At 52.9% G+C, this 72,089-nt stretch overlaps 1 long non-coding RNA gene across 1 annotated transcript; it reads right to left on the bottom strand.

Moving 5' to 3' along the window:
* Window positions 1-18,738: 18,738 nt before the first annotated feature.
* LOC141213717 (uncharacterized) lies at window positions 18,739-48,885 on the bottom strand. The gene is made up of 3 exons (XR_012283084.1): window positions 48,610-48,885; window positions 22,557-22,643; window positions 18,739-18,809 (listed from the first exon to the last, which is right to left on the bottom strand). It is a non-coding gene; the product is annotated as an uncharacterized lncRNA (long non-coding RNA).
* Between the last annotated feature and the right edge of the window lie 23,204 nt (window positions 48,886-72,089).

Below are 72,089 nucleotides of genomic sequence, written 5' to 3'. Positions count from 1 at the left end.
TTCTTCAGGTGGTCCCGGGATACAATGGCTGTGGTTTCCCCTCCGTCTTTACTGATGGTACAAACCTTCGTGTTCTCGTGGCTTGAGGGCAGTACGGTGTACGGGTCCTTCTCCCACTGGTCGTCCAACTTGTGGAGCCGTCTCTTCCTCTTCAAGACCTGCTCTCCGGGTACCAGGGGAACAGCGGGAGCATACTGGTTGTAAGTTTTCTCTTGTCTTTCCCTAGCCTGACAGAGACTTCGCTCCACGCTCTCCTGTACTCTCCGGTACTGCTGCTGCCTCTCTGTGTCCCAGTCTGTTTCTGGTGAAGTGTCCTCGGGTGTCAGGACTCCCATTTCCAGGTCAACAGGTAACTTACCAGGTCTTGCCCTCATTAGGTAAGCCGGGGTACAGTTGGTGGAACCTACCGGGATGTGGTTGTATAGGTCCACCAGATCGGGCAACTTCTCAGGCCACAGACTGCGTTCTTCCAGGGGCAACGTTTTTAGAAGATCCATTACCACCTGGTTCATTTTCTCACAAAGTCCATTAGTTTGCGGATGGTAGGGTGTCGTCCTTATCTTCCGGCAGCCATACAGGTTGCAGAATTCCTGGAAGACCTCCGCTTCAAAGGCAGGTCCCTGGTCCGTCAGCACTTGGTCCGGGTACCCGTGTGGACGGCAAAAGTGCTGCTGGAAGGCTCTAGCTGCTGTTTGAGCCGTTAAGTCCTTGACGGGGACGACAACCAGAAACCGGGAGTAATGATCCACGATGGTTAACGCGTAGACGTAGCCACTTCTGCTTGGGGTCAGTTTTACATGATCCAAGGCTACCAGTTCCAACGGTTGCCGGGTGACGATGGACTGCAGGGGAGTCTTCTGGCTGGCACGGTCCTTCCTTCTCAGGTTGCACGGGCCACAGTCTCTGCACCACTTCTCAATGGTTCCCCTCATGCCTATCCAGTGGAACCGCTCGCGCAGCAGGAACTCCAGCTTCTTCCACCCGAAGTGCCCAGCTCCGTCGTGGTATGCCTCCATCACCATGGCTGCGTCCCTTCGTGGCACCACTACTTGCCAGAGTAATTCATGCGTCCGGGAGTTAACCATTCTGCGGCACAACTTTCCTTTGTAAAGGAACAGTCGACTCTCCTCTGCCCATAGTTGTTTGGCTTCCTCCGGAGCGTCTGGTTCAAGGCGAGCCTCCGGCCGAGTCAGCATCTCCTTCACCAGTCGGACGGCAGGGTCGCTGTCTTGCGTTTCCGCCCAGTTGTAGTGGGGTAAGGGGTTCAACGTAGCAGCCTGCTTACTCCTTACCCGGTGGGAATACTGGATAGTCCCATGACGGTGGAACGCAGGGAGTTCAACTTCTTCCAGTCCCTCCAGATCTTCTCCTCCGTCCGGCAGGTTAGGCATCCTGGACAGGGCGTCCGCGTTGGTATTGGAACGTCCTGCCCGGTATTTGATTGTGAACTCGTAGTTGGACAGACGGGCCATCCACCTCTGCTCCAGGGCACCGAGTCTTGCCGTGTCCAGGTGTGTCAACGGGTTGTTATCCGTGTACACGGTGAACCGGGAAGAAGCGAGGTAATGCTTAAAGCGCTCGGTGACTGCCCATACTACGGCCAGGAACTCTAGCTTAAATGAGCTGTAATTCTCGGGGTTCCTTTCGGTGGGTCGCAGTTTTCGGCTGGCGTAGGCGATTACTCGTTCCTTCCCCTGCTGGATCTGGGACAGTACGGCTCCTAGCCCGATGTTACTGGCGTCGGTGTAGAGGATAAAGGGCTGGCTATAATCCGGGTACGCCAGGATTTCGTCCCCCGTGAGGGCCATCTTCAGCTGGCGGAAGGACTCTTCTTCCAGCTCCTCCCATTTGAAGGGCGGCTTCTGGTTCTTGGCCTTCCGGGACTGGCCTATCAGGAGGTCCTGCATAGGTGCTGCCTTTTTGGTGAAACCGGGAATAAACCTTCGGTAGTAGCCTACCAACCCGAGGAACTGCCGCACTTCTTTTACGCTGGAGGGGCTTGGCCATTCCTTAATTGCGGTGATCTTATCAGGGTCGGGAGCCACTCCGTCAGCGCTCACCACGTGTCCCAGGTACTGCACCTTTGGTTTCAGGAGGTGACACTTGGAGGGTTTCACCTTTAGGCCGTAACTCGCCAGAGCCTCGAACACTTCCGCCAGGTGTTTCAGGTGGTCCTCATACGTCTTGGAATATACGATGACATCGTCCAGGTACAACAGGACCGTCTCGAAGTTTTTGTGTCCCAGACAGCACTCCATTAATCGTTGGAAGGTTCCTGGTGCGTTACAAAGTCCAAACGGCATGCAGGTAAACTCACTAAGTCCCATCGGGGTGGTGAATGCGGTCTTCTCCCGGTCCGCCTCTGCTACAGGAACCTGCCAGTACCCGCTAGTGAGATCCAAGGTGGAGAAGAAGTTAGCAGATCTTAAAGCAGCCAAAGACTCCTCTATCCTTGGTAAAGGGTACGCATCCTTGTGTGTGATACGGTTGATTTTCCGGTAATCTACACACATCCTCATAGTGTTGTCTTTCTTTTTGACTAAAACTAGTGGGGCTGCCCAGGGGCTACAGCTATCCCGGATTACCCCAGCCTCCTTCATGTCTCTAAGCATCCCCTTGGCGTGTTGGTAATGTGCAGGGGGTACGGGTCGATACCTCTCTTTTATGGGAGGATGATCTCCCGTGGGGATGCGGTGTTCTACCCCCTTGACTCGCCCGAAGTCTAACGGGTGTTTACTAAACACTCTCTCATACTCTTGAACCACCCGGTAGACTCCCTGTTTCTGGTGGGAGGGAGTGGAGTCAGTTCCCAAGTGTAGTTGCTGACACCAATCCTCCATTACTTTCTTAGAGCCGTTACCTTCCTCCGGGTGAGATGGAGGCAAGGGTTCCACAGACTGTATAGAGTTTTGGTTGATGGTATATAATTTGGCTAGCGTGGCATACCGGGGCAGGTACACTTCCCTCTCCCCGATATTGATTATGCGAACGGGCACCCTCCCATGGCGTACATTGACCACCCCCCGTGCTGTCAAAATGGTGGGCCTACTGTCTGAGTAAACTGGTTCTACCATTGCCTGGTAATCTCTACCTCTCAGACCAATAGCTGCCCGGCACCAAATCATCATTTCACTTTTTGGGGGCATGGCAATAGGAAAAGGGTCACACATTCTTACGCTACCAATCTCACCGCCGGAGAGTTCCACCTGTTGCCGTCGCATCAGTGCCCGGATCTCTTTCTGGAGCACCCGCTGCTCGCCGGAGCTGGCGTTCTTGGCAACCTGCTGTAAAAGGAAAATCACCTCTGCAAGACAATTTTCAATTACATTAGTTCCTAGAGTTATTTTTGGGTGACTCTCATGTTTGTCAATATCTACAATGATCAGTCCCTGTGCTGCCAGTTCGACTCTACCGATTTTGATGGTCACCTCTTTAAATCCGATCTGTGGCACGGGCTGGCCATTGCTGGCGATGATACTCAAGTCGTCGTCAGGGTAGCGGGTAATATCCGAGTCATTCCAGTACTGCTTAAAGAGCACGTACGGGATGGTGGTGACCTGTGACCCGGTGTCCAGTAGGGCACTCATGGGAATGCCATCCAGTACAACAGGCAAGACTGGACGTCCTCCCACATATCTGTCGCGCCAGTTCGATGGGCCTGGTGATCTTTTTCCTGGGGGTTGGCCCTCTACCCCAGGTTGTGCCCGTTTAAAGAACAGTACCTTGCCATATGTCCGGGTTGATTGCAGCGGCGGCAGATGGGTCGTCCGTCCTCGCTGTATCGGTCACTGGGTCTTCCTCTGGCCGGTGGGGTCCTCCTTGGTCGACGCCACGGGATGTCCTCCGGTCCGGATGCCAGCTGGATCTTCCCTGGGGTGGAAGCCTGTAAAGACTGCACAGTTCGGGTTAGCGCAGCAATGCTCTTAGCTAGCTCTTGGACCTGATGGTGTAGGTCTGGAGCCGGGTCATTGTCCAAAGCCTGCGCATCAGCTCCCACAGGCCCTGCCGACAAGGGCGCCGCCTCCTGGTGGTAAGTGATAGCAGGGCGCTTGTGGGTCACAACGCCACCCGGTGCCGGTTCTCGGAGCACCCGGATGGCTCTGTCCTTGAACTGTGCAAAGCCCAGATGGGGATCCTGTAAGGCCATTGCCCGCAACTGGGTTCGGTGGGTATTACAATACAGTCCCTCTATAAACTGTTCGGTCAACAGCCTGTCCTCGTTTCCCACTCCATCAGGGTCGGTCTGCTTAATGGCCCTCAGGGCCTCTTGTAGGTTTAGTGCATAGTCCCTTATACTCTCATGCGCTCGCTGCTTGCACCCGTAGAATCTAAGCTTAATCTCGGCTGAGGTGCGGGTATCAAAGGTGTCCTTCAGCCGGGTTAGTATCCCTGCGACAGTCTTCCTCCCAGGTGGCCAGGATTTTACTTCCCTTTTGGCTGCCCCGGTTAGTTGGGCCACCAGGATGCTCACTTTTTGCTCCTCTGTGAGGGGGTACACCTGGAAGAGGCTATCCAGCTTTTCTCTAAAGTCATGCAGGGTATGTGACTCCCCTGAGTACTGGGGTAGCCAAGCTGCTCCCGGGATATAGGGCATGGTGAAGGGCATAACTGCAGCAGCGGTAGCGCTGGCGGGGGTTGAAGCGGTGAAGCTCTCCTCCGTATCCGACATCTTCCTCCCCCCTAGTGGACCGTGGCCTACCTTGCGATGATCCTCTTCCGTAGGCCGCGGCTCCGCAGTGGATCGTCAGGGTTGAGGACCTTCCGTCGCGCTCCTGTGACGTCGGCGTCTGCTGGGCTCCTTCCAGGACCTTACGCAACGTCCGGACGTGAGGCGGGGCTTCAGTTCTCGCGCGCTTTCGGAGTCCACGCCCCTCTTCTTCCCGCGTGGCGTCCTCAAGATGGCGTCCAATGGCGGGAAAACTCCACGGATGGCGGGAAGAAGGCAGAAGATGGCGCCGGATGGCGGGAAACTTCACCGATGGCGGGAAGAAGGCTGAATATGGCGCCGGATGGCGGGAATCTTCACCACAGGTAAGTTTGGAAAGTCTCTTTTTCAGGCACGCAGTACCCAGTGGTTGCGGGCACGAGATCCTGCCGACTACGCCAAAGTTGACGCGCCCCTGGGCCTGTGTCGCGCTGCGTTGCGCACGCGGGAGCTTACCCGGAGCCGGATCTCTTGAGGGTTGTAGTCTCGTGGCGGTGATCCGGTCCGTGCCCAGGGAGTCAAACTGAGCGGCGCTGTTTTAGCAGTAGATGTAGGACGACTACGCCACCCGTTGAATGCAGCTATGGAGCTGCCGCTGCAGGGCAGACCGCTGAGGCCGGTGGTAGGATAGTGCAGCGTAGATGGTATAACCCCCAACGGGAGGGGTATGGCCTCAGGGCAGCCGACGTGGATGATGGGGGTAGCAGGAACCACTCAGAGATGGTGCGGTGTAATTCAGGGTCTTTACTGGTAACAACGATAGACCCTCCCGGAGTACTTGCTAGCGAACGGGGCCTGGTCAGTCCTTGAGCAGATGGGATCTCCCCTGGCCAGGCGGAGTTGTAGGCCTCCCAAACTGACTGTACTCTTCTGGCTACCTTGCTAGAAGCGGATATAAGTAGCCCACGTCCCTGAGTGTACCGTGTGGTGCTCACCCGTATGGCCGGTGACTCGGGGCCTTCTAATGGCTTCCGCCCCACGATGGCGGTCCTGGTCCCACGCGTGTGACCGTGCCTTCGGGTTTCTGGGCCTGGGGACCTGAAATCCCCTGGCGGTCGGCTTCAGCTGCTGGGTAAGAGTTAGTCCCCACAGCCTCGGACGCCGGGTCCGGTAAGAAATCTTCTCAGTCAGGGCGAGCTCTGCAGCTGCCAGCCCCTGACTCTTAGTAATATTGCTCCCACTGAGCTTCTGCTGTTTCTTCCTATGCTGCTTCTTGTCTCTACTCTCCTTGACTGACTAACCCTGCTTCAGCCCCGGGTTTATATAGGGGAAGTTCTTCCCCTCCCAAGACTGGCCAGGAGGTGTGGCATGCACAGGATCCCTGACCAAAGGACCTCCCACCTGCTCTCAGACATAACATTACATTACTGTGGGAACCAGACCCCTGGGGTGCCACATATGCCCCTCCATCCATCCATCCTGGGTAAATGCATATGCCCCTTCATCCATCCATCCATCCTGGGTAGGAGTAAATGCCCCTCTATCCATCCATCCATCCATCCTGGGTAGGTGTAAATGCCTCTCCATCCATCCATCCCTCCTGGGTAGGTGTAAATGCCCCTCCATCCATCCATCCATCCTGGGTAGGTGTAAATGCCCCTCCATCCATCCATCCATCCATCCTGGGTAGGTGTAAATGCCCCTCCATCCATCCATCCTGGGTAGGTGTAAATGTCCCTCCATCCATCCATCCATCCTGGGTAGGTGTAAATGCCCCTCCATCCATCCATCCTGGGTAGGTGTAAATGCCCCTCCATCCATCCATCCATCCTGGGTAGGTGTATATGCCACTCCATCCATCCATCCATCCATCCATCCAGGGTAGGTGTAAATGCCCCTCCATCCATCCATCCATCCTGGGTAGGTGTAAATGCTCCTCCATCCATCCATCCCTCCTGGGTAGGAGTAAATGCGCCTCCATCCATCCATCCATCCTGGGTAGGTGTAAATGCCCCTCCATCCATCCATCCCTCCTGGGTAGGTGTAAATGCCCCTCCATCCATCCATCCTGGGTAGGTGTAAATGCCCCTCCATTCATCCATCCATCCATGGTAGGTGTAAATGCCCTCCATCCATCCATCCATCCTGGGTAGGTGTAAATGCCCCTCCATCCATCCATCCTGGGTAGGTGTAAATGCCCCTCCATCCATCCATCCTGGGTAGGTGTATATGCCCCTCCATCCATCCATCCTGGGTAGGTGTATACGCCCCTCCATCCATCCATCCTGGGTAGGTGTACATGCCCCTCCTCCATCCATCTATCCTGGGTAGGTGTATATGCCTCTCCATACATCCATTCTGGGTAGGTGTATATGCCCCTCCATCCATCCTGGATAGGTGTATATGCCCCTCCATCCATCCTGGGTAGGATTATCTGCCCCTCCATCTTTCCTGGGTAGGTGTATATGCCCCTCCATCCATCCATCCTGGGTAGGTGTAAATGCCCCTCCATCCATCCTGGGTAGGTGTAAATGCCCATCCATCCTGGGTAGGTGTAAATGCCCCTCCATCCATCCATCCTTCGTAGGTGTAAATGCCCCTCCATCCATCCATCCTGGGTATGTGTATATGCCCCTCAATCCATCCTGGTTAGGTGTATATGCCTCTCCATCCATCCAGTCTGGGTAGGTGTATATCCCCCTCCATCCATCCATCCTGGGTAAGTGTATATGCCCCTCCATCCATCCATCCTGAGTAGGTGTATATGTACCTCCATCCATCCTGGTTAGGTGTATATGCCCTTCCATCCATCCCGGTCAGTATATGCCCCCCTCCATCCATCCATCCTGGTGGGTATATCCCCCACTCCATACTGGTGGGTATATGCCCCCCTCCATCCATCCTGGTGGGTATATGCCCCCCCTCCATACTGGCTTGTATATGGTCCCCCTACATCCATCATGGTGGGTATATGCCCCCCCTCCCTCCATCCTGGTGGGTATATGCCCCCCCATACTAGTGGGTATATGCCCCCCCCATCCATCCTGGTGGGTATATGCCCTTCCTCCATCCTGGTGGGTATATGTCCCCTCCATCCTGGTGGGTATATGCCTCCTCCTCCATCCTGGTGGGTATATGCCCCCCTCCATACTGGTGGGCTTATGCCCCCCCCATCCATCCTGGTTGGTATACACCCATCCTCCATCCTGGTGGGTATATGCCCCCTCTATCCTGGTGGGTATATGCCTCCGCCTCCATCCTGGTGGGTTTATGACTCCACCTCCATCCTGGTGGGTATATACCCCCCTCCATACTGGTGGGTATATGCCCCCCCTCCATCCATCCTGGTGGGTATATGCCCTTCCTCCATCCTGGTGGGTATATGCCCCCTCCATCCTGGTGAGTTTATGACTCCTCCTCCATCCTGGTGGGTTTATGCTCCCATATATTAAATGCAAAGGAAAAAAAAGCAAAACAATAAACGCTTCTACTCACCTTCCACGTTCCCACGCAGCGCTGTGTCTGTGTTGCCTGAAGATGTCGGCAGTGATAACAGCAGAGAAGCTGAGATCACCGCACAGCGCCGCCGCAGATACTCACTCGGGGCCTCCACTCCCAGGCATTTCCTCCCCGGCAGCTCCTGTCATGGCACGCTCTGACTGAGCAGTGCGTGCGACAACAGGGGGAATGTACAGCTTACACTGCAGGCTCCACAAAGATGGCTGCAATCTCCTCCCACGGCTGCGACCTGAACAGCCAAGGGGGCGTGCCCAGGTCACAGCTAGAGGCAGGAGGAGCGGCCTCTAATGTTAGAGATAGGGTCGGTGACAGACTACTGTCTCTTATGGCCAGGGCTGCCGTAAATGAGGTGTGTAAGAGCGCTTCTTACACCCCCCAAATAAAAATGGCAGCGCCTAGTGGCCAATGTCAACATAAATAACTAAAAAACTAATAAAGTGGTACATTTAATTTTGTATTAAAAATAATTGATTACATAATTAATAATACAAAACATAAAATGGTGGCCCCTTCCCTGTAAGAATAGCACACGGCTCTTTTCACGTCTGGTTATTTCTCTAACAGGTAGAATATGCTCCGTTATAGACCGGGGACAGGTTTACAGCTCTATTTTTTGTGGACGATTGATCTGTAAATCAGAACTGAGACCGGTCCGATTTTCATCCGATTTGTAGATAAAGATCATCTATTGAAGTCAATGAGTCTGTCAGAAAAATGGCCAGAACCAACCATGTTGCCTGTACTGCTTGTTTTCCAGGGTCTATAGGCCGGGCAAGCGAGGCCAGGAAACCTTTAGCTTTTTACTTTACATATAAAAAAATATGCCCCACTGAGGAGAAAAACTGCCACACTGACCAAAATCAGATGAAAATGAGAAAAAAACATTGATTAAAACCTGACATGTGAACGGGGCCTTAGGCCTTAATCAGATGTCAGTGACTTATCGTATATGCAAAAAATGTCTGAAAGTGGTCAGTTTTTTCTTCAGCGTTTCATCAGCTTTTCTTGTATGCAAAATAAATCCATAAATTGAGAAGCTTCTCCTCTGGTGACAGTGTTATCACAGACAGCACATGGATGGCAATGCCAGCTGTCAGCGATGTCATGGACCCATAGATCTGACTGGAGAATTTCCATCAACCACTAGGATAAAAAACGGACACTACGCGGTTTTCAAAAAAAAAATGACATGTGGACGACTCCACAGATTATATTGTGTATGTGATCTATCCGTAACAAATATGGAGAGGACACAAACATGAAAAACAGACGTCTGAATGAGGCCAAAGATATATGTTTCCACCCTGATAAGGGAGCGAGAAATATCTATTTCAGATTTGCCAATGAGTCCATGGCAGAAAATTCCAGTTAACCCCTTTATCACCTCAGGTTTTTCCGTTTTTGCGCTTTCATTTTTTGCTCCCCTTCTTCCCAGAGCCATAACTTTTTTATTTTTCCGTCAATATGGCCATGTGAGGGCTTGTTTTATTGTGGGATGAGTTATTCTTTTGAACACCACCATTGATTTTACCATATTGTGCACTGGAAAATGGGAAAAATATCCAAGTGCAGTGAAATGGCAAAAAAAGTGCAATTCCACAAAAGTTTTTTTTTACCATGTTCAGTAAATACTAACACTGACCGGCCATTATGATTCTCCAGGTCATTACGAGTTCGTAGTTACCAAACATATGGAGCTTCTACTTTATTTAAGTGGTGAAATCAAAATTCAAAGCTTGTAAAAAAAAATAATCATTTTTCCGAGACCCGTAGCGTCTCCATTTTTCGTGATCTAGAGCCGGGTCAGGGGTTATTTTTTGCGCACTGAGCTGATATTTTTATTGATACCGTTTTGGTGTAGATATGATGTTATGATCGCCTGTTATTACATTTTAATGCAATGTTGCGGTGACCAAAACAACTTAATTTTGGAGTTTTGTTTTTGTTCTCGTTATACAGTTTACTGATGGAAGTCATTCTTTTTATATATTGATAGATCGGGCGATTCTAAATGCGGCGATACCAAACGTGTATTTTTGATTGTTTTATTTTGAATGGGGTAAAAGGGGGGTGATTTGAACTTTTAAATATTTTTTTTTACTTTTTACATGCTTCAATAGTCTCCTTAGCAGACTAGAAGCTGTGATCTTCCGATCGCTTGTGTTACACAAATGGCCGCCTGAGGCAGCAGATGCGCAATTGAGACCTCAGGAGCCGAGATCTCAGGAGACATTTACTTGGTTTGGCTTTCTACTTCTTTATCTAACTGTATTGCCCTCTGTATCATCCATTCTGTATGGACTGCTCTGTACTCATATTGGACATTTATGCATTTAGTAGGGCTTAAGGGGATTATTGTGCTTGTTACCCATCAAATCTGTAGATGCGCTCACTAATTAGACTTTGTTTAGGGTAATTTTAAAGTATAATATTGATAACGGTCCTGCACAGTGACAAGATTATGTTACAGGATTCTGGACAAATGTACAGTGCCAGTCATTCAAGGGTTAATTCTTTGGAACACTGAGAGAGACTTTCTAGCCAGTGAAGCACCAGTAATGAACACCTGTGGTAACTACGGCAACTGTGCTGATGTCATAAACACATACATCTATGATATAGAAGATGATTCCGGAACCACAGGTCATTCAGCCGTATGAAGCGCCGTACTTGATGTGTCTGGAGACCTGGAGCTTCATCACTCCATAACCTGTAAGGGAGGAAGGGGATACGGCCTAGCCAGCCAGATCAGCCATACCGCCTAGCCAGCCAGATCAGCCATACCGCCTAGCCAGCCAGATCAGCCATATCGCCTAGCCAGCCAGATCAGCCTAACCCTAGCGATCAATGGGGTGACAGATGTTGCAGCCAGATCTCCCTCACGTCCGGTACTAGTTGCCTTCACCTTTATGTGTACGGCCTGGAGATGTCGCATTAGACTTCTCCATATGGTGCTCGCACAGGGCACCTACTTTGACCTTCTCCATTACTGTCTGTTTTCTGATGATGTAATGTGTAACTTGTGTGACTATGTGATGTCACTGCTATCATATCTATAGTGGATGTATATTATGTCTCACTGTAAATATGATACAATGTACAAATTCTAGTACAATTTGCTGTTACTTGTTGGCACTATCCTTCTAAGCCCGAGGGATGGGCAAGTCCTCCAGCCATGGTTCCCTAGAGGTTTCCTCCACAGGGGGTTTTCCTCTCCTGAGTGCTGACGGATGATTCTTCGTGAGTCGGAGGTTTGCCATTTTCAGTGTCTTTTTCATAGCAATTGGCTGATTCTAAATTTCAGACACTGAATGAAATAATATGATTTGTAATAAAATTTGGTCTATTTAACATTCACTAAAAGTGTTTTGTGCATTTCTTTCACAATCTTGGGTTGGTGGGATTTTCTTGGGAATCAGGATCCAGCATCTATGATCAAGCCATGAAGCCGGATATGGAGTCAGAGCATTGTTAACCCTGTGCTTGAAGACAGAATGGAGCAGAAATGACAAAGTGTTACTGCACAAGTAGCACAAGTTCACAATCTTCCTTGCATTCAGATAATGGAGGTGGCTGCTGCAGAAAAACATACCCACAGCATGATACTGCAACCACCATGTTTCACTGTGGGGATGGTGTTCTTGGGGTGATGAGCTGTTGGTTTGGTGCCAGACATAGCATTTACCTTGGTGGCCAAAAACTTCAATTTTGGTCTCATCTGACCACAGCACATTCCTCCATATATTTTGGGAGTCTCCCACATGTCTTTTGGCAAACTCAAATCGAGACTTACAATTTTTAAGTAAAAGCTTTTTTCTGCCCACTGAACGAGACAACTGTAGACTGGACAAGGGGATCAGAGGATGCCCGCAAGCTCGGACACTGAGTTTTCAGCTCCTGCAGTGTCAGTGTGTGCAGGGCTGAGGATTCAATATAGGCAGTGCTGTCAATCATCGTAAGGGGAGGGGCAGAGGATGGTAATTAAGCGTGGGGTGTAAATGCTGTTTTTGCATAAAAATATCTATACCTAAAGTATATTTTTTTTATAGGGGCCAAGATTCCTATACAAATCCATAAATGATTTGAGTATTGGGGTGACAGACTCCCTTTAAGAAACTGAGACCACCCCATTAACTGGTTGTACAAAAAACATGAAAAGTGTGAATTAACCAGACAGGTAAATTACAAAAAAGGAGATAAATACCAATGGAAATTTTCTGAAAATGTGATCAGTTTATTTTTATTAAGCATAAAACACGTTTTCCTGGAATATCCCTGTGTTTCCAAATAAATACCAGTAACGCAGTGAAGGATGGACATGGTGGAACAGGTTTCTATTAAAGTGCTTGAGCATATATTATGGATGCACCAAAATTCTGTAGTATAATAAAGCCTGCATCTTGGAGGGTTTCGTCCATATCTGGAGTAATATTAATAAAAATGTGGAGTTGGTGCATCCCTAGTATACTGCTATATCACTAGTAACACAATGGGACACACACAAAGCACTGTGTGCTGCCACCTAGACAGGGTAGCTGCTCAGCAGTGAGGGGTGCGGATTCGGCACAGATTCTCTATGATGACAGATATGTTGAGTTGTCCTCCACATTTATCTGATAGAAACTAAAGGGCTCCACAGCAAACAATCTTAGCATATCCAGTTCTAGGGGATGCATGCAGCCGCTGACCACCAGGGAATGAAGAGGACCTCCAAAGTCAACAGTGCTGAGTTGCTGCAGAGTGCCCGCCGCTATATGTTGGCCAGATGCCCCCCACTCGGCCCAGTCCCACGCAGATTGTGTTCTCAGGTAGAGCTGAGGATCGCAACAGAAACATTTGTATCTCAATGATATCGCAATACGGTCTTCTATTTAAAAACATTATAAGAAAACTCACATGGAAAAATACATATACATATATATATATATATATATATATATATATATATAAAAAAAACCTTTAGGCACAATGGATATTGATGCAAATCAAGGAATTTATTCAGACAATAAATTGTTCATGAGACAGATGTATGACCAACACTTCGGCCTCAGCCTTTATCAAGGTTTATCTAAAACAATACAAAAATGGGAAGAACTGTATAAAAAACGAAAATCCATCGTCTCATGATAAATCAAATTACAATCATATCTGAGAAAAAGAGGGGGGGTAACAAATAAGTCGACACTCAGCACATGAAAATATCTCATATAAATGAATACAAAGCGGTGCTTCATTCCGGAGTTAACCAATAAAGAGGAAAAATAAAAAATATACACGATTTAGTTATGGATTGTAACACATATATGCTTCAAGTGTAAAACAGCCTCCTTCAAAAGAGTAAAAAGGGGGGACATACTATGAGGTCAGACGTATCACAGGTATCAAAAGAGCCAAAGCGTAATGACACCATATACGCCCTACAGTATATGCCCCTCATCCTTCTATATGCCCCATCCTGGTATATGGAATATGGTCCCCATCCTGGGTAGGTGTAGATGCCCCTCCATCCATCCAGGGTAGGTGTATATGCCCCTCCATCCATCCTGGGCAGGTGTATATGCCCCTCCATCCATCCATCCTGGGTAGGTGTATATCCCCTTCCATACATCCATCCTGGGTAGGTGTATATCCCCCTCCATCCATCCAGGGTAGGTGTATATCCCCCTCCATCCAGGGTAGGTGTATATCCCCCTCCATCCATCCATCCTGGGTAGGTGTATATCCCCCTCCATCCATCCATCCTGGGTAGGTGTATATGCCCCTCCATCCATCCATCCTGGGTAGGTGTATATGCCCCTCCATCCATCCATCCTGGGTAGGTGTATATCCCCCTCCATCCATCCATCCTGGGTAGGTGTATATCCCCCTCCATCCATCCATCCTAGGTAGGTGTATATCCCCCTCCATCCATCCATCCTAGGTAGGTGTATATGCCCCTCCATCCATCCATCCTAGGTAGGTGTATATGTCCCTTCATCCATCCATCCTGGGTAGGTGTAGATGCCCCTCCATCCATCCATCCATCCATCCTAGGTAGTCTATTCTGGTAGGTGCATATGCCCCTCCATCCATCCTGGTTAGGTGAAAATGCCCCTCCATCCATCCACCCTGGTTAGGTATAGATGCCCCTCCATCCATCCACCCTGGGTAGGTGTAGATGCCCCTCCATCCATCCATCCTGGGTAGGTGTATATTCCTCTCCACCCATCCATCCTAGGTAGGTGTATATTTCCCTCCACCCATCCTAGGTAGGTGTATATTCCCCTCCATCCATCCATCCTGGGTAGGTGTATATGCTTCTCCATCCATCCATCCTGGGTAGGTGTATATGCCCCTTCATCCATCCATTCTGGGTAGGCGTAGATGCCCCTCCATCCATCCTGGGTAGTCTATTCTGGTAGGTGTATATGCCCCTCCATCCATCCTGGTTAGGTATAGATGCCCCTCCATCCATCCACCCTCGGTAGGTGTAGATGCCCCTCCATCCATCCATCCTGGGTAGGTGTATATTCCCCTCCATCCATCCATCCTGGGTAGGTGTATATTCCCCTCCATCCATCCATCCTGAGTAGGTGTATATTCCCCTCCAACCATCCTGGGTAGGTGTATATGCCCCTCCATCCATCCTGGGTAGGTGTATATGCCCCTCCATCCATCCATCCTGGGTAGGTGTATATGCTTCCCCATCCATCCATCCTGGGTAGGTGTAGATGCTTCTCCATCCATCCATCCTGGGTAGGTGTAGATGCCCCTCCATCCATAAATCCATCCTGGGTAGGTGTATCGGCCCCTCCATCTATCCTGGGTAGGTGTATATGCCCCTCCATCCATCCTGGGTAGGTGTATATGCCCCTCCATCCATCCTGGGTAGGTGTATATGCCCCTCCATCCATCCTGGGTAGGTGTATATGCCCCTCCATCCATCCTGGATAAGTATATATGCTCCATCATCTATCCATCCTGGTTAGGTGTAGATGCCCCTTTATCAATCCATCCATCCTGGGTAGGAGTATATGCCCCTCCATCCATCCTTGGTAGGAGAATATGCCCCTCCATCCATCCTAGGTAGGAGAATATGCCCCTCCATCCATCCATCCTGGGTAGGTGTATGTGCCCCTCCATCTATCCATCCTGGGTAGGTGTATATGCCCCTCCATCCATCCATCCTGGGTAGGTGTATATGCCCCTCCATCCATCCATCCTGGGAAGGTGTGTATGCCCCTCCATCCATCCATCCTGGGTAGTTGTATATGCCCCTCCATCCATCCATCCTGGGTAGGTGTATATGCCCCTCCATCCATCCATCCTGGGTAGGTGTATATGCCCCTCCATCCATCCATCCTGGGTAGGTGTATATGCCCCTCCATCCATCCATCCTGGGTAGGTGTATATGCCCCTCCATCCATCCATCCATCCTGGGTAGGTGTATATGCCCCTCCATCCATCCATCCTGGGTAGGTGTATATGCCCCTCCATCCATCCATCCTGGGAAGGTGTATATGCCCCTCCATTCATCCAGCCTGGGTAGGTGTATATGCCCCTTCATCCATCCTGGGTAGGTGTATATGCCCCCTCTCTCTATTCTGGTGAGTATATGCCACCTCTCCATCCTGGTGGGTATATGCCACCTCTCCATCCTGGTGGGTATATGCCCCCCCTCCATCCATCCTGGTGGGTATATGCCCCCCCTCCATCCATCCTGGTAGATATATGCCCCCTTCATCCATCCTGGTGGGTAAAAGCCCCCCTTCATTGGTGGGTATATGCACACTCCCTCCATCCTGGTGGGTATATGCCTCTTCCATCCATCCTGGTGGGTTTATGCCTCCTCCTCCATCCTGGTGGGTTTATGCCCCCATATATTCACTGCAAAGGAAAAAAAAACAAAAAACAATAAACGCTTCTACTCACCTTCCACGTTCCCACGCAGCGCTGTGTCTGTGTTGCCTGAAGATGTCGGCACTGATAACAGCAGAGAAGCTGAGATCACCGCACGGAGCCGCCACACATACTCATTCGGGACGTCCACTCCCAGGCATTTCCTCCCCGGCAGCTCCTGTCATGGCACGCTCTGACTGAGCAGTGCGTGCGACGACAGGGGGACTGTACAGCTTACACTGCAGGCTCCACAAAGATGGCTGCAATCTCCTCCCACGGCTGCGACCTGAACAGCCAAGGGGGCGTGCCCAGGTCACAGCTAGAGGCAGGAGGAGCTGCCTCTAATGTTAGAGATAGGGTCGGTGACAGACTACTCTCTCTTATGGCCAGGGCTGCCGTAAATGAGGTGTGTAAGAGCGCTTCTTACACACCCCCCAAATAAAAATGGCAGCCCCCAGTGGCCAATGTCAACATAAATAGCTAAAAAACTAATAAAGTGGAACATTTAATTTTGTATTAAAAATAATTGATTACATAATTATTAATACAAAACATAAAATGGTGGCCCCTTCCCTGTAAGAATAGCACATGGCTCTTTTCACGTCTGGTTATTTCTGTAACAGGTAGAATATGCTCCGTTATAGACCGGGGACAGGTTTACAGCTCTATTTTTTGTGGACGATTGATCTGTAAATCAGAACTGAGACCGGTCCGATTTCCATCCGATTTGTAGATAAAGATCATCTATTGAAGTCAATGAGTCTGTCAGAAAAATGGCCAGAACCAACCATGTTGCCTGTACTGCTTGTTCTCCAGTGTCTATAGGCCGGGCAAGCGAGGCCAGGAAACCTTTAGCTTTTTACTTTACATATAAAAAATATGCCCCACTGAGGAGAAAAACTGACACCCTGACCAAAATCAGATGAAAATGAGAAAAAAACACTGATTAAAACCTGACATGTGAACGGGGCCTTAGGCCTTAATCAGATGTCAGCAGGGTCGGACTGGGGTGTCTGGGGCCCACAGGGGACATTGACTCTAGGGGCCACCTACAGCAATATGCAGATCTCTTTTCTCTGCTCTCCCTGTTATAACAGTATAAGACACTGATCATATTCAGACCCACAAATCAACGGGCCGGTAAGTAATCGTGTACTTATTATATGGACCAACGTGAAATGGCAGACCATTCGGTAAGACACATAATATAAGAGAACCACCGAATGATAGGTCCAATACAACAAAAGCAATTCAAAAATACCTTTATTCAAGTTATGGTTAAAGTGACACTACATACACAAGGAAAGCCGCATTATAATAGTCATACAGCAATGTTATAATATATACTGGACTCTAAGATATATAGATGAATAAGAATAGATAAACATCAAGCAGGTTAATACATGGAAGGAAGGGGACAAACGGAAAGGGGTTATATCACCGAAATGGCAACTAAGAAAACATGTGAATGGCCAAATCATAAATATATATATATGTACATGGCAGTGTGGAGAGGAAAATTCCCGTGTGCTCCATGTCATTTAATAGTACATATACCCCATGCTTATCCATACAGTCCAGAGTAATCAGTGTGTAAGCCCAAATATAGAGTGTATCTACCTGCACAGAAGTCCAGTGTGTATAAATGGCATCAAGCGGCGCAGCCCCGACGTGCGTTTCGGACACACGTCCTTCGTCAGGGGGTAGCGTCCATATGAACCAGCACGTATAAAAATACTAATGTGACCAATCGGTAAGCACCGGGTGTCCTACATAATTAGGATCGCCCGCAATTAAGCTCCAAATTGAGGCGGGCGCATACAGCTGGTTATCTGCCGGTGTATACAGGCAGCGCTTGATGTGCACGCATGCGGCGGCCGGAGGGACCGGAAGTCGCGGGCATCGCGTCATGCATCAGCCGACGACGGGAACACACGTGACCCGGGTCACCTGATGCATAGAGACACGTGACCGCAGCCTCACGGAGCACAGACGGCGCATGCGCGCAGCGCTTACCCGTAGAATGGGCATCAAATTGTCCTCTGTATCCAAGCAACCACGGGAGATCAGGAAGCCAGAATGGAGAAAGGAACACAAGAGGAATAAGGATCACGCAGATAGAGACAACTCGGGGAATCAGAGTGACAATAAGTAAGTGTGAGAAAAGTGAAGTGACTGTGCAAATCATACAAATATAATCATATGTTATGTATATACACATCGACCACAATGGGAGATATGCATAGAGAGGAAGAGGGATAAAGTGAACATGTGCTATATATCAAAGACCTATAATGGCCAGTTAAAACATTAAGGTGTGTGTATATAGAGTATAACACAGTGTATATATCCATATTTGAATATATTTGCGTATACATACATATCAAATATAAAGTGTTTACGTGCAATAAATAAAGTAACATGAAAAAAAGGGGGGGGAAAGAAAAAAAGAGAAGAGAAAAAAATATATATATAAAAGATATATATAAAAAATAAAATAAAAAATTTTTTTTACATATAAATATATAGATAGATAGTAAAAACAATCAGATAATACATCATCATACGTATGGAAATAATATACAGGTGAGACATTCTATCCCATCAAGAAAAAATTACATTTTTATATATAAAATATATAAAGAAAGAAAAAAGGGGGAGAAAGAGAAGAACAATATAATAACGGCTTCCAATCTTCAATCCCGAAATATGTCATAACACTAGGATCCCACTCCGATGCTAGATCAAAGGCCACATCAGAAATAAACTATAAGAGGGGAGAGAGAGTTAAAATTACTATCATATAGAAAATAAATAAAAACATGTTAAAAACAAATTAAAAACAAACAGGCAGGTTCAAGGACTAGATTGGTCACAGAAATGGAACGTAACTCATGTTCTCATTGAGTCCCAAAGGACAGACAGTTTTCAATGTCCAGATCCATCTTGTTTCTAATTGGGCCAGACGTTTACTTATCTTACCTCCTCTAATGTTAGGTGGAACCATATCAATCCCAATTACTCTAAGTAATGAGGCGTCACATCCGTGAAATGTCTTGAAGTGTCTCGGTATTGTCTTCAAGAGCGATGGATCATTGATTTCTTTTGCTGCTATAATACCAAGAACATGCTCGCGTATCCTAACCTTTAATTGGCGGGTAGTTAATCCCACATAGATTAATGAGCATGGGCAAGTGGCATAATAGATCACTGCAGTTGTGGTACATGTAATGAGGTGTTGGATATTATATATTGTAAGTCCGTCCGAGCTTTGAAATGTGTCGGATCGCACCACATTTGAACATGCCACACATTTACCACAGGGTCTACAGCCTTTGAGTGGTTTCACTTTAGACATAAAAGTTGTTCTTTCATTGGTATAGTGACTTTTCACTAGATCGTCCCGTAAATTACGTGACCGACGAAAAGTGATATTGGGTTTCGGGCTCAAATATCTCGAGCGCACAGGGTCAGATTGTAGGATGGGCCAAGATTTGTTTAGAAAATAGCGCATCAGATTAGTTTGACCATGATACTGTGTGATGAATCTAAGTTCTGTTCGTTGGCTGTGTCTTATTTGAATATAGTTCATTGTGTCTAGAGGTATGTTTAGCCCTATTAAATGCTCTTTTGACGGAGCGACGGCTGTAGCCTCTCTCCAAGAATCGCATCTTTAATATATCGGCCTGTTGTATAAAATCCGCATCACTGGAGCAGATTCTCCTTAATCTAAGGAATTGGCCTACCGGTATTGACATGAGTTACGTTCCATTTCTGTGACCAATCTAGTCCTTGAACCTGCCTGTTTGTTTTTAATTTGTTTTTAACATGTTTTTATTTATTTTCTATATGATAGTAATTTTAACTCTCTCTCCCCTCTTATAGTTTATTTCTGATGTGGCCTTTGATCTAGCATCGGAGTGGGATCCTAGTGTTATGACATATTTCGGGATTGAAGATTGGAAGCCGTTATTATATTGTTCTTCTCTTCCCCCCCCCTCTCCCCTCCCCCCACCCTCCCCTCTCCCCCTTTTTTCTTTCTTTATATATTTTATATATAAAAATATAATTTTTTCTTGATGGGATAGAATGTCTCACCTGTATATTATTTCCATACGTATGATGATGTATTATCTGATTGTTTTTACTATCTATCTATATATTTATATGTAAAAAAAAATTTTTATTTTATTTTTTATATATATCTTTTATATATATATATTTTTTTCTCTTCTCTTTTTTTCTTCCCCCCCCCCTTTTTTTCATGTTACTCTATTTATTGCACGTAAACACTTTATATTTGATATGTATGTATACGCAAATATATTCAAATATGGATATATACACTGTGTTATACTCTATATACACACACCTTAATGTTTTAACTGGCCATTATAGGTCTTTGATATATAGCACATGTTCACTTTATCCCTCTTCCTCTCTATGCATATCTCCCATTGTGGTCGATGTGTATATACATAACATATGATTATATTTGTATGATTTGCACAGTCACTTCACTAGTCTCACACTTACTTATTGTCACTCTGATTCCCCGAGTTGTCTCTATCTGCGTGATCCTTATTCCTCTTGTGTTCCTTTCTCCATTCTGGCTTCCTGATCTCCCGTGGTTGCTTGGATACAGAGGACAATTTGATGCCCATTCTACGGGTAAGCGCTGCGCGCATGCGCCGTCTGCGCTCCGTGAGGCTGCGGTCACGTGTCTCTATGCATCAGGTGACCCGGGTCACGTGTGTTCCCGTCGTCGGCTGATGCATGACGCGATGCCCGCGACTTCCGGTCCCTCCGGCCGCCGCATGCGTGCACATCAAGCGCTGCCTGTATACACCGGCGGATAACCAGCTGTATGCGCCCGCCTCAATTTGGAGCTTAATTGCGGGCGATCCTAATTATGTAGGACACCCGGTGCTTACCGATTGGTCACATTAGTATTTTTATACGTGCTGGTTCATATGGACGCTACCCCCTGACGAAGGACGTGTGTCCGAAACGCGCGTCGGGGCTGCGCCGCTTGATGCCATTTATACACACTGGACTTCTGTGCAGGTAGATACACTCTATATTTGGGCTTACACACTGATTACTCTGGACTGTATGGATAAGCATGGGGTATATGTACTATTAAATGACATGGAGCACACGGGAATTTTCCTCTCCACACTGCCATGTACATATATATATATTTATGATTTGGCCATTCACATGTTTTCTTAGTTGCCATTTCGGTGATATAACCCCTTTCCGTTTGTCCCCTTCCTTCCATGTATTAACCTGCTTGATGTTTATCTATTCTTATTCATCTATATATCTTAGAGTCCAGTATATATTATAACATTGCTGTATGACTATTATAATGCGGCTTTCCTTGTGTATGTAGTGTCACTTTAACCATAACTTGAATAAAGGTATTTTTGAATTGCTTTTGTTGTACTGGACCTATCATTCGGTGGTTCTCTTATATTATCTCCCTGTTATAGTGGAGCAGTGACCGGCGGCTCCTCACATCTACTGTGCACAGACTAGAACAGGGATGGACAATTTCTGGAGTTTGCATGAAAGAGCTTCTGCGGTTAAAACAAGTGATCACAGATTCATGGGCTACACAGGATAGGTGATCACTTATTGATTGGAAACTGCACCGATTGGAAGAATGGATCAGTGGTCGAGTCGCACATGAGCTCCAGTCTAATGGGGAGAAAAGCTCCACATTCTGCCGATCGGTGCAGGTCCCAGTAGTCAGACCCCCACCAATCAATAAGTTATCACTGATCCTGTGGAGAGGTGATTACTTGTTTTCCCCGGAGAACCCCTGTAAGTGCATCTCTGACGCTCTGCTCCAAGTATTTCATCTCTAAGGCCACAGCCCCACTATCAGTATTCAGTCAGGATTATTCTCAGGAGTGGGAGCCAAAACCAGGTGAGGAACAATCAGAGAAAAGGTAGAATAGAAACAAGTCACCAATTCTGGATTTATCACCCACTCCTGCTTTTGCCTCTCACTACTGAGAAAAAATACTGACCAAATACTGATAGTGAAGCCGTGGCCTCATTGAAAAAAATCTATTCCTAGTTAATCTCAGCGAGAACAAATGACCGCCATACACAACATAATCCACTATAACAACACCAATAATACCACATACAAAAGGGACAAATATCACCACACCATGACCAGACCACATATTACCATAACATAGTGACCAAATACTACAATACTGATCAGGAATACAAACCACAATACTAACAACACTGTCACTATACATATGAGCTCTGTATATAGTGTCAGTGTACAGGTAATACAGTGATCACCAGTGACATTATACACAGGAGCTCTGTATATAGTGTACAGGTAATACAGTGATCACCAGTGACATTATACACAGGAGCTCTGTATATAGTGTCAGTGTACAGGTAATACAGTTATCACGAGTGACATACACAGGAGCTCAGTATATACTATATAGTGTAAGTGTACAGTAATACACTGACTCACCAGTGATGTCTCTAGGTGAAGTTCTTCATCTTCGCTTTTCTTCATCTGGCACAGTCCGCCATCACTTCTTCCAGCCAGGAATCATCTCTGCAGAAAATAACACACAGTTATCAATAACTGATCTCTTTTAGAGCACATTCCCACTTTTCCCCAGGATTCTACACTACACCAGTTGAAGAAATAAAGCGACATAGTGGCGCCCTGCACAGTAACAGGACCCCCCTTTTGTCCCCTCTTATGGAAAACAGTTTCCTAAAAAGTAAATTATATTACAGAAGTAATAATGTCCCTAATTGGACTCTAAAGTAATAATGTTCCCCATTCGCCATCATAAACTAATAAAGTTCCTCAATCTGGCCCCTAAACAGTAATAAAGTCCCTTGTCCAGCGTGGCCACCCAGCTATCCAACCTGACCCCCCCCCCCCCATATATCCATTCTGGTCTCCATGTGTCCAGCCTGCCCCTCCCATATGTCCATCCGGGCCTCCATGTGTCCAGCCCGCCCCCCTTCATATATCCATCCTGTCCCCCTCATATATGCATCCCACCCCACCCCATATATCTATCCAGGTCCCCATGTGTCCAGCTTGCCGCCCTTCACCTCCATGTGTCCATCCAGGTCCCCAACTTGGCCACCTTCACCTCCATGTGTCCGATCATGCGTTCAGCCAGCCCCCCCCTTCAGCCCCGTGCCTCCATCCATAAGTCTCCCCATGCGTCCAGCCAGCCCCCCCCTTCAGCCCCATGCCTCCATCCATGTCTCCCCATGTGTCCAGCCAGCCCCCCCTTCAGCCCCCTGCCTCCATCCATATGTCACCCCATGCGTCCACCCAGCCCCCCCTTCAGCCCCATGTCCCCATCCATGTCACCATGGGTCCAGCCAGCCCCCCCCCCCTTCAGCCCCATGTCCCCATGGGTCCATCCAGCCCCCCTTTCCGCCCCATGTCCCCCTCCATGTCCCCATGGGTCCATCCAGCTCCCCTTTCCGCCCAATGTCCCCCTCCATGTCCCCATGGGTCCAGCCAGCCCCCCCATCAGCCCCATGTCCCCATCCATGTCCCCATGGGTCCAGTCAGCCCCTCCTTCAGCCCCATGTCCCCATGGGTCCAGCCAGCCCCCCCATTCAGCCCCATGTCCCCATCCATGTCCCCATGGGTCCAGCCAGCCCCCCCATTCAGCCCCATGTCCCCATCCATGTCCCCATGGGTCCAGCCAGCCCACCCATTCAGCCCCATGTCCCCATCCATGTCCCCATGGGTCCAGCCAGCCCCCCCATTCAGCCCCATGTCCCCATGTGTCCAGCCTGCCCCTCCCATATGTCCATCCGGGCCTCCATGTGTCCAGCCCGCCCCCCTTCATATATCCATCCTGTCCCCCTCATATATGCATCCCACCCCACCCCATATATCTATCCAGGTCCCCATGTGTCCAGCTTGCCGCCCTTCACCTCCATGTGTCCATCCAGGTCCCCAACTTGGCCACCTTCACCTCCATGTGTCCGATCATGCGTCCAGCCAGCCCCCCCCTTCAGCCCCATGGGTCCAGCCAGCCCCCCCATTCAGCCCCATGGGTCCAGCCAGCCCCCCCATTCAGCCCCATGGGTCCAGCCAGCCCCCCCATTCAGCCCCATGGGTCCAGCCAGCCCCCCCATTCAGCCCCATGGGTCCAGCCAGCCCCCCCATTCAGCCCCATGGGTCCAGCCAGCCCCCCCATTCAGCCCCATGGGTCCAGCCAGCCCCATGGGTCCAGCCAGCCCCCCCATTCAGCCCCATGGGTCCAGCCAGACCCCCCATTCAGCCCCATGGGTCCAGCCAGCCCCCCCATTCAGCCCCATGGGTCCAGCCAGCCCCCCCATTCAGCCCCATGTCCCCATGGGTCCAGCCAGCCCCCCATTCAGCCCCATGTCCCCATGGGTCCAGCCAGCCCCCCCATTAGCCCCATGTCCCCATGGGTCCAGCCAGCCCCCCCCATTCAGCCCCATGGGTCCAGCCAGCCCCCCCATTAGCCCCATGTCCCCATGGGTCCAGCCAGCCCCCCCATTCAGCCCCATGTCCCCATGGGTCCAGCCAGCCCCCCCATTCAGCCCCATGTCCCCATCCATGTCCCCATGGGTCCAGCCAGCCCCCCCATTCAGCCCCATGTCCCCATCCATGTCCCCATGGGTCCAGCCAGCCCCCCCATTCAGCCCCATGTCCCCATCCATGTCCCCATGGGTCCAGCCAGCCCCCCCATTCAGCCCCATGTCCCCATCCATGTCCCCATGGGTCCAGCCAGCCCCCCCATTCAGCCCCATGTCCCCATCCATGTCCCCATGGGTCCAGCCAGCCCCCCCATTCAGCCCCATGTCCCCATCCATGTCCCCATGGGTCCAGCCAGCCCCCCCATTCAGCCCCATGTCCCCATCGGTCCAGCCAGCCCCCCCATTCAGCCCCATGTCCCCATCCATGTCCCCGTGGGTCCAGCCAGCCCCCCCATTCAGCCCCATGTCCCCATCCATGTCCCCGTGGGTCCAGCCAGCCCCCCCATTCAGCCCCATGTCCCCATCCATGTCCCCGTGGGTCCAGCCAGCCCCCCCATTCAGCCCCATGTCCCCATCCATGTCCCCGTGGGTTCAGCCAGCCCCCCCATTCAGCCCCATGTCCCCATCCATGTCCCCGTGGGTCCAGCCAGCCCCCCCATTCAGCCCCATGTCCCCATCCATGTCCCCGTGGGTCCAGCCAGCCCCCCCCATTCAGCCCCATGTCCCCATCCATGTCCCCGTGGGTCCAGCCAGCCCCCCCATTAAGCCCCATGTCCCCATCCATGTCCCCGTGGGTCCAACCAGCCCCCCCATTCAGCCCCATCCATGTCCCCGTGGGTCCAGCCAGCCCCCCCATTCAGCCCCATGTCCCCATCCATGTCCCCGTGGGTCCAGCCAGCCCCCCCATTCAGCCCCATGTCCCCATCCATGTCCCCGTGGGTCCAGCCAGCCCCCCCATTCAGCCCCATGTCCCCATCCATGTCCCCGTGGGTCCAGCCAGCCCCCCCATTCAGCCCCATGTCCCCATCCATGTCTCCGTGGGTCCAGCCAGCCCCCCCATTCAGCCCCATGTCCCCATCCATGTCCCCGTGGGTCCAGCCAGCCCCCCCATTCAGCCCCATGTCCCCATCCATGTCCCCGTGGGTCCAGCCAGCCCCCCCATTCAGCCCCATGTCCCCATCCATGTCCCCGTGGGTCCAGCCAGCCCCCCCATTCAGCCCCATGTCCCCATCCATGTCCCCGTGGGTCCAGCCAGCCCCCCATTCAGCCCCATGTCCCCATCCATGTCCCCGTGGGTCCAGCCAGCCCCCCCATTCAGCCCCATGTCCCCATCCATGTCCCCGTGGGTCCAGCCAGCCCCCCCATTCAGCCCCATGTCCCCATCCATGTCCCCGTGGGTCCAGCCAGCCCCCCCATTCAGCCCCATGTCCCCATCCATGTCCCCGTGGGTCCAGCCAGCCCCCCCATTCAGCCCCATGTCCCCGTGGGTCCAGCCAGCCCCCCCATTCAGCCCCATGTCCCCATCCATGTCCCCGTGGGTCCAGCCAGCCCCCCCATTCAGCCCCATGTCCCCATCCATGTCCCCGTGGGTCCAGCCAGCCCCCCCATTCAGCCCCATGTCCCCATCCATGTCCCCGTGGGTCCAGCCAGCCCCCCCATTCAGCCCCATGTCCCCATCCATGTCCCCGTGGGTCCAGCCAGCCCCCCCATTCAGCCCCATGTCCCCATCCATGTCCCCGTGGGTCCAGCCAGCCCCCCCATTCAGCCCCATGTCCCCATCCATGTCCCCGTGGGTCCAGCCAGCCCCCCCATTCAGCCCCATGTCCCCATCCATGTCCCCGTGGGTCCAGCCAGCCCCCCCATTCAGCCCCATGTCCCCATCCATGTCCCCGTGGGTCCAGCCAGCCCCCCCATTCAGCCCCATGTCCCCATCCATGTCCCCGTGGGTCCAGCCAGCCCCCCCATTCAGCCCCATGTCCCCATCCATGTCCCCGTGGGTCCAGCCAGCCCCCCCATTCAGCCCCATGTCCCCATCCATGTCCCCGTGGGTCCAGCCAGCCCCCCCATTCAGCCCCATGTCCCCATCCATGTCCCCGTGGGTCCAGCCAGCCCCCCCATTCAGCCCCATGTCCCCATCCATGTCCCCGTGGGTCCAGCCAGCCCCCCCATTCAGCCCCATGTCCCCATCCATGTCCCCGTGGGTCCAGCCAGCCCCCCATTCAGCCCCATGTCCCCGTGGGTCCAGCCAGCCCCCCCATTCAGCCCCATGTCCCCGTGGGTCCAGCCAGCCCCCCCATTCAGCCCCATGTCCCCGTGGGTCCAGCCAGCACCCCCATTCAGCCCCATGTCCCCATCCATGTCCCCGTGGGTCCAGCCAGCCCCCCCATTCAGCCCCATGTCCCCATCCATGTCCCCGTGGGTCCAGCCAGCCCCCCCATTCAGCCCCATGTCCCCATCCATGTCCCCGTGGGTCCAGCCAGCCCCCCCATTCAGCCCCATGTCCCCATCCATGTCCCCGTGGGTCCAGCCAGCCCCCCCATTCAGCCCCATGTCCCCATCCATGTCCCCGTGGGTCCAGCCAGCCCCCCCATTCAGCCCCATGTCCCCATCCATGTCCCCGTGGGTCCAGCCAGCCCCCCCATTCAGCCCCATGTCCCCATCCATGTCCCCGTGGGTCCAGCCAGCCCCCCCATTCAGCCCCATGTCCCCATCCATGTCCCCGTGGGTCCAGCCAGCCCCCCCATTCAGCCCCATGTCCCCATCCATGTCCCCGTGGGTCCAGCCAGCCCCCCCATTCAGCCCCATGTCCCCATCCATGTCCCCGTGGGTCCAGCCAGCCCCCCCATTCAGCCCCATGTCCCCATCCATGTCCCCGTGGGTCCACCAGCCCCCCCATTCAGCCCCATGTCCCCATCCATGTCCCCGTGGGTCCAGCCAGCCCCCCCATTCAGCCCCATGTCCCCATCCATGTCCCCGTGGGTCCAGCCAGCCCCCCCATTCAGCCCCATGTCCCCATGGGTCCTACCAGCCCCCCCATTCAGCCCCATGTCCCCATCCATGTCCCCATGGGTCCAGCCAGCCCCCCCATTCAGCCCCATGTCCCCATCCATGTCCCCATGGGTCCAGCCAGCCCCCCCATTCAGCCCCATGTCCCCATCTATGTCCCCATGGGTCCAGCCAGCCCCATGTCCCCATGGGTCCAGCCAGCCCCCCCATTCAGCCCCATGTCCCCATCCATGTCCCCATGGGTCCAGCCAGCCCCCCCATTCAGCCCCATGTCCCCATCCATGTCCCCATGGGTCCAGCCAGCCCCCCCATTCAGCCCCATGTCCCCATCCATGTCCCCATGGGTCCAGCAAGCCCCCCCATTCAGCCCCATGTCCCCATCCATGTCCCCATGGGTCCATCCAGCCCCCCCATTCAGCCCCATGTCCCCATCCATGTACCCATGGGTCCATCCAGCCCCCCCATTCAGCCCCATGTCCGCATGGGTCCATCCAGCCCCCCCATTCAGCCCCATGTCCCCATCCATGTCCCCATGGGTCCATTCAACCCCATGTCCCCATCCATGTCCCCATGGGTCCATTCAGCCCCCCCTTCAGACCCATGTCCCCATGGGTCCATCCAGCCCCCCCTTCAGCTCCATGTCCCCATGGGTCCATCCAGCCCCCCCTTCAGCCCCATGTCCCCATGGGTCCATCCAGCCCCCCCTTCAGCCCCATGTCCCCATCCATGCCCCATGGGTCCATCCAGCCCCCCCTTCAGCCCCATGTCCCCATGGGTCCATCCAGCCCCCCCTTAAGCCCCATGTCCCCATGGGTCCATCCAGCCCCCCCTTCAGCCCCATGTCCCCATGGGTCCATCCAGCCCCCCCTTCAGCCCCATGGGTCCATCCAGCCCCCCCTTCAGCCCCATGGGTCCATCCAGCCCCCCCTTCAGCCCCATGTCCCCATGGGTCCATCCAGCCCCCCCTTCAGCCCCATGGGTCCATCCAGCCCCCCCTTCAGCCCCATGTCCCCATGGGTCCATCCAGCCCCCCCTTCAGCCCCATGTCCCCATGGGTCCATCCAGCCCCCCCTTCAGCCCCATGTCCCCATCCATGTCCCCATGGGTCCATCCAGCCCCCCCTTCAGCCCCATGTCCCCATCCATGTCCCCATGGGTCCATCCAGCCCCCCCTTCAGCCCCATGTCCCCATCCATGTCCCCATGGGTCCATCCAGCCCCCCCTTCAGCCCCATGTCCCCATCCATGTCCCCATGGGTCCATCCAGCCCCCCCTTCAGCCCCATGGGTCCATCCAGCCCCCCCTTCAGCCCCATGGGTCCATCCAGCCCCCCCTTCAGCCCCATGTCCCCATGGGTCCATCCAGCCCCCCCTTCAGCCCCATGTCCCCATGGGTCCATCCAGCCCCCCCTTCAGCCCCATGTCCCCATGGGTCCATCCAGCCCCCCCTTCAGCCCCATGTCCCCATGGGTCCATCCAGCCCCCCCTTCAGCCCCATGTCCCCATGGGTCCATCCAGCCCCCCCTTCAGCCCCATGTCCCCATGGGTCCATCCAGCCCCCCCTTCAGCCCCATGGGTCCATCCAGCCCCCCCTTCAGCCCCATGTCCCCATGGGTCCATCCAGCCCCCCCTTCAGCCCCATGTCCCCATGGGTCCATCCAGCCCCCCCTTCAGCCCCATGTCCCCATGGGTCCATCCAGCCCCCCCTTCAGCCCCATGTCCCCATGGGTCCAGACAGCCCCCCCATTCAGCCCCATGTCCCCATGGGTCCAGCCAGCCCCCCCATTCAGCCCCATGTCCCCATCCATGTCCCCATGGGTCCAGCCAGCCCCCCCATTCAGCCCCATGTCCCCATCCATGTCCCCATGGGTCCAGCCAGCCCCCCCATTCAGCCCCATGTCCCCATCCATGTCCCCATGGGTCCAGCCAGCCCCCCCATTCAGCCCCATGTCCCCATCCATGTCCCCATGGGTCCAGCCAGCCCCCCCATTCAGCCCCATGTCCCCATCCATGTCCCCATGGGTCCAGCCAGCCCCCCCATTCAGCCCCATGTCCCCATCCATGTCCCCGTGGGTCCAGCCAGCCCCCCCATTCAGCCCCATGTCCCCATCCATGTCCCCGTGGGTCCAGCCAGCCCCCCCATTCAGCCCCATGTCCCCATCCATGTCCCCGTGGGTCCAGCCAGCCCCCCCATTCAGCCCCATGTCCCCATCCATGTCCCCGTGGGTCCAGCCAGCCCCCCCATTCAGCCCCATGTCCCCATCCATGTCCCCGTGGGTCCAGCCAGCCCCCCCATTCAGCCCCATGTCCCCATCCATGTCCCCGTGGGTCCAGCCAGCCCCCCCCATTCAGCCCCATGTCCCCATCCATGTCCCCGTGGGTCCAGCCAGCCCCCCCATTAAGCCCCATGTCCCCATCCATGTCCCCGTGGGTCCAACCAGCCCCCCCATTCAGCCCCATCCATGTCCCCGTGGGTCCAGCCAGCCCCCCATTCAGCCCCATGTCCCCATCCATGTCCCCGTGGGTCCAGCCAGCCCCCCCATTCAGCCCCATGTCCCCATCCATGTCCCTGTGGGTCCAGCCAGCCCCCCCATTCAGCCCCATGTCCCCATCCATGTCCCCGTGGGTCCAGCCAGCCCCCCCATTCAGCCCCATGTCCCCATCCATGTCCCCGTGGGTCCAGCCAGCCCCCCCATTCAGCCCCATGTCCCCATCCATGTCCCCGTGGGTCCAGCCAGCCCCCCCATTCAGCCCCATGTCCCCATCCATGTCCCCGTGGGTCCAGCCAGCCCCCCCATTCAGCCCCATGTCCCCATCCATGTCCCCGTGGGTCCAGCCAGCCCCCCATTCAGCCCCATGTCCCCATCCATGTCCCCGTGGGTCCAGCCAGCCCCCCCATTCAGCCCCATGTCCCCATCCATGTCCCCGTGGGTCCAGCCAGCCCCCCCATTCAGCCCCATGTCCCCATCCATGTCCCCGTGGGTCCAGCCAGCCCCCCCATTCAGCCCCATGTCCCCATCCATGTCCCCGTGGGTCCAGCCAGCCCCCCCATTCAGCCCCATGTCCCCATCCATGTCCCCGTGGGTCCAGCCAGCCCCCCCATTCAGCCCCATGTCCCCATCCATGTCCCCGTGGGTCCAGCCAGCCCCCCCATTCAGCCCCATGTCCCCATCCATGTCCCCGTGGGTCCAGCCAGCCCCCCCATTCAGCCCCATGTCCCCATCCATGTCCCCGTGGGTCCAGCCAGCCCCCCCATTCAGCCCCATGTCCCCATCCATGTCCCCGTGGGTCCAGCCAGCCCCCCCATTCAGCCCCATGTCCCCATCCATGTCCCCGTGGGTCCAGCCAGCCCCCCCATTCAGCCCCATGTCCCCATCCATGTCCCCGTGGGTCCAGCCAGCCCCCCCATTCAGCCCCATGTCCCCATCCATGTCCCCGTGGGTCCAGCCAGCCCCCCCATTCAGCCCCATGTCCCCATCCATGTCCCCGTGGGTCCAGCCAGCCCCCCCATTCAGCCCCATGTCCCCATCCATGTCCCCGTGGGTCCAGCCAGCCCCCCCATTCAGCCCCATGTCCCCATCCATGTCCCCGTGGGTCCAGCCAGCCCCCCCATTCAGCCCCATGTCCCCATCCATGTCCCCGTGGGTCCAGCCAGCCCCCCCATTCAGCCCCATGTCCCCGTGGGTCCAGCCAGCCCCCCCATTCAGCCCCATGTCCCCGTGGGTCCAGCCAGCCCCCCCATTCAGCCCCATGTCCCCGTGGGTCCAGCCAGCCCCCCCATTCAGCCCCATGTCCCCATCCATGTCCCCGTGGGTCCAGCCAGCCCCCCCATTCAGCCCCATGTCCCCATCCATGTCCCCGTGGGTCCAGCCAGCCCCCCCATTCAGCCCCATGTCCCCATCCATGTCCCCGTGGGTCCAGCCAGCCCCCCCATTCAGCCCCATGTCCCCATCCATGTCCCCGTGGGTCCAGCCAGCCCCCCCATTCAGCCCCATGTCCCCATCCATGTCCCCGTGGGTCCAGCCAGCCCCCCCATTCAGCCCCATGTCCCCATCCATGTCTCCGTGGGTCCAGCCAGCCCCCCCATTCAGCCCCATGTCCCCATCCATGTCCCCGTGGGTCCAGCCAGCCCCCCCATTCAGCCCCATGTCCCCATCCATGTCCCCGTGGGTCCAGCCAGCCCCCCCATTCAGCCCCATGTCCCCATCCATGTCCCCGTGGGTCCAGCCAGCCCCCCCATTCAGCCCCATGTCCCCATCCATGTCCCCGTGGGTCCAGCCAGCCCCCCCATTCAGCCCCATGTCCCCATCCATGTCCCCGTGGGTCCACCAGCCCCCCCATTCAGCCCCATGTCCCCATCCATGTCCCCGTGGGTCCAGCCAGCCCCCCCATTCAGCCCCATGTCCCCATCCATGTCCCCGTGGGTCCATCCAGCCCCCCCATTCAGCCCCATGTCCCCATGGGTCCTACCAGCCCCCCCATTCAGCCCCATGTCCCCATCCATGTCCCCATGGGTCCAGCCAGCCCCCCATTCAGCCCCATGTCCCCATCCATGTCCCCATGGGTCCAGCCAGCCCCCCCATTCAGCCCCATGTCCCCATCTATGTCCCCATGGGTCCAGCCAGCCCCATGTCCCCATGGGTCCAGCCAGCCCCCCCATTCAGCCCCATGTCCCCATCCATGTCCCCATGGGTCCAGCCAGCCCCCCCATCCATGTCCCCATGGGTCCAGCCAGCCCCCCCATTCAGCCCCATGTCCCCATCCATGTCCCCATGGGTCCAGCCAGCCCCCCCATTCAGCCCCATGTCCCCATCCATGTCCACATGGGTCCAGCAAGCCCCCCATTCAGCCCCATGTCCCCATCCATGTCCCCATGGGTCCATCCAGCCCCCCCATTCAGCCCCATGTCCCCATCCATGTCCCCATGGGTCCATCCAGCCCCCCCATTCAGCCCCATGTCCCCATGGGTCCATCCAGCCCCCCCATTCAGCCCCATGTCCCCATCCATGTCCCCATGGGTCCATTCAACCCCATGTCCCCATCCATGTCCCCATGGGTCCATTCAGCCCCCCCTTCAGACCCATGTCCCCATGGGTCCATCCAGCCCCCCCTTCAGCTCCATGTCCCCATGGGTCCATCCAGCCCCCCCTTCAGCCCCATGTCCCCATGGGTCCATCCAGCCCCCCCTTCAGCCCCATGTCCCCATCCATGCCCCATGGGTCCATCCAGCCCCCCCTTCAGCCCCATGTCCCCATGGGTCCATCCAGCCCCCCCTTAAGCCCCATGTCCCCATGGGTCCATCCAGCCCCCCCTTCAGCCCCATGTCCCCATGGGTCCATCCAGCCCCCCCTTCAGCCCCATGGGTCCATCCAGCCCCCCCTTCAGCCCCATGGGTCCATCCAGCCCCCCCTTCAGCCCCATGTCCCCATGGGTCCATCCAGCCCCCCCTTCAGCCCCATGGGTCCATCCAGCCCCCCCTTCAGCCCCATGTCCCCATGGGTCCATCCAGCCCCCCCTTCAGCCCCATGTCCCAATGGGTCCATCCAGCCCCCCCTTCAGCCCCATGTCCCCATCCATGTCCCCATGGGTCCATCCAGCCCCCCCTTCAGCCCCATGTCCCCATCCATGTCCCCATGGGTCCATCCAGCCCCCCCTTCAGCCCCATGTCCCCATCCATGTCCCCATGGGTCCATCCAGCCCCCCCTTCAGCCCCATGTCCCCATCCATGTCCCCATGGGTCCATCCAGCCCCCCTTCAGCCCCATGGGTCCATCCAGCCCCCCCTTCAGCCCCATGGGTCCATCCAGCCCCCCCTTCAGCCCCATGTCCCCATGGGTCCATCCAGCCCCCCCTTCAGCCCCATGTCCCCATGGGTCCATCCAGCCCCCCCTTCAGCCCCATGTCCCCATGGGTCCATCCAGCCCCCCCTTCAGCCCCATGTCCCCATGGGTCCATCCAGCCCCCCCTTCAGCCCCATGTCACCATGGGTCCATCCAGCCCCCCCTTCAGCCCCATGTCCCCATGGGTCCATCCAGCCCCCCCTTCAGCCCCATGTCCCCATGGGTCCATCCAGCCCCCCCTTCAGCCCCATGTCCCCATCCATGTCCCCATGGGTCCATCCAGCCCCCCCTTCAGCCCCATTTCCCCATCCATGTCCCCATGGGTCCATCCAGCCCCTCCTTCAGCCCCATGTCCCCATCCATGTCCCCATGGGTCCATCCAGCCCCCCCTTCAGCCCCACGTCCCCATCCATGTCCCCATGGGTCCATCCAGCCCCCCCTTCAGCCCCATGTCCCCATGGGTCCATCCAGCCCCCCCTTCAGCCCCATGTCCCCATGGGTCCATCCAGCCCCCCCTTCAGCTCCATGTCCCCATCCATGTCCCCATGGGTCCATCCAGCCCCCCCTTCAGCTCCATGTCCCCATGGGTCCATCCAGCCCCCCCGTTCAGCCCCATGGGTCCATCCAGCCCCCCCTTCAGCCCCATGTCCCCATGGGTCCATCCAGCCCCCCCTTCAGCCCCATGTCCCCATGGGTCCATCCAGCCCCCCCTTCAGCCCCATGGGTCCATCCAGCCCCCCCTTCAGCCCCATGTCCCCATGGGTTCATCCAGCCCCCCCTTCAGCCCCATGTCCCCATGGGTCCATCCAGCCCCCCCTTCAGCCCCATGTCCCCATGGGTCCATCCAGCCCCCCCTTCAGCCCCATGTCCCCATGGGTCCATCCAGCCCCCCCTTCAGCCCCATGTCCCCATGGGTCCATCCAGCCCCCCCTTCAGCCCCATGTCCCCATGGGTCCATCCAGCTCCCCCTTCAGCCCCATGTCCCCATGGGTCCATCCAGCCCCCCCTTCAGCCCCATGTCCCCATGGGTCCATCCAGCCCCCCCTTCAGCCCCATGTCCCCATCCATGTCCCCATGGGCCATCCAGCCCCCCCTTCAGCCCCATGTCCCCATCCATGTCCCCATGGGTCCATCCAGCCCCCCCTTCAGCCCCATGTCCCCATCCAGCCCCATGTCCCCATCCATGTCCCCATGGGTCCATCCAGCCCCCCCTTCAGCCCCATGTCCCCATCCATGTCCTCATGGGTCCATCCAGCCCCATGTCCCCATGGGTCCATCCAGCCCCCCCTTCAGCCCCATGTCCCCATCCATGTCCCCATGGGTCCATCCAGCCCCCCCTTCAGCCCCATGTCCCCATCCATGTCCCCATGGGTCCATCCAGCCCCATGTCCCCATCCATGTCCCCATGGGTCCATCCAGCCCCATGTCCCCATCCATGTCCCCATGGGTCCATCCAGCCCCATGTCCCCATCCATGTCCCCATGGGTCCATCCAGCCCCATGTCCGCATCCATGTCCCCATCCATGTCCCCATGGGTCCATCCAGCCCCATGTCCCCATCCATGTCCCCATGGGTCCATCCAGCCCCCCCTTCAGCCCCATGTCCCCATGGGTCCATCCAGCCCCCCTTCAGCCCCATGTCCCCATCCATGTCCCCATGGGTACATCCAGCCCCATGTCCCCATCCATGTCCCCATGGGTCGATCCAGCCCCCCCTTCAGCCCCATGTCCCCATCCATGTCCCCATGGGTACATCCAGCCCCATGTCCCCATGGGTCCATCCAGCCCCCCCATTCAGCCCCATGTCCCCATCCATGTCCCCATGGGTCCATCCAGCCCCCCCATTCAGCTCCATGTCCCCATGGGTCCATCCAGCCCCCCCATTCAGCCCCATGTCCCCATGGGTCCATCCAGCCCCCCCATTCAGCCCCATGTCCCCATCCATGTCCCCATGGGTCCATCCAGCCCCATGTCCCCATCCAGCCCCATGTCCCCATCCATGTCCCCATCCAGCCCCATGTCCCCATCCAGCCCCATAGGTCCATCCAGCCCCCCCATCAGCCCCATGTCCCCATCCATGTCCCCATGGGTCCATCCAGCCCCCCCATCAGCCCCATGTCCCCATCCATGTCCCCATGGGTCCATCCAGCCCCCCCATCAGCCCCATGTCCCCATCCATGTCCCCATGGGTCCATCCAGCCCCCCCTTCAGCCCCATGTCCCCATCCATGTCCCCATGGGTCCATCCAGCCCCCCCTTCAGCCCCATGTTCCCATCCATGTCCCCATGGGTCCATCCAGCCCCCCCTTCAGCCCCATGTCCCCATCCATGTCCCCATGGGTCCATCCAGCCCCCCCTTCAGCTCCATGTCCCCATCCATGTCCCCATGGGTCCATCCAGCCCCCCCTTCAGCTCCATGTCCCCATGGGTCCATCCAGCCCCCCCTTCAGCCCCATGTCCCCATGGGTCCCTTCAGCCCCATGTCCCCATGGGTCCATCCAGCCCCCCCTTCAGCCCCATGTCCCCATCCATGTCCCCATGGGTCCATCCAGCCCCCCCTTCAGCCCCATGTCCCCATCCATGTCCCCATGGGTCCATCCAGCCCCCCCTTCAGCCCCATGTCCCCATCCATGTCCCCATGGGTCCATCCAGCCCCCCCTTCAGCCCCATGTCCCCATCCATGTCCCCATGGGTCCATCCAGCCCCCCCTTCAGCCCCATGGGTCCATCCAGCCCCCCCTTCAGCCCCATGGGTCCATCCAGCCCCCCCTTCAGCCCCATGTCCCCATGGGTCCATCCAGCCCCCCCTTCAGCCCCATGTCCCCATGGGTCCATCCAGCCCCCCCTTCAGCCCCATGTCCCCATGGGTCCATCCAGCCCCCCCTTCAGCCCCATGTCCCCATGGGTCCATCCAGCCCCCCCTTCAGCCCCATGTCCCCATGGGTCCATCCAGCCCCCCCTTCAGCCCCATGTCACCATGGGTCCATCCAGCCCCCCCTTCAGCCCCATGTCCCCATGGGTCCATCCAGCCCCCCCTTCAGCCCCATGTCCCCATGGGTCCATCCAGCCCCCCCTTCAGCCCCATGTCCCCATCCATGTCCCCATGGGTCCATCCAGCCCCCCCTTCAGCCCCATTTCCCCATCCATGTCCCCATGGGTCCATCCAGCCCCCCCTTCAGCCCCATGTCCCCATCCATGTCCCCATGGGTCCATCCAGCCCCCCCTTCAGCCCCACGTCCCCATCCATGTCCCCATGGGTCCATCCAGCCCCCCCTTCAGCCCCATGTCCCCATGGGTCCATCCAGCCCCCCCTTCAGCCCCATGTCCCCATGGGTCCATCCAGCCCCCCCTTCAGCTCCATGTCCCCATCCATGTCCCCATGGGTCCATCCAGCCCCCCCTTCAGCTCCATGTCCCCATGGGTCCATCCAGCCCCCCCGTTCAGCCCCATGGGTCCATCCAGCCCCCCCTTCAGCCCCATGTCCCCATGGGTCCATCCAGCCCCCCCTTCAGCCCCATGGGTCCATCCAGCCCCCCCTTCAGCCCCATGGGTCCATCCAGCCCCCCCTTCAGCCCCATGTCCCCATGGGTTCATCCAGCCCCCCCTTCAGCCCCATGTCCCCATGGGTCCATCCAGCCCCCCCTTCAGCCCCATGTCCCCATGGGTCCATCCAGCCCCCCCTTCAGCCCCATGTCCCCATGGGTCCATCCAGCCCCCCCTTCAGCCCCATGTCCCCATGGGTCCATCCAGCCCCCCCTTCAGCCCCATGTCCCCATGGGTCCATCCAGCTCCCCCTTCAGCCCCATGTCCCCATGGGTCCATCCAGCCCCCCCTTCAGCCCCATGTCCCCATGGGTCCATCCAGCCCCCCCTTCAGCCCCATGTCCCCATCCATGTCCCCATGGGTCCATCCAGCCCCCCCTTCAGCCCCATGTCCCCATCCATGTCCCCATGGGTCCATCCAGCCCCCCCTTCAGCCCCATGTCCCCATCCAGCCCCATGTCCCCATCCATGTCCCCATGGGTCCATCCAGCCCCCCCTTCAGCCCCATGTCCCCATCCATGTCCTCATGGGTCCATCCAGCCCCATGTCCCCATGGGTCCATCCAGCCCCCCCTTCAGCCCCATGTCCTCATCCATGTCCCCATGGGTCCATCCAGCCCCCCCTTCAGCCCCATGTCCCCATCCATGTCCCCATGGGTCCATCCAGCCCCATGTCCCCATCCATGTCCCCATGGGTCCATCCAGCCCCATGTCCCCATCCATGTCCCCATGGGTCCATCCAGCCCCATGTCCCCATCCATGTCCCCATGGGTCCATCCAGCCCCATGTCCGCATCCATGTCCCCATCCATGTCCCCATGGGTCCATCCAGCCCCATGTCCCCATCCATGTCCCCATGGGTCCATCCAGCCCCCCCTTCAGCCCCATGTCCCCATGGGTCCATCCAGCCCCCCCTTCAGCCCCATGTCCCCATCCATGTCCCCATGGGTACATCCAGCCCCATGTCCCCATCCATGTCCCCATGGGTCGATCCAGCCCCCCCTTCAGCCCCATGTCCCCATCCATGTCCCCATGGGTACATCCAGCCCCATGTCCCCATGGGTCCATCCAGCCCCCCCATTCAGCCCCATGTCCCCATCCATGTCCCCATGGGTCCATCCAGCCCCCCCATTCAGCCCCATGTCCCCATGGGTCCATCCAGCCCCCCCATTCAGCCCCATGTCCCCATGGGTCCATCCAGCCCCATGTCCCCATCCATGTCCCCATGGGTCCATCCAGCCCCATGTCCCCATCCAGCCCCATGTCCCCATCCATGTCCCCATCCAGCCCCATGTCCCCATCCATGTCCCCATAGGTCCATCCAGCCCCCCCATTCAGCCCCATGTCCCCATCCATGTCCCCATGGGTCCATCCAGCCCCCCCATTCAGCCCCATGTCCCCATGGGTCCATCCAGCCCCCCCATTCAGCCCCCTGTCCCCATCCATGTCCCCATGGGTCCATCCAGCCCCCCCATTCAGCCCCATGTCCCCATGGGTCCATCCAGCCCCTCCATTCAGCCCCATGTCCCCATGGGTCCATCCAGCCCCCCCATTCAGCCCCATGTCCCCATCCATGTCCCCATGGGTCCATCCAGCCCCCCCATTCAGCCCCATGACCCCATCCATGTCCCCATGGGTCCATCCAGCCCCCCCATTCAGCCCCATGTCCCCATGGGTCCATCCAGCCCCCCCATTCAGCCCCATGTCCCCATGGGTCCATCCAGCCCCCCCATTCAGCCCCATGTCCCCATGGGTCCATCCAGCCCCCCATTCAGCCCCATGTCCCCATGGGTCCATCCAGCCCCCCCATTCAGCCCCATGTCCCCATGGGTCCATCCAGCCCCCCCATTCAGCCCCATGTCCCCATGGGTCCATCCAGCCCCCCCATTCAGCCCCATGTCCCCATGGGTCCATCCAGCCCCCCCATTCAGCCCCATGTCCCCATCCATGTCCCCATGGGTCCATCCAGCCCCCCCATTCAGCCCCATGTCCCCATCCATGTCCCCATGGGTCCATCCAGCCCCCCCATTCAGCCCCATGTCCCCATCCATGTCCCCATGGGTCCATCCAGCCCCCCCATTCAGCCCCATGTCCCCATCCATGTCCCCATGGGTCCATCCAGCCCCCCCATTCAGCCCCATGTCCCCATCCATGTCCCCATGGGTCCATCCAGCCCCCCCATTCAGCCCCATGTCCCCATCCATGTCCCCATGGGTCCATCCAGCCCCCCCATTCAGCCCCATGTCCCCATCCATGTCCCCATGGGTCCATCCAGCCCCCCCATTCAGCCCCATGTCCCCATCCATGTCCCCATGGGTCCATCCAGCCCCCCCATTCAGCCCCATGTCCCCATCCATGTCCCCATGGGTCCATCCAGCCCCCCCATTCAGCCCCATGTCCCCATCCATGTCCCCATGGGTCCATCCAGCCCCCCCATTCAGCCCCATGTCCCCATCCATGTCCCCATGGGTCCATCCAGCCCCCCCATTCAGCCCCATGTCCCCATCCATGTCCCCATGGGTCCATCCAGCCCCCCCATTCAGCCCCATGTCCCCATCCATGTCCCCATGGGTCCATCCAGCCCCCCCATTCAGCCCCATGTCCCCATCCATGTCCCCATGGGTCCATCCAGCCCCATGTCCCCATCCATGTCCCCATGGGTCCATCCAGCCCCCCCATTCAGCCCCATGTCCCCATGGGTCCATCCAGCCCCCCCTTCAGCCCCATGTCCCCATCCATGTCCCCATGGGTCCATCCAGCCCCCCCTTCAGCCCCATGTCCCCATGGGTCCATCCAGCCCCCCCTTCAGACCCATGTCCCCATGGGTCCATCCAGCCCCCCCTTCAGCCCCATGTCCCCATCCATGTCCCCATGGGTCCATCCAGCCCCCCCTTCAGCCCCATGTCCCCATCCATGTCCCCATGGGTCCATCCAGCCCCCCCTTCAGCCCCATGTCCCCATCCATGTCCCCATGGGTCCATCCAGCCCCCCCTTCAGCCCCATGTCCCCATCCATGTCCCCATGGGTCCATCCAGCCCCCCCTTCAGCCCCATGTCCCCATCCATGTCCCCATGGGTCCATCCAGCCCCCCCTTCAGCCCCATGTCCCCATCCATGTCCCCATGGGTCCATCCAGCCCCCCCTTCAGCCCCATGTCCCCATGGGTCCATCCAGCCCCCCCTTCAGCCCCATGTCCCCATCCATGTCCCCATGGGTCCATCCAGCCCCCCTTTCAGCCCCATGTCCCCATCCATGTCCCCATGGGTCCATCCAGCCCCCCCTTCAGCCCCATGTCCCCATCCGTCCATCCAGCCCCCCCTTCAGCCCCATGTCCCCATCCATGTCCCCATGGGTCCATCCAGCCCCCCCTTCAGCCCCATGTCCCCATCCAGCCCCATGTCCCCATCCATGTCCCCATGGGTCCATCCAGCCCCCCCTTCAGCCCCATGTCCCCATCCATGTCCTCATGGGTCCATCCAGCCCCATGTCCCCATGGGTCCATCCAGCCCCCCCTTCAGCCCCATGTCCCCATCCATGTCCCCATGGGTCCATCCAGCCCCCCCTTCAGCCCCATTCCCCATGGGTCCATCCAGCCCCATGTCCCCATCCATGTCCCCATGGGTCCATCCAGCCCCATGTCCCCATCCATGTCCCCATGGGTCCATCCAGCCCCATGTCCCCATCCATGTCCCCATGGGTCCATCCAGCCCCATGTCCCCATCCATGTCCCCATGGGTCCATCCAGCCCCCCCTTCAGCCCCATGTCCCCATGGGTCCATCCAGCCCCCCCTTCAGCCCCATGTCCCCATGGGTCCATCCAGCCCCCCCTTCAGCCCCATGTCCCCATCCATGTCCCCATGGGTACATCCAGCCCCATGTCCCCATCCATGTCCCCATGGGTCGATCCAGCCCCCCCTTCAGCCCCATGTCCCCATCCATGTCCCCATGGGTCCATCCAGCCCCATGGGTCCATCCAGCCCCCCCATTCAGCCCCATGTCCCCATCCATGTCCCCATGGGTCCATCCAGCCCCCCCATTCAGCCCCATGTCCCCATCCATGTCCCCATGGGTCCATCCAGCCCCCCCATTCAGCCCCATGTCCCCATGGGTCCATCCAGCCCCCCCATTCAGCCCCATGTCAGCATCCATGTCCCCATGGGTCCATCCAGCCCCATGTCCCCATCCATGTCCCCATGGGTCCATCCAGCCCCATCCATGTCCCCATAGGTCCATCCAGCCCCCCCATTCAGCCCCATGTCCCCATCCATGTCCCCATGGGTCCATCCAGCCCCCCCATTCAGCCCCATGTCCCCATCCATGTCCCCATGGGTCCATCCAGCCCCCCCATTCAGCCCCATGTCCCCATCCATGTCCCCATGGGTCCATCCAGCCCCCCCATTCAGCCCCATGTCCCCATCCATGTCCCCATGGGTCCATCCAGCCCCCCCATTCAGCCCCATGTCCCCATCCATGTCCCCATGGGTCCATCCAGCCCCCCCATTCAGCCCCATGTCCCCATCCATGTCCCCATGGGTCCATCCAGCCCCCCCATTCAGCCCCATGTCCCCATCCATGTCCCCATGGGTCCATCCAGCCCCCCCATTCAGCCCCATGTCCCCATCCATGTCCCCATGGGTCCATCCAGCCCCCCCATTCAGCCCCATGTCCCCATCCATGTCCCCATGGGTCCATCCAGCCCCCCCATTCAGCCCCATGTCCCCATCCATGTCCCCATGGGTCCATCCAGCCCCCCCATTCAGCCCCATGTCCCCATGGGTCCATCCAGCCCCCCCATTCAGCCCCATGTCCCCATGGGTCCATCCAGCCCCCCCATTCAGCCCCATGTCCCCATCCATGTCCCCATGGGTCCATCCAGCCCCCCCATTCAGCCCCATGTCCCCATCCATGTCCCCATGGGTCCATCCAGCCCCCCCATTCAGCCCCATGTCCCCATGGGTCCATCCAGCCCCCCCATTCAGCCCCATGTCCCCATCCATGTCCCCATGGGTCCATCCAGCCCCCCCTTCAGCCCCATGTCCCCATGGGTCCATCCAGCCCCCCCTTCAGCCCCATGTCCCCATGGGTCCATCCAGCCCCCCCTTCAGCCCCATGTCCCCATGGGTCCATCCAGCCCCCCCTTCAGCCCCATGTCCCCATGGGTCCATCCAGCCCCCCCTTCAGCCCCATGTCCCCATGGGTCCATCCAGCCCCCCCTTCAGCCCCATGTCCCCATGGGTCCATCCAGCCCCCCCTTCAGCCCCATGTCCCCATGGGTCCATCCAGCCCCCCCTTCAGCCCCATGTCCCCATGGGTCCATCCAGCCCCCCCTTCAGCCCCATGTCCCCATGGGTCCATCCAGCCCCCCCTTCAGCCCCATGTCCCCATGGGTCCATCCAGCCCCCCCTTCAGCCCCATGTCCCCATGGGTCCATCCAGCCCCCCCTTCAGCCCCATGTCCCCATGGGTCCATCCAGCCCCCCCTTCAGCCCCATGTCCCCATGGGTCCATCCAGCCCCCCCTTCAACCCCATGTCCCCATGGGTCCATCCAGCCCCCCCTTCAGCCCCATGTCCCCATGGGTCCATCCAGCCCCCCCTTCAGCCCCATGTCCCCATGGGTCCATCCAGCCCCCCCTTCAGCCCCATGTCCCCATGGGTCCATCCAGCCCCCCCTTCAGCCCCATGTCCCCATGGGTCCATCCAGCCCCCCCTTCAGCCCCATGTCCCCATGGGTCCATCCAGCCCCCCCTTCAGCCCCATGTGTCCATCCAGCCCCCCCTTCAGCCCCATGTCCCCATGGGTCCATCCAGCCCCCCCTTCAGCCCCATGTGTCCATCCAGCCCCCCCTTCAGCCCCATGTCCCCATGGGTCCATCCAGCCCCCCCTTCAGCCCCATGTCCCCATGGGTCCATCCAGCCCCCCCTTCAGCCCCATGTCCCCATGGGTCCATCCAGCCCCCCCTTCAGCCCCATGTCCCCATGGGTCCATCCAGCCACCCCATTCAGCCCCATGTCCCCATGGGTCCATCCAGCCACCCCATTCAGCCCCATGTCCCCATCCATATCCCCATGGGTCCATCCAGCCCCATGTCCCCATCCATGTCCCCATGGGTCCATCCAGCCCCATGTCCCCATCCATGTCCCCATAGGTCCATCCAGCCCCCCATTCAGCCCCATGTCCCCATGGGTCCATCCAGCCCCCCCATTCAGCCCCATGTCCCCATCCATGTCCCCATGGGTCCATCCAGCCCCCCCATTCAGCCCCATGTCCCCATCCATGTCCCCATGGGTCCATCCAGCCCCCCCATTCAGCCCCATGTCCCCATCCATGTCCCCATGGGTCCATCCAGCCCCCCCATTCAGCCCCATGAAACCATCCATGTCCCCATGGGTCCATCCAGCCCCCCCATTCAGCCCCATGTCCCCATGGGTCCATCCAGCCCCCCCCATTCAGCCCCATGTCCCCATGGGTCCATCCAGCCCCCCCATTCAGCCCCATGTCCCCATCCATGTCCCCATGGGTCCATCCAGCCCCCCCATTCAGCCCCATGTCCCCATCCATGTCCCCATGGGTCCATCCAGCCCCCCCATTCAGCCCCATGTCCCCATGGGTCCATCCAGCCCCCCCATTCAGCCCCATGTCCCCATCCATGTCCCCATGGGTCCATCCAGCCCCCCCATTCAGCCCCATGTCCCCATCCATGTCCCCATGGGTCCATCCAGCCCCCCCTTCAGCCCCATGTCCCCATGGGTCCATCCAGCCCCCCCATTCAGCCCCATGTCCCCATCCATGTCCCCATGGGTCCATCCAGCCCCCCCTTCAGCCCCATGTCCCCATCCATGTCCCCATGGGTCCATCCAGCCCCCCCTTCAGCCCCATGTCCCCATCCATGTCCCCATGGGTCCATCCAGCCCCCCTTCAGCCCCATGTCCCCATCCATGTCCCCATGGGTCCATCCAGCCCCCCCTTCAGCCCCATGTCCCCATGGGTCCATCCAGCCCCCCCTTCAGCCCCATGTCCCCATGGGTCCATCCAGCCCCCCCTTCAGCCCCATGTCCCCATGGGTCCATCCAGCCCCATCCATGTCCCCATGGGTCCATCCAGCCCCATCCATGTCCCCATGGGTCCATCCAGCCCCATCCATGTCCCCATGGGTCCATCCAGCCCCATCCATGTCCCCATGGGTCCATCCAGCCCCATCCATGTCCCCATGGGTCCATCCAGCCCCATCCATGTCCCCATGGGTCCATCCAGCCCCATCCATGTCCCCATGGGTCCATCCAGCCCCATCCATGTCCCCATGGGTCCATCCAGCCCCATCCATGTCCCCATGGGTCCATCCAGCCCCATCCATGTCCCCATGGGTCCATCCAGCCCCATCCATGTCCCCATGGGTCCATCCAGCCCCATCCATGTCCCCATGGGTCCATCCAGCCCCATCCATGTCCCCATGGGTCCATCCAGCCCCATCCATGTCCCCATGGGTCCATCCAGCCCCATCCATGTCCCCATGGGTCCATCCAGCCCCATCCATGTCCCCATGGGTCCATCCAGCCCCATCCATGTCCCCATGGGTCCATCCAGCCCCATCCATGTCCCCATGGGTCCATCCAGCCCCATCCATGTCCCCATGGGTCCATCCAGCCCCATGTCCCCATCCATGTCCCCATGGGTCCATCCAGCCCCATGTCCCCATCCATGTCCCCATGGGTCCATCCAGCCCCATGTCCCCATGGGTCCATCCAGCCCCATGTCCCCATCCATGTCCCCATGGGTCCATCCAGCCCCATGTCCCCATCCATGTCCCCATGGGTCCATCCAGCCCCATGTCCCCATGGGTCCATCCAGCCCCATGTCCCCATGGGTCCATCCAGCCCCATGTCCCCATGGGTCCATCCAGCCCCATGTCCCCATGGGTCCATCCAGCCCCATGTCCCCATGGGTCCATCCAGCCCCATGTCCCCATGGGTCCATCCAGCCCCATGTCCCCATGGGTCCATCCAGCCCCATGGGTCCATCCAGCCCCATGGGTCCATCCAGCCCCATGTCCCCATGGGTCCATCCAGCCCCATGTCCCCATCCAGCCCCATGTCCCCATGGGTCCATCCAGCCCCATGTCCCCATCCATGTCCCCATGGGTCCATCCAGCCCCATGTCCCCATGGGTCCATCCAGCCCCATCCATGTCCCCATGGGTCCATCCAGCCCCATGTCCCCATCCATGTCCCCATGGGTCCATCCAGCCCCATGTCCCCATCCAGCCCCATGTCCCCATCCATGTCCCCATGGGTCCATCCAGCCCCATGTCCCCATCCATGTCCCCATGGGTCCATCCAGCCCCATGTCCCCATCCAGCCCCATGTCCCCATCCATGTCCCCATGGGTCCATCCAGCCCCATGTCCCCATCCATGTCCCCATCCATGTCCCCATGGGTCCATCCAGCCCCATGTCCCCATCCATGTCCCCATGGGTCCATCCAGCCCCATGTCCCCATCCATGTCCCCATGGGTCCATCCAGCCCCATGTCCCCATCCATGTCCCCATGGGTCCATCCAGCCCCATGTCCCCATCCATGTCCCCATGGGTCCATCCAGCCCCATGTCCCCATCCATGTCCCCATGGGTCCATCCAGCCCCCCCTTCAGCCCCATGTCCCCATCCATGTCCCCATGGGTCCATCCAGCCCCCCCTTCAGCCCCATGTCCCCATGGGTCCATCCAGCCCCCCCTTCAGCCCCATGTCCCCATCCATGTCCCCATGGGTCCATCCAGCCCCCCCATCAGCCCCATGTCCCCATCCATGTCCCCATGGGTCCATCCAGCCCCCCCATCAGCCCCATGTCCCCATCCATGTCCCCATGGGTCCATCCAGCCCCCCCATCAGCCCCATGTCCCCATCCATGTCCCCATGTGTCCATCCAGCCCCCCCTTCAGCCCCATGTCCCCATCCATGTCCCCATGGGTCCATCCAGCCCCCCCTTCAGCCCCATGTTCCCATCCATGTCCCCATGGGTCCATCCAGCCCCCCCTTCAGCCCCATGTCCCCATCCATGTCCCCATGGGTCCATCCAGCCCCCCCTTCAGCTCCATGTCCCCATCCATGTCCCCATGGGTCCATCCAGCCCCCCCTTCAGCTCCATGTCCCCATGGGTCCATCCAGCCCCCCCTTCAGCCCCATGTCCCCATGGGTCCCTTCAGCCCCATGTCCCCATGGGTCCATCCAGCCCCCCCTTCAGCCCCATGTCCCCATGGGTCCCTTCAGCCCCATGTCCCCATGGGTCCATCCAGCCCCCCCTTCAGCCCCATGTCCCCATCCATGTCCCCATGGGTCCATCCAGCCCCCCCTTCAGCCCCATGTCCCCATGGGTCCCTTCAGCCCCATGTCCCCATGGGTCCATCCAGCCCCCCCTTCAGCCCCATGTCCCCATGGGTCCATCCAGCCCCCCCTTCAGCCCCATGTCCCCATGGGTCCATCCAGCCCCCCCTTCAGCCCCATGGGTCCATCCAGCCCCCCCTTCAGCCCCATGTCCCCATGGGTCCATCCAGCCCCCCCTTCAGCCCCATGGGTCCATCCAGCCCCCCCTTCAGCCCCATGTCCCCATGGGTCCATCCAGCCCCCCCTTCAGCCCCATGGGTCCATCCAGCCCCCCCTTCAGCCCCATGTCCCCATGGGTCCATCCAGCCCCCCCTTCAGCCCCATGGGTCCATCCAGCCCCCCCTTCAGCCCCATGTCCCCATGGGTCCATCCAGCCCCCCCTTCAGCCCCATGGGTCCATCCAGCCCCCCCTTCAGCCCCATGTCCCCATGGGTCCATCCAGCCCCCCCTTCAGCCCCATGGGTCCATCCAGCCCCCCCTTCAGCCCCATGTCCCCATGGGTCCATCCAGCCCCCCCTTCAGCCCCATGGGTCCATCCAGCCCCCCCTTCAGCCCCATGTCCCCATGGGTCCATCCAGCCCCCCCTTCAGCCCCATGGGTCCATCCAGCCCCCCCTTCAGCCCCATGTCCCCATGGGTCCATCCAGCCCCCCCTTCAGCCCCATGGGTCCATCCAGCCCCCCCTTCAGCCCCATGTCCCCATGGGTCCATCCAGCCCCCCCTTCAGCCCCATGGGTCCATCCAGCCCCCCCTTCAGCCCCATGTCCCCATGGGTCCATCCAGCCCCCCCTTCAGCCCCATGGGTCCATCCAGCCCCCCCTTCAGCCCCATGGGTCCATCCAGCCCCCCCTTCAGCCCCATGGGTCCATCCAGCCCCCCCTTCAGCCCCATGTGTCCATCCAGCCCCCCCTTCAGCCCCATGGGTCCATCCAGCCCCCCCTTCAGCCCCATGTGTCCATCCAGCCCCCCCTTCAGCCCCATGGGTCCATCCAGCCCCCCCTTCAGCCCCATGTCCCCATGGGTCCATCCAGCCCCCCCTTCAGCCCCATGTCCCCATGGGTCCATCCAGCCCCCCCTTCAGCCCCATGGGTCCATCCAGCCCCCCCTTCAGCCCCATGTCCCCATGGGTCCATCCAGCCCCCCCTTCAGCCCCATGTGTCCATCCAGCCCCCCCTTCAGCCCCATGTCCCCATGGGTCCATCCAGCCCCCCCTTCAGCCCCATGTGTCCATCCAGCCCCCCCTTCAGCCCCATGTCCCCATGGGTCCATCCAGCCCCCCCTTCAGCCCCATGTGTCCATCCAGCCCCCCCTTCAGCCCCATGTCCCCATGGGTCCATCCAGCCCCCCCTTCAGCCCCATGTGTCCATCCAGCCCCCCCTTCAGCCCCATGTCCCCATGGGTCCATCCAGCCCCCCCTTCAGCCCCATGTGTCCATCCAGCCCCCCCTTCAGCCCCATGTCCCCATGGGTCCATCCAGCCCCCCCTTCAGCCCCATGTCCCCATGGGTCCCTTCAGCCCCATGTCCCCATCCATGTCCCCATGGGTCCATCCAGCCCCATGTCCCCATCCATGTCCCCATGGGTCCATCCAGCCCCCCCTTCAGCCCCATGTCCCCATCCATGTCCCCATGGGTCCATCCAGCCCCATGTCCCCATCCATGTCCCCATGGGTCCATCCAGCCCCATGTCCCCATCCATGTCCCCATGGGTCCATCCAGCCCCATGTCCCCATCCATGTCCCCATGGGTCCATCCAGCCCCATGTCCCCATCCATGTCCCCATGGGTCCATCCAGCCCCATGTCCCCATCCATGTCCCCATGGGTCCATCCAGCCCCATGTCCCCATCCATGTCCCCATGGGTCCATCCAGCCCCATGTCCCCATCCATGTCCCCATGGGTCCATCCAGCCCCATGTCCCCATCCATGTCCCCATGGGTCCATCCAGCCCCATGTCCCCATGGGTCCATCCAGCCCCATGTCCCCATGGGTCCATCCAGCCCCATGTCCCCATGGGTCCATCCAGCCCCATGTCCCCATGGGTCCATCCAGCCCCATGTCCCCATGGGTCCATCCAGCCCCATGTCCCCATCCATGTCCCCATGGGTCCATCCAGCCCCATGTCCCCATCCATGTCCCCATGGGTCCATCCAGCCCCCCCTTCAGCCCCATGTCCCCATCCATGTCCCCATGGGTCCATCCAGCCCCCCCTTCAGCCCCATGTCCCCATGTGACCAGCCTGCGACCCCTCCATATATGGATGATGACCAATGCTGGGAACACTCACCCAGAAAAACGTGGCTATTGCACTTGACTTGAAGGTGAAGCAGGGAGAGCTGTAGCCAGGCCTGCAGCCTTGTTTCCAGGGTGATGGTGAGAGAGCAGAGTGCAGGTCACCGTATACTCAGCCCAGGAGCCGGCTTAAAAGGCCAAGAGAGCAGGAGAGAAGAGGGCGGTGCGCGGTGCTGGTGCGGTGTTCCATACCCGGACGGGAGCCGGTGTTACAAGGCCAATTCCAAGGGAGCAGGAGCCGGGACTGGAGAGCAGAGCGCGGCGTCGGCGTATCAAAAGCCGGCAGGGGATCAGGGAGAGGAGAGCGTGACGTCACCGTGTCACGTGACACCACACAACTGCCAGCCACCAGCGGGAAAGCAGTGCGCGGTGCGTGTCACCGCCCACCAAGATCACGTCCTCCTGTCATGTGACTATGCGCGTCACCCGCTGTCGCCACTGAATAGTAGGAGCGCCGCAGGCGACGCTACATTTCCTTCTGCTGCGCTTTTAAAGGGTCCGCACTTTTTAAGAGCCCCCGCTACCAATTCTCTCACTCTCTCATCGGGGCCCACCGGGAATTTTTCCCGCTATCACACCAGGCCAGTCCTACCCTGCATGGGCCCATCAGGTAAAGTGATGGAATGACGTTTTCTCTCCTCCTGTTGAAAAATGACATTTTCTGCCACCTATTGATGAGAGAAAAAAAGTGATGAAGATTTACAAACTTCTAACATTAGTCAGTGAAAAACATACAGAACAAGGATGCAAATGGATCTTTTTTTGGCAATCCAATCATTTGAATGGGCCAGTTTTATCTGCAAATCAGATTACAATCAAACATGTCTCAAATTTCTTTTGTGAACCATCAGCATCAGAAAAGGTCCATAGACTATAATTATTATGTTTTTATAAGCAAAGAAAAGGAACACAATGCAAACTCTAAAATCAGACATTTAAATGGATGAGTTTGGTGGGCAAACAGGGTCTGACTGGAGCACCGGGACACTGGACGATTATCCGGTGGGCCAGGGTCCTTGGCAGGACCCTGAGCAGGACGTAGAGGGGGCCCACTGGTTTCAACTGAATGTGCATCCGAGGACATTTCATTAATGATCAGTATTGTAATATTCGGTCACTATGTTGTAATATCTGGTCCGGTCATGGTGTGGTATTTATCCCTGTATGTGTTATTATTTGGTCACTATGTGGTGTGGACATGGTGTGGTGGTATTTCTCCCTTGTATGTGGAATTATTTGGTCGCTATATGTTGGTAATATCTGGTCTGGTCATGGTGTGGCGATATTTCTCCCTTTTACAGTATGAGGTATTGTTCGGTCACTATGTGGTGGTCATATATGGTCTGCTCACGGTGTGACGGTAGTTCTCCCTTCTATGTGGAATAATTTGGTCGCTATATGCTGCTAAAATCTGGTCTGGTCATGGTGTGGCGATATTTGTCCCTTTTACAGTATGAGGTATTGTTCGGTGACTATGTGGTGGTCATATGTGGTCTGCTCACGGTGTGACGGTAGTTCTCCCTTCTATGTGGAATAATTTGGTCGCTATATGCTGCTAAAATCTGGTCTGGTCATGGTGTGGCGATATTTGTCCCTTTTACAGTATGAGGTATTGTTCGGTCACTATGTGGTGGTCATGTGGTCTGCTCACGGTGTGACGGTAGTTCTCCCTTCTATGTGGAATAATTTGGTCGCTATATGCTGCTAAAATCTGGTCTGATCATGGTGTGGCGATATTTGTCCCTTATACAATATGTGGTATTATTCGGTCACTATGTGGTGGTAATATGTGGTCTGGTCACGGTGTGGCTGTATTTCTCCCTTCTACGTGGGATTATTCGGTCGCTTTATGCTGGTAATATGTGGTCTGGTCACAGTGTCACGTTAGTTCTCCCTTGAATGTGGTATTATTGGTCTTGAAAAAGTGGATTGTGTTGTGTATAGCAGTCAATTGTTCTCTCTGATATTAATTAGGAGAATAATCTTTATTTAGATTTCTGATTAAATACTTGGAACAAGATGCACTTACAGGAATTCTACTGTGAAAACAGGTAATCACCTTTCCAAAGGATAAGTGATAAGGTATTGATTGGTGGGGGTCTGACTGCTGGGACCCGCACCGATTGGTAGAATGTGGAGCTTTTATCCCCACTAGACTGGAGCAGCATGTGCGACTTCACCACTGATCCATTCATTCCCTCAATGGCTGCGAGCGCTGCTCTTGTTTTTTTCTGGAAGCCCCATAGAGAATGAATGGATCTGGGGTCAGACATCCCACCTGCCACTGCATTTTAAAATGGGGATAAAAGTGTCCTGTCAGGGATAAAACTTCCCAATTCTGATCAGTGCGGTTTCCAATGGTCGGACCCAAACGATCATTAAGTTATCACCAATCCTGAGGAGCCCATGGATCGGTGATAACTTGTTTTCACCAAAGAAGCCCTTTAATGCAAACTACCGTAATTGTCCATCCCAGTTGTGCTGTGCACACAGTAGATGTGCAGGAGCCGCCTGTGTTTTACAGTCGAGGTCCCACTAGAACGGGGATAACGGCTAACAGGTATCAGCATCTAGCTGTAGGGTGGGCCCCAGTCTCCCCAGTCCCACGCTGTGGGCAAATATAACCTGTCTGGGCAATTGTAGCCAATTTTGCTGCAAAAAAAGAAAAGTCTTTTTACCTTTTTAGCCATAACTTTCAATGTCTTGGATAAATGTGTAACCCTTTATTAAATTCTGCCTTTATTATGGGGATCTCATGGTAGTAGAGCATACCAGAGGTTGACTATATTTTATTTATTTATTTTTTACAGAAAGATCCAGGTAAAGAAAAAAAAAAAAGTAAAACAAAATGGAAACCAAAAGAAAATAAACAGAACACACCTTTTTGGTAAATGTTTATACTTTGAGCAGCCCCATGATATAAGCTGGTGCAGGTCACTAATCAGACAAATCCACATGAATGAGTGTAAGAAGTGAATGCAGCACTCACCGCTATAATAAAACATTGTATTCCATCATTAATAACCATCAGCTTCTCACAGAGGGAGGTCGGCGAGTGGTAGATACAGCGCATTGTGAAAGGATTTGGCCCCCTTGAACTTTTCCACCTTTTGCCACATTTCTGGCTTCAAACATAAAGATATAAAATTCAAATTTTTTTGGGAAGAATCAACAAGTGGGAATGAAATTTATTGGATATTTTAAACTTAAAAATAAAAAATGAAAAGTGCAATATTATTCGGCCCCTTTACTTTCAGTGCAGCAAACTCACTCCAGAAGTTCAGTGAGGATCTCTGAATGATCCAATGTTGTCCTAAATGACTGGTAACGATAACTAGAATCCACTGATCCAATGTTGTCCTAAATGACTGGTAACGATAACTAGAATCCACCTGTGTGTAATCAAGTCTCTGTATAAATGCACCTGCTCTGTGATAGTCTCAGGGTTCTGTTTCAAGTGCAGAGAGCACCATGAAGACCAAGGAACACACCAGGCAGGTCCGAGATACTGTTGTGGCGAAGTTCAAAGCCGGATTTGGATACAAAAAGATTTCCCAAGTTTTAAACATCTCAAGGAGCACTGTGCAAGCGATCATATTGAAATGGAAGGAGTATCAGACCAATGCTAATCTACCAAGACCCGGCCGTCCCTCTAAACCAGTGTTTCCCAAACTCCAGTCCTCACGGACCACCACAGGTCATGTTTTCAGGATTTCCTTAGTATTGCATAGATGATGGAAGTATCATCAAGGCATCAGGAATTTTCTCACCTGTGCAATACTATGGAAATCCTGAAAACATGACCTGTGGGGTCTGTGAGGACTGGAGTATGGGAAACACTGCTCTAAACTTTCATCTCGAACAAGGAGAAGACTGATCAGAGATGCCGCCAAAAGGCCGATGATCACTCTGGATGAACTGCAGAGATCTAGAGCTGAGGTGGGTTAGTCTGTCCATAGGACAACAATCAGTTATACACTGCACAAATCTGGGCTTTATGGAAGAATGGCAAGAAGAAAGCCATTTCTCAAAGATATCTATAAAAAGTCTCGTTTGAAGTTTGCCACAAGCCATCTGGTAGACACACCAAACATGTGGAATAAGGTGCTCTGGTCAGATGAAACCAAAATCAAACTTTTTGGCCACAATGCAAAACGATATGTTTGGCGTAAAAGCAACACAGCTCATCACCCTCAAAACACCATCCCCACTGTCGAACATGGTGGTGGCAGCATCATGGTTTGGGCCTGCTTTTCTTCAGCAGGGACAGAGAAGATGGTTAAAATTGATGGGAAGATGGATGGAGCCAAATACAGGACCATTCTGGAAGAAAACCTGTTGGAGTCTGCAAAAGACCTGAGACTGGGACGGAAATTTATCTTCCAACAAGACAATGATCCCAAACATAAAGCAAAATCTACAATGGAGTGGGTCAAAAATAAACATATCCAGGTGTTAGAATGGCCAAGTCAAAGTCCAGACCTGAATCCAATCGAGAATCTGTGGAAAGAGCTGAAAACTGCTGTTCACAAACGCCCTCCGTCCAACCTCACTGAGCTCGAGCTGTTTTGCAAGGAAGAATGGGCAAGAATTTCAGCCACTCGATGTGCAAAACTGATAGAGGCATACCCCAAGCGACTTGCAGCTGTAATCGCAGCAAAAGGTGGCGCTACAAAGTATTAACTCAAGGGGGCCGAATAATATTGCACGCCCCACTTTTCAGTTTTTAATTTGTTAAAAAAGTTTAAAATAGCAAATAAATTTCATTCCACTTCACGATTGTGTCCCACTTGTTGTTGATTCTTCCCCCAAAAAATAGAATTTTATATCTTTATGTTTAAAGCCAGAAATGTGGCAAAAGGTAGAAAAGTTCAAGGGGGCCAAATCCTTTCACAATGCACTGTATAGGTGACGGCAGTACTGTGTATCTGCAGTATTCCAGGCCAGTATCTGCCACCCGCTGGATTTCCCATGGGAGAAGCTCTGGGATTTTATTACAGGGAAACTGTCATCAGGTTTTTGCTATGTAATCTAAAAGCAACAAGTCGGGACAGAGGACCTTATCCCAGCGATGTGTCACTTGCTGGTCTGCATGATGGCATTTTGATATAATCCCTCTTTTATCTGCTGCAGATCTAGCAGTTCCCTGAATTCACAGATCATGTAGAGACCAATGCGGGAAAGTTACCCCAAATGTTCTAGAAGTCAGCATTGGATTTTCTGCTTTCAGATCACCTCACAGACCAATGTAAGTTAAGGGACAAGTTCAGATCACTGTTTATCCCACTGTTTTTTGAAAGAAATTCGCCATTAAAACTCATGCATACAGTACAAAAAGAAATAGATGCCACAACCAGGGCCGGCTCCAGGATTTCATGGGCCCCGGGCAAAAGTCTCAGTGGGCCCCTTTCACACCTACCACGATTCATGATGCACAGAAATATAGGTATAGTACAATGCTAAAGATTTCACTGACTTCTCACATTACATGAGTGATATCTATTGTAAAGTCTACAACAGCTCAGAACCCGGCGAATCCTCCCAGCGCACAGTTCAGACCAGACAATATAGTCCTCTATACAGTATTATGGGCACCACGTGGTCCTCCATATACAGTATTATGGGCACAACGTGGTCCTCCATATACAGTATTATGGGCACCACATGGTCCTCCATATACAGTATTATGGGCAGCACATGGTCCTCCATATACAGTATTATGGGCAGCACATGGTCCTCCATATACAGTATTATGGGCACCACGTGGTCCTCCACATACAGTATTATGGGCACCACGTGGTCCTCCACATACAGTATTATGGGCACCACGTGGTCCTCCACATACAGTATTATGGGCACCATGTGGTCCTCCACATACAGTATTATGGGCACCACGTGGTCCTCCACATACAGTATTATGGGCACCACGTGGTCCTCCACATACAGTATTATGGGCACCACGTGGTCCTCCACATACAGTATTATGGGCACCACGTGGTCCTCCATATACAGTATTATGGGCCCCACGTAGTCCTCCATGTACAGTATTATGGGCACCACGTGGTCCTCCATACAGTATTATGGACACCACGTGGTCCTCCATATACAGTATTATGGGCACCACGTGGTCCTCCATATACAGTATTATGGGCACCACATGGTCCTCCACACAGTATTATGGGCACCACATGGTCTTCCATACAGTATTATGGGCACCACATGGTCCTCTATACAGTATTATGGGCACCACATGGTCCTCCATACAGTATTATGGACACCACATGGTCCTCCATACAGTATTATGGACACCACATGGTCCTCCATATACAGTATTGTGGGCACCACATGGTCCTCCACACAGTATTATGGGCACCACATGGTCCTCCACACAGTATTATGGGCACCACATGGTCCTCAATACAGTATTATGGACACCACATGGTCCTCCATACAGTATTATGGACACCACATGGTCCTCCATACAGTATTATGGATACCACATGGTCCTCCATACAGTATTATGGACACCACATGGTCCTCCATCCAGTATTATGGGCAGCACATGGTCCTGCATCCAGTACTATGGGCACCATATATTGCTCCATACAGAATAATGGACCGCATATAATGCTCCATACAGTATGATCCCCATATATTGCTCCATTCAGTATAATGGACCCCATATATTGCTCCATAAAGTAAAATGAGCCCCATATATTGCTCCATACAGAATAATGGAGCCCAAATATTGCTCCATACAGTATGGGCCCCATATATTGCTCCATACAGTATGGGCCCTATATATTGCTCCATAAATAGTGGGCCCTATATATTGCTCCATAAATAGTGGGCCCAATATATTGCTCCATAAAGAATAGGCCCCATATAATGCTCCATAGATAATGGGCCCTATATAATACTCCATACATAATGGGCCCCATATATTGTTCAATAGATAATGAGCCACATATAATACTCCTTACATAATGGGCCCCATATATTGTTCAATAGATAATGAGCCCCATATAATACTCCATACATAATGAGCCCCTTATATTGTTCAATAGATAATGAGCCCCATATAATACTCCATACATAATGAGCCCCTTATATTGTTCAATAGATAATGAGCCCCATATAATACTCCATACATAATGAGCCCCATATAATACTCCTTACATAAAAAAAAAAATCAAATACCGCTCCTTGCTGGAAGCAGGCCTGTCTCATCAGCGTCTTCCGACTCTCTGCACTGGGACTGCTCAGCAGAGGGCGCTCTGTAGTGACATCATCGTACCCTCTGCCCTGAGATGTCACAGAGTAAGAAGACGCAGAAGACAGAGGAGCAGCAGAGGAACAGGGAGAGGTAAGTATTGAAAACAGTTTAAAGCACTGGGGAAGGCCCAGTGCAAGTGCCCATTCGCTGGCATCAGGCCCCGCTGACTCATGGGTCCCATAGCGCGCTGGTGTCCCAGAGGGTGAGTGGGCCCCCTGCTCGCTCAGGGCCCAGGCACTTGCCCGGGTGGTGATGCCGGCCCTGGGTACAACACATACAGCACCCGTTTTTAACTGATCCGCTGCAATGATTATGTAGGAAACTGTATTCATTTACAATCATCCACAGCGTGAGAGAAAACAGCTACAACATTACTGAATAAACAGAAACCCTGCAAGTATAAGAAAATGATTTTATTAAAAATATTTTGCATATCAATCCAGTTTGAAAAAAAATAACTTATTAAGCATTTTTTGCAACGTAGCAGTCCCCATCTGACAGAGTCCTGTAACTCTGGACACAGTATAATAGTGTGGCCGCTGTTCTCTAGCAGGACCCTCTAATGATAGAAGCAGGACGGCATACTGGATCTCGCACAACGCTACCTGCATGCCATCTGATTGGCTACTGTAAGTGCTCCAGCCGTATAAAGATCACTATGTATACAATATACTCCAAAAAGATGTCAGTGATTACTGTGAAGTCAAAATATTGTGGCCCCCATTGAGCAGGAATGATTAGAGATGGACGAGCTCCAGTTGGCAGACAGTCAGTGATGGCGGAGAGCTGATCATCTTTACTCGCTGCTCATTAGGAAAGTGCTCGCTTTCTGAAACCATTTGACTCTGAACTCGGCGTCAGACGGCATTATGTAAGAGGCCAATGTCTGAGTGGTTTTTGTGTCCGTTTGTCCTTCCTCTGTTCTTTCTGCCAAAAGATCCTCACCCATAACCTAAGGATTAAAATAAAGTTGAATTGTTACTAATATTTTTGTAAATTTAGCGCATGAATTGAATTTCATAAATTAAAAGAAAACTTTCCCTCCGATGTCCACAAAACTGAGCGCCACTACATAAGCCACAAATAGTCTCCCCTCTCTCTCCCAGTCTGTGCAGCGGACGGGAACCATTTAAATGGGTGCAGGGCCGATTTTAGATACAGTGGGGCCCTGGGGAAAAGTTTAAAGTGGGGTCCCAAATGCTGACATACAGCACCACACAAACATTTAGCTTGTATTTACATGCGCTGAGATCAGGCCGCTAAACGAGCGCAATCCACAATACTGAAGCCGTTCGACGCTTGTTTCCCGGCCTCTTTACACCAGCTGAGGAAGAATGATGGATACAGAACAATCACTAATAGATCAATCTGTCCCCATACAGCATCATGTTATCAGCAGCACATCTGCAGGTTACACCGGCCGATGTGCTGCTGAGAACAAGGATTTTTGTTCTGGCATAAACAATCCAATTACTCGATGAATAGGCAGCATTTTGCTTGTTTAGTATAATACATGCCATAGTCCTCCATATTTTATAATGTGCCCCACAACCCCCCATATTGTATAATGAGGCCCATAGTCCTCCATATAGTATAATACACTCCCGATAGCCCTCCATATAGTATAATGCACTCCCCATAACCCTCTATATAGTATAATATACTCCCCATAGTCCTCCATATTGTATAATGTGCCCCACAGCCCTCCATATTGTATAATGCACTCCCCATAGCCCTCCATATTGTATAATGCACTCCCCATAGCCCTCCATATTGTATAATGCACTCCCCATAACCCTCTATATAGTATAACATACTCCCCATAGTCCTCCATATTGTATAATGTGCCCCACAGCCCTCCATATTGTATAATGTGGTCCATATTCCTCCAAATAGTATAATACACTCCCCATAGCCCTCCATATAGTATAATATACTCCCCATAGTCCTCCATATAATGGAATGCACCTCATAGTCCTCCATATAGTATAATGCACTCCCCATAGCCCTCCATATAGTATAATGCACTCCCCATAGCCCTCCATATAGTATAATGCACTCCCTATAGCCCTCCCTATAGTATAATGCACTCCCCATAGCCCTCCCTATAGTATAATGCACTCCCCATAGTCCTTTATAGTGTATAATGCACTCCCCATAGTCCTTCATATAGTATAATGCATTCTCCTCAGTCCTTAATAGAGTATAATGCAGCCTCCCTATAGTATAATGCAGCCAAACATATAGTACATATAATATAATGCAACCCATAGTCCTCGATAAAGTATAATTCAGCCACTCCATACAGTATAATGCAGCCCCCCAGTTCTGCAGTATTATGGTCACCACATATAAAAAACAAATACATACAATACTCACCTCTCCTCGTTCTCCAGCTGCTCCATGCTCTGCAGAGCGTCTCAGCAGCTCCACTCTGCAGGCACAGTCATTCCCCCGCTACCGATACAGTTCAATGCGCGATGCGGGGGGACGAACTCACAGGCCCTATAGCGGCACGCCACGGGCTGGAGGCCCCAGGAAGATGCCTAGTCTGCCTGCCCTTACGCCGGCCCTGAATGGGTGTCTCATGCTGGGGACGTGTTTTTCTGCTTTTTTTCTTGCCATAGTCCTACTGAATAGAATTTGTACTATCAGCTGTGTATCCACCAGACTTCTGCACAACACAACTGATGGTCCCAACCCCATTTATAAGGCAAGAAATCCCACTTATTAAACCTGACAGGGCACACCTATGAAGTGAAAACCATTTCTGGTGACTACCTCTTGAAGCTCATCAAGAGAATGCCAAGAGTGTGCAAAGCAGTCATCAAAGCAAAAGGTGGCTACTTTGAAGAACCTAGAATATAAGACATATTTTCAGTTGTTTCACACTTTTTTGTTACGTATATAATTCCACATGTGTTAATTCATAGTTTTGATGCCTTCAGTGTGAATGTACAATTTTCATAGTCATTGAAAATACAGAAAAATCTTTATATGAGAAGGTGTGTCCAAACTTTTGGTCTGTTACTGTATATATCCAGGATGTGTGATCAAGGGTTGCCATACATACCAGAATGGGGGATCAAGGGGTGTCATGCATACCAGGATGGGTGATCAAGGGATGCCATGCATACCAGGATGGGGGATCAAGGGGTGCCATGTATACCAGGATGGGGGATCAAGGGGTGCCATGAAAACTAGGATGGGGATCAAGGGGTGCCATGCATTCCAGGATTGGGATGAGGGCCACGTATACCAAGATGGGATGGGGGCCACATATACCAGGAAGGAGGGACCATACATACCAGGATGGAGGATATTAACAGAATTGGGGGACATTACCGCAATACCAATGTCAGCAGCAGACTCCTATTAGACAAAGATAGCACAAGTATACACAAAATGCAGTTTTTAAAAGGAAGTATTTTATGATTAAGGGAAAAGGAAATCCAAACCTACAGGGCCCTGTGTGTGTGAAAAAGTGATGCCCCTCCCTCCTTAAAATATAAATTAACTGTGATTTGTCACATCTTTGGGAAGCTGAGTTCAATTTCCGTAGCCCCACACAGCCCTGTTTACTGCCACACGTGTTCTCAATCAAGAAATCACTTAAATAGGACATGCCTGACAAAGTGAAGTAGAACAAAAGATCCTCTAAAGCTAGACATCATGCTGCGATCCAAAGAAATTCAGGACCAAATGAGAAACAAAGTAATTGAGATCTATCAGTCTGGAAAAAGTTCTAAAGCCATTTCTAAAGATTTGGGACTCCAGCGAACCACAGTGGAAGTCATTATCCACAATAGGCGAAAATATGGAACAATGGTGAACTTTCCTAGGCGTGGCCAGCTGATCAAAATTACCCCAAGAGCGGAGCAACGACTCATCCAAGAGGTCACAAAAGACTCCACAACAACATCCAGAGAACTGCAGGTGTCAATTGCCTCAGTTAAGGACAGTGTTCATGACTACACCATAAGAAAGAGACTGGGCAAAAACGACACGCATAGCAGAGTTCCAAGACGAAAACCACTGCTGAGCAATAAGAACAAAGGCTCATCTCAGTTTTGGCAGAAAACATCTTGATGATCGCCAAGACTTTTGGGAGAATACTCTGTGGACTGGCAAGACAAAAGTTGAACTTTTTGGAAGGTGTGTGTTCCATTACATCAGGCGTAGAAGTAACACTGCGTTTCAAAAAAGGAACATCATACCAACAGTAAAATATGGTGGCGGTAGCGTGATGGTCTGGGACTGTTATGCTGCTTCAGGACCTGGAAGACTTGCTGTGGTAAATGGAACCATGAATTCTGCTGGTTAACCAAAAAATCCTGAAAGAGAATGTCCGGCCATCTGTTCATGACCTCAAGCTGAAGTGCACTTGGGTTATGCAGCAGGACAATGATCCAAAACACACTATTAAGTCCACCTCTGAGTGGCTTAAGGAAAACAAAATTAAGACTTTGCAGTGGCTTAGTCAAAGTCCTGACCTTAAGAAAGAGGTTCATGCTCGGAAACCCTCCAATGTGGCTAAATTACAACAATTTTGCAAAGATGAGTGGGCAAAAATTCCTCCAGAGTGTTGTAAAAGACTCATTGACAATTATCCCAAACACTTGATTGTAGTTGTTGTTGCTGAGGGTGCTTCAACCAGTTATTAGGTTTAGAGGGCAATCACTTTTTCACACAGGGCCCTGTAGGTTTGGATTTCTTTTTCCCTTAATAATTAGGATCTTCATTTAAAAACTGCATTTTGTGGTTACTTGTGTTATCTTTGTCTAATATTAAAATTTGTTTTGAGATCTGAAATATTTAAGTATGACAAACATGCAAAAGAATGAGAAATCAGGAAGGGGCAAACAACTTTTCACACATACACATATACATATATATATATATTCATCCCACAATGTCACATTCATGGTAGAAGAGAGGGATTGGTAAGATGGGACAACCATTACAAACCAGCCACCTGATCAGACGTTATTGAACACCTTTCCAGAAGCTTTAATCAATCTTATCTACTGTTATTTTCTGAAGAGAGGAAACAAATGTCCTAAAAATAAAAAAATATAAAAATGAAAGTTAAGAAAAAAAAAAATAAAAATAATAATAGTCTCACCTCCACTATGAGCATTTTTTGCTCTTCTAATAATCCAAGCTTTCCTAATTGTTCTTCCATTTGCTCCTGCGTCTTCATATTCCTCTCCAGCACAAATGATGCATGCTGGGGCTGTAAGAGCTGTAATAGAAGCCTAGAAGAACCATCAGAGGTCAGGCCCATCTGGTTACAGAAAGAACACAGATACACGCTGTATAAGACAATGGGATGGAAACAAGATTTTAAAAGGAGTTATCAAACACTTTTATACTCCACTGGATAGGTCATTAATATAAGATAGGTGGGGGTCCAACCATCGGCCCCCCGATGATCAGCTGTCATCACCTCTGGCAAGATGCAGGCAATGTTCAAAGTGGAACAAAACCGCTCCGTACACTGCGGCCGCTGCCGGGTGCAGACCAGCTATTGAGGAGTACCGGAGGTGATCTGCAGCACCAGGCAGTGGCCACTGGGGTGCGCTCTGTTCACAAGTTACATCCGGCCGTTGCCAGAGCTATAAACAGCTTATTGGTGCGGAGCCAAGAGTCGGACCTACAACGATCTGATATAGACCACCTATTTTATGCATAAATCATCTGCATTAAAGTATTAGAGAACGTCTTTAAGAGCCCTGCATTTTCAGAGCCAAACTTCAGTCAACATCTAATAACCAATTACAATGTCTTTCTTAGGACTCGTTCACACGAATGTATTTTCAGTAGGAAAGTTGTCTGTGGAACAAATGGACGGCACTCAGACCAATGGGATTCAATGGGAAAGTGCAGAGGAGTCATTTTTCTTTTTTGTCACTGATCGAATCTGTGTGTGAGCAAAAAATAAAGAAAGAAAATGGCAGCATGTCCTCGTTTCATCCGTCAGACAAGATTCACCCATTCAAGTCTATGGGTACAGAAAAAAATCTGCTTTATACAGATACATTGCAATCCTGTAGCCCTGGAAACTGTAAATGGTTAAAAAGCCAGATTAGATCTGGACTGCACATGGACGACAAGTGAGAAAAGAATTCTCCCACTTTTCTGGATGAAACTCTGAATGATATTTTATCTGCTTGTGTGAACAGGCCCTTAGAGGTCTCGACAAGACGGAGGAGCTGATCCAGAGTGTCCAGGGAAAGCTAGCAGTCCAGGTAATGGCGGATACGGAGGCAACCATCCACATCGTGCTCCATGCCCTTCTAATCTGACCTCCGTGACAGTGATGCTCAGTGTAAAGCCTGAGCTCAGGAGATGTGGGCTCGGACCCTGTTCAGACACACTGGAACTGATCAATCTCCATTCAACATTATGAACGTAAAACTGGAGCACTGGTCCCACTTAAATATATTGTATTATGGTCAAATCATTCCCTTTAGGAACTGAGTGCTGTGTAATAGAGGAGGATAAGGCCCCCCGTATACAGCAATCTATTCTCTGATAGGCGAGAGGGAAGAGACGTCATCTCCTCCTTTCTGATAATGTCCCCTGTATCCTGCTGACAGTGATTGTGCCATCCCAGCAGGTGACACTAGAGCCGCTCCCCGCTCTTAGGCTATGTGCCCATGTAAAACCGTCTGCCATGCAAAGCAATGTGAATTGGGATGTGCTGTGCACATGATGCGCTAATTAGCGCGCCGAAATTGCATTGCGTTGTAACACGCAGCATGACCATTTCTACCGCGATTACACGGCCATTGAAAAGCAGCAAACCCGCAGGTATATGTGGATTTGCTGCGTTTCAATTAAATTCAATGGCCGAGAATTTGCAGCGTAATCGGGGTGCGTGTGGTACCCAGGATGAAGAAGAGACTACAACTCCTCTTCATCCCGGCTACCAAGCGGTGAAAAAAAGAAATAAATAAGTTAAAAATAAAAAACCCTGTATACTCCCCTCTCCGGTCTGCTCCCGGCGGCGTCCTCTCTCCTCCGCGTCCAGTGGTGTACTGGCAGGACCTGCGGTGACGTCATCTAGTCAGCTGATGGTCACGCGACCGCTGACGTCAGAGGTCAGGTGATGGTCGCGTGACCATCAGCTGACTAAATGATGTCACCGCAGGTCCTGCCAGTATACCGCGGGACGCTGAAGAGAGAGAACGCTGCCGGGAGGAGACTGGAGAGGTGAGTATACAGGGTTTTTATTTTTAACTTTTTAATTCTTTTTTTTTTTTTTTACTATAGATGCAGCATTTAAAGCATCTAAGTTGGTCACACAATATAAATCCATGCCGGTTGCATGGATTTATATTGTGTGACCAACTTGTCAAGCAGTTTTCCAAGTGATGCTCAAAATCACTTGGAAAAGTGCTTGAAAAAACGCTGAAAAAACACTTCTCTCTGGCAGAAAAAATGCATGTAAATCTGCTACGTGGGCACATAGCCTTAGCGTGTATGTGCTGTACTTATCATTCAGGACTGTGCACAGACCTGCCTGTGACCAAAAGAACAACAAGGCTGTGTGCACACGCTGCAGATTTGGTGCGTTTTTCAATGGAACAGGCTGCCACGAGAGGTGGTGAATTCTCCTTCAATGGAAGTCTTCAAACAGAGGCTGGACAGACATTTGTCTGAGATGCTTTAGTGAATCCTGCATTGAGCAGGGGTCGGACACTAGGACCCTGGAGGTTCCTCCAATTCTAATGTTCTAGGATTCTATGTATAAACACCAGCTGCAATCTTCCATGGAGAAGTAACTGTGGTTTCAGGAGAACTTGCAGCAGAAGGTCTGTGCCTTCCGCTAGCTCCTCCCCCTTCCGCTAGCTCCTCCCCCTTCCTTCTTTAAAGAGTATTAATAGCACTAACTGTCATCTATCTCACTAATAGGAAAGTTTGTCTTCACTGAATACAGATTTTACAGATGTTACCGCGAATTGAGACTGAAAGATCAATCCAGCAGGAAAAAGAAGACTTCTCTGATAAGATTATAAAATGACTTATTTTCATGTGTAATATTAATTTACAAAACAAAAATTAAAACAACGGTTATTCTTTAACTAATAAAGCACTTAGGACACGGATTCATTAAGACTGGCCATATTCAAGCTGCTCTTGATGAGGGAGCGTGCTGGAGTCAGACGGTCCAGATTCATTAAGTGGCACATGAATTATGCGCTTCTGACAAGTGGTGTGTGCACCTTGCCACAAATCTTACTCCAGTCACGGACTGGAGTAAGATTTCTGGTGTAAGGGAAGCCACAGTTCGCTATGAATTAGACAAGCTGTGGTGCCACACTTCCATCCTGCCCCAACTCTGCCCATTTTGGTGAAGCTGGGCAAAACTGACGTGAAAACACCAAATGTCACAACATTTTTAATCAACTCAACAATGCATAAAAATTGTGACTTTGCAAAGTGATTTACACCAGAATTCTGGCATAATTGCATTGATCAATCAGGACTATAGTGTCCTAAGTTTTTATACTTCATTAAAACCTCCTCCTCCCAAGAGGTGGTCCTAGGTACTGACCCTCGCAGTGTTCGGTCACTTCTGCTGCAGGACTGCTTGTCCGGCTTCTCGGTACAGATGAGATCCTCTATATACCTTGCCCTAATGAAGCCGGCACAGGACCACGTCCACAGCTGCCCCCTGTGTGTGGGGGCCGTCCACTTCTATTACAGGGTCCTAGTACGGAGTGATCAGCTCTGGATACAGTGGGGTGGTCTGTTCTGGCAATGTCATGTATACATTGCTGGGGGGCTCCCAGTGATGTCTGAGCACATAAGCTGAATCTATGGCAGTTCTGTGATGGATCCTCGTAGTCAGTGATGGAGGAAAAGACTCATGGAAGATTCAGCCGGACAAATCCACAACTGTGGACTGAATGGAGGCAGAGAAATCAGTGGCTGCAAACAAGACATTTCTTCTTGTAGATTCCCCAGATGATTGGGAATAGTTGCTTGAAGATGTAAGACCCCGGTCAGGTGATCGCTGTTATTAACTCCTTTTGCCTAAAAAAAATACAAATAAAATCTGCAGTCACTTTTGATCATTTTTGGTCACAGCTTCGAGCCTTAGTCTTTCTTCTCTAATTCTATCCAGTAATGGAGATTACAATGATAGCAGACACGGTACCATCTAGAGCCACAATACATTTATATGGAAAGGAGTTCTAGAATAGCAGAAAATGTCTGTTTTGTCACAGAAACAATCACATTAAATAGGATCTGTCACTTGTCATAAATCTAGAACATTTATTTGGTGTAAATGCCGCTGTTCTTCTGGATCTGGGATTGGTTTTATTCCCTTTTCCATCTGCCACTCCACTCCTCTTACTTATATATTCATCTTGTCCCTTTAGCTAAGTGGTAGTGATACAAAACTCTTCTACATGGGGGTCTTTTTAACCCCTTAATGACCGGAGCATTTTCCAGTTTTGCATTTTCATTTTTTGCTCCCCTTCTTCCCAGACCCATAGCCTTTTTATTTTTAGGTCAATATTGCCATGTGAGGGCTTATTTTTTGCGGGACAAGTTGTACTTTTAAACGCCATCACTGGTTTTACCATATCATGTACTGGAGAACGGGGACAAAAATTCCAAGCGCGGTGAAATTGCAAAAAAAATGCAATTCCACGGTTGTTTTTTTTTTACCACGTTCACTGAATGCTATAACTGACCTGCAATTATGATTCTCCAGGTCATTACGAGTTTGTAGACACCAAACATGTATAGGTTCTTTTTTATTTAAGTGGTGAAAAAAATCCAAAGTTTGCTAAAAATGGCGCCATTTTCCGAGACCCGTAGAGTCTCCATTTTTCGGGATCTGGGGCCAAGTGAGGGCTTATTTTTTGCGTGTCGAGCTGATCGCCCGTTATTTCATTTTATTTCAATGTTGTGACGACCAAAAAACATATTTCTGCCGTTTAGAATTTTCTCGTTACGCCGTTTACCGATCGGATTAATTCTTTTTTTTATATTGATAGAATGGGCGATTCTGAATGCAGCAATACCAAATATGTGTATGTGTTTTTTCTTTATTATTATTATTTTGAATTGGGCGAAAGGGGGCGATTTAAACTTTTATATATTGTTTTACCTTTTTCATATTTTTAAAAACATTTTTTCCCACTTTCTGCCTCTTCAATAGTCTCCACAGGAGACCAGAAGCTGCAGTTACCTGATCGGCTCGGCTTCAGAAAGGCGATGAGCAGATTGCCTCTATGTAGCAGAAATGCTCATGTGCTATGAGCGCCAACCACTAGGTGGCGCTCATACCAAGCAAGACATGACAACCACAGGGGTCTGCTGCAGACCCCGGGTTGCCATGCCCACGCATCGGTAACCCGCGATCACGTGACAGGTCACCGATGGGCGGGGCTAATGCCGCTGTCGGAGATTGACAGCGGCATTTAAGTGGTTAACAGCTGCGGGTGGATCGCAGTTCCACCAACGGCTGTTGCAGCCACATGTCAGCTGTAAGAATCAGCTGACATGTGCCTGGTTCAGTGCAGGCTCAGCGCCGGAGCCAGTCCTGAACCGGGGGTGATGGCCTGGGGCGTACTAATAACCCCTGGCCAGTAAGGGGTTAAAGACCACTCCGAGTTGGCTAAAAAGACTACTTTACACAAGGCGTAAAGTGCCATATTTTAGAAACGAAGGGGCACAGGAAAGAAAAACAAAATGACGCAGATTCATGAGAACGGAAAAAATTACACATTTATGTCAAGTGACAGCTTCTCTACAAAGGAAGTTGTTCAACAGAAAATGTTGTCTTAATGTACTTAAAATAAAAACTGCTGAAACTTCCTGTAACACGGCTGGGTGTGGACCCACTGCTCCTGGGGCCGGGCTTACCCTGGAGTGGCGTGACTAAGCAACTAACTGGTTTTCACTAGAGCCTCTGGTGGCGAGGATAGCCTCGGCCACAGGTAGTCGCCAGGTACCACTCCTGATCTCTGCAGGACAAAGCAGGGTTAAATTCCTGCAGAGACCGGCCATGCCCCCTAAGGTCAAATGGAAAACACCATGCTGTTGCAGCTGTGCAGAGGAGAGCGGCAAGAGGCAAACCTCAGCGAGCCGACCTGATGGGAGGAGACGCCGAACGCTGACGATGGAGAGTAGGACGACGCTGAGGAGGCACGTGAGTTACTGCTGTGACAGCACCCCCCTTACGCCCCACTGTTCTTTAGGCCAACCCGACGGAGAAACTGCTCAAAAATCACAGGGGGGAGAACGATGTTGTCGGTAGGCTCCCAGGACCTTTCCTCAGGACCGACACCCCTCCAATCAACTAGACAGGCAGGTGTGGAGAAACGCTGCATAGTGAAAATGGTTTAAAAAGTAGAAGTGGGGAGCGTGGCCTGGGCTTGGCTGATGTAGGTCGCAGAAGAGCTGAGCTCCGTACAGGCAACCAAATCAAAGCTACCTCAAAGCAATTTAAATGAGGAAATCCCAAATGCTCCTACAAAATCCGTCTGGGGAACTTCTCAGGAGTATTTTGAGACCTTCCCTGAAGAAATCGCACCAAAATTGAAGTTGTTCCAGCTACTTGAAGCCGGCGGCTGCACTTTCCCACCATCAGAAGCACAGCTCAAGTTCCCAAGGGAGAAGAGGGAAGGCGACAGCACCTCAGGCACCATTAACAAGCTGTGCCTCATCACAAACCCACATCCTTCCTGACACCCTTGGATCACGAAAAGGCCGACCGAGGTCCCACACAGGAAGGCACGGAGGAGAAGATCCAGCACCACGGTGAGGAGGACAGCGCGGACTGCACGGAGGGAGCGAAGAGGACACCGGATCAGCGGAGACATAGTACAGGCTAGTACATACTCCCCCGTCCCGTCCCCCCCTACTACCCGGCGAACGAAGGAATCATCGCGTCCTTCTCAGCTCCCACAGTGTGAATACAGACTGCTGACTGCTCGGCATTTAAATATTAACTGGACCTTGTGGCACATTGCATCTATACATTGCAGTTCTGTCTCTTTTGGAACTCAGAGTGTGAATACAGATTGCCATCTGCATATCACAGCTACAACTCCCCTAACACCTACAGTGTTACACCTGACAGTCAACTGCCTCAACAGCAGAATCTAAGTGCATCTCGCAGCACTAATTGGAATTGCAAAACGTAACACTGTTCCCTACTTGCATCTACAGAATTACTTCTGCCAACTGCCAATCTTGAGCATAGATCACATCTGAATGCAAAATCTATGACACATATAACACGACAAAGTTGTGACTTCCTCAATTTTGGCACAATAAATCAGTGCTACTGATCTCTTAAGGTTCAATTCTCGTATCATTTACTTGGACTCCCTACAAAACTCTCCTATGTTCAGGCAATAGGTCTCAACCTGTCACTGGAAAAGAAGGAAAATCATATTAAACGTTAGGATTACAGAGTCCCACGGACTTATTTCCAACCGTCTAACTTGTATTTTTCTAACTTAGTAATACAGGTTAAGTATATCTCTGACAGATTACCTCTGCTTGGTTGATATCATTTAATATCCAATAACATTTTTTTTTTCTTTACAAAAACCTATAAACTACAGAGGTGTCGGATAAACTCATTTCAAAATCAAATCCTGTCTAAAAATTTCAAATTTTGCTCTAACTGACACAGTCAAACATGAGCTCTACCAAAAAAAGTGCTACTGCAAGTAGCAAATCCTCTAATTCTACAAATAAATCTAAAAATCCTGCCGAGAAAAATCCTGATTACCACACATACTGTAATACCCTGGAGGACTCTCCAAATACAGCAAGCCCTCTCAAGTCCAGATCTCCCCTCAAAAGGGAAGAAAAATCAACCTCCAGAAAAAATTCCCAAAAAGAAGTGTCACAAACTTCTTTCCAAAATCCCTCTTCCTCTATCCTATCCCCTCCAACAGTCATAAACAAGGACCATCCTCCTTCAATCGCACCTAACAATCTGAACTTCGAAGGAATGGACACCTCAATATCTCATAAAAGATCGAAACCTGAAAGCTGGGGTCACAAGGGCACAGTGTGCCAGGATCACGCTGAGTCTGACTCAGACTCTGACTTCACAGACTCATCCCCAAATCATAGCCCGGAAAAAAATAAGCAGAAAACAGATCACGGGCCCAAGACCCCCGATAAAGCTTCTTACAATTCAGGCAGTTACAAGGAATTTCCACCTCCCTCAAATAACACTGAATCTTACATGTTAGAATTGGCCAGAGTGATCAACGATAATATGAAAATTACTCTGGACAAACAAACAGAAACAATAAATTCCACTTTCCAAGTTTTCAATAAAAGACTGGAGGATTATGAAAAAAGACTTACTCTTGTAGAAGTCAAAACCGAAAAAACAACAAGCGACCAGTATAATACCCACGCAGAGATCAACAAGCTCAGAGCAAAACTTGCGGATTTGGAGGACCGTAACCGCAGGAACAACCTCAAAATACGAGGTATCCCGGAGACAGTCCCACCACAAGATCTATCTGAATACGCTAAATCAGTGTTCAAAAAAGCTCTGCCCTTATTATCCAATCAAGAACTCACTATAGACAGGATCCACAGACTACCCCGTCCCAACTCAGTTGCAGCCGACACCCCAAGAGATACAATCTTACGAATTCACTTCTACCAAACAAAAGAAAAAATTCAAAACTTTATCAAGGTAGAAAAAACCTTTCCTGAACCATTTAAAGATCTAAAAATCTACACAGACCTGTCTAAGGAAACAATAGATGCCAGAAAATCCTTCAGAGACACCACGACATATTTGAGAGAATCGGGAGTGCCCTACAGATGGGGCTTCCCGCTAAAACTATTAGTTTTTCACAAAGGAAAAACCATCGTTCTTTTCTCCCCCGAGGAAGGGCGTAAATTTATTGCCTCGCTGAAGGACGATTCCTCATTTAAAGTCCCTCCTCTCTCCCAAAGGGACAATCGTTTAACTTCCGGCTAACCATTACCTTTTCTAAAAATTTGTTTACTGCTTAAAGCTGCAGTTTCCCTCCACGTTGTTGAAGGATTTAATGTTATGTTATAATTATATAACCTTTTCATCATACAGGTATTATGCGTTTCGTAGTGTGTTATATACCAACTGTATGCAATCCTAACTGGACCTCTTTCACACTGGGATTTTCTCTTCTAACAACTTGGTTGTTCTACATTGGACAATTTCACGAACTTTTTTCCCCCAGAAAAAAAACCCTACGGACTAGTAGGTATCCCCTGGAGGTTTGTCTAGAAGTCGTGATTTTATTACACAAATATTCACTTCGCTTATCACGTACAATCCTAAAGTTGTGTTATTGTTCTCATTTGTTTGTTGTTTGCATTGTGAATTGTTCACACATTTTATGACACATTTATAATAACTCACCTGTGTAGTCATCTAAAAAGCTTTAACATACTACCTGATTCCAACTCCTAAATCTCTCCACCTTTCCCAATTGAATATAAGCATTCTCCAACTTGAGTATTAAAATATCATCATATAATGTTAAGGGACTAAATAGCCCGAATAAAAGATTCTCCCTCTGGAAAGAAATTAACTCCCAAAAAGCGGATATTATCTGTCTACAAGAGACAAAATTCTCTGAATCCAATCATCCCAAATTCGGCCACAAAAACTTTACTAACATTTTTGAGTCTACAAACAAGAATAAAAAAAAAGCGGGGGTCGCCACTATAATCAAAAATACCGTCCCCTTTAAACTTGAAGAAGAGGTTTCTGACCCTAATGGCAGATATCACATTCTTGTTTGTGGGGTCAATAACAAGATTTGTACAATTGTAAACATTTATGCTCCCAACAAAAGACAAATCAGCTTTCTTAACAAGGTGATGAAAAAGATTTCCAAAATCAAGAAGGGAGAACTGTTTATACTGGGTGATTTCAATATGGTTCCTGATGGTCATATGGACTCCTCATCCCCCAGAAGATGTCTATTTGCTTCCCTAAACCCGTGGCTAATAAAAAACGAGCTGTTTGACGCATTTAGGTGTATCAACACTACCTCAAAAGAGTACACGTTTTTTTCAGACGTCCACCAGACTGCATCCAGAATAGACCTTATTCTAACTGATGTCTTTTCCATCTCAAAAATTGAAATTCTCCCAAAAACTATCTCTGACCACTCCCCTTTGCTGGGAGAAATTAGGTTAGGCCCACCCCTCACTAATAACTTTCTTTGGAAATGCAACCCGTCCCTCCTTTATTCACCAGAGTACAGATCTATAATTGAGAAAAATTTAAAACAATACTTCAATGAAAATGAAACCATTAGTCCATTTACTCTCTGGAATGCTCATAAGGCAGTCCTCAGAGGGACATTGCTGAAACTGTCATCCTCCATCAAAAAGAAAAATAGGGCTAAAATTATAGAACTCCAAGCCTTAATTAGATCTAAGGAGGAGATCCAAACCAACACTTACCCACCCTTTCAAAAAATTGGCCAAGAAATTAATAATTTAAGAGTAGAACTCAAAAAAGAATTATTTGCCCCCTTTGAATCTCTAGTCAAGAACTCACAATTTAAAGTATATGCATCCTTGAACAAACCGACTAAATTTATGATGAACCGTATTAAGAAAAAGAGGATACAAAACAGGATTAATAAAGTTCTATCGGAGGATGGCACACTTAGACATCACCCAAAAGAGATAGTATTTCTCAAAAGTGGAGACAATCATAAACTATATAATATTAACACAAATGATTCCATACCAAAGCCTAACAAAGAACTCATCAACAAATTCCTTTCCTCAATTAATCTACCAAAAGCCAGTAAACATGACTTAGAAACGTTATCATCCCCCTTTACAGAAAAAGAGGTCGTCGAGGCAATAACACAACTAAAACCCTATAAATCCCCAGGCCCCGACGGATTCACCAACGAATATTTCAAAACGTTCGAATCTATTCTTACCCCTCACCTCACCCAAGTATTTAATAAGGCAGCGTCTCAGGGCTCATTCCCAGACGAAATGCTGGAAGCCATAATCATACTTATACCCAATCCCAAAGGAAATCCGGAGGATGGCAAAAACTTCAGGCCCATCTCCCTTATAAACACCGATGTCAAACTATACTCCAAAGTGTTGGCAAATAGATTAAAATCTATATTACCTACCTTAATAAACAACGATCAAATTGGCTTTGTCGA

Source organism: Phyllobates terribilis, unplaced genomic scaffold, assembly GCF_046119375.1.
Source record: "Phyllobates terribilis strain yellow unplaced genomic scaffold, ASM4611937v1 Scaffold_209__1_contigs__length_3470805, whole genome shotgun sequence".
Classification (NCBI taxonomy): domain Eukaryota; kingdom Metazoa; phylum Chordata; class Amphibia; order Anura; family Dendrobatidae; genus Phyllobates; species Phyllobates terribilis.
The sequence above is the reverse complement of the archived record's forward strand: the minus strand, read 5'-3'. Positions and strand labels throughout refer to the sequence as shown.